Source organism: Quercus suber, unplaced genomic scaffold (assembly GCF_002906115.3).
Source record: "Quercus suber isolate HL8 unplaced genomic scaffold, Cork oak 2.0 scaffold_58, whole genome shotgun sequence".
Classification (NCBI taxonomy): domain Eukaryota; kingdom Viridiplantae; phylum Streptophyta; class Magnoliopsida; order Fagales; family Fagaceae; genus Quercus; species Quercus suber.
In genome coordinates, this window is record NW_027069523.1 from 1,318,546 (window position 1) to 1,381,778 (window position 63,233).

A 63,233-nucleotide genomic window follows, 5' to 3' on the forward strand; every position below is an offset into this window, starting at 1 on the left:
CGCAGAGTGTTGTCCTCCTCCTGCGAGGACACAGTCTTATCCTTCACAAGCCTTTTGCCTTTATCCTTCTTCTTCTTGGGGTCGGCAGGCACGGACCCAGAAGGCAGGCTCGTCCGAGAAAGAGGAGGAGGAGGAGGAGGCTTCTGCTGAGCGGAAGTCGACCTAGTCTTCGAAAGAGGAGGGGGAAGCTTCTGCTGAGACTTCCCTGGTTGGCCTTCAATCAGGTCCATCAAGCTGGTGGTGGGCTTCCTCTTGTAATCCATCGTTGGCGGAGAAAGGGCTTCTGAAGCGAGGAGGTTCGCTTCGGTCAATCGAGGGTCGCCCAAGTCCCCGGGAGGGTCCTCGGACTGATCATGCTAGGCAAAAACATCGAACGCGTCCTCCTCTCGCTCTGTACCCTCCTCGGCAGCCTCGGCGAATGCTTGGGAAGAAGAAGGGACGGCTACAGCAACAACTTCTAGTTCGGAAGGCTCCTCGGGAACTGAAATCCGTCCTCGGTTACAGTAATCCTCTGAAGCCGAGGATCGTTGGCTAGGATGACGTGCTTTGGAACCGGGAATGATTTCTGGACAGGTTTATACCCCAAGATTATGTGGGCAGCCTTAACTTGGTTGTCGTCCTCGTTTATATAAACCGACGCCCTCAGCATCTTCTGCAAATCTTCCCGGTTGACCAAATGAAAGTGGCGCTCAAAAGCGTGCGGGTCTGTAAACGGAAAGCACCACCGCGTTAGTAAAAAAAAAAGGGGGAAGAAAAAAGACGAGAACTTGAAACCCCTCCTATTTCCCACCGCCCCACCTGGTATTCCCTCTGTTGTTGGGCAGTGAAGGCCATCGTGCCACTCCCCTAACACGATGAGGAAATCCTCATTGAGCCCCTTGCTAGACTCAGGGAGGCACTGAATGAGCCGCACCTTGTCGTCTCTCGTCTTCAGGTAATAAGACTTGTCCTTAAGGAGTTGAAGGTTGTAGCATCAGTTCACGTCATGGTGGGTCAACCTTAGCCCCATCTTCTCGTTCAGGGCATCCACACAGCCCAGAATCCTAAAGACGTTTATCCCACATTGGGTAGGGGCCAACCGGAAGTGCGTGAAGTAGTCTCTCATCATTGGCCCCATGGGGATAGTCATCCCCCCAAGGAAGGCAACAATGTGAATTACCACCTCGCCCTCCCGTCTGTGTATGCGCCATTCCCCGTCCTCACAATATCTCAGACCTACATTGCCGGGAATTCTATAGTCGGTGATGAATTTTTCCATCGCCTCCTCAGTATCGACGTATTTCTTAAACCTACCCATCCCAGTTGACACCTAAAAGAACTAAGAAAGAACAGTCGAAGTAGAAGAAGGGGTAAAGAGGGATAGAGCGACTTACTGGGAAGAGGAGGAGCTCCTCGGATAAGCTTTTTGTGCTGGAGGTGTAAGTGAGAGTGTGACTGAACTCAAGAAAGACGCACGAGAATTCTTGATTACAAATAAGGAACAGGAAGAAGCGGTTCGTATGGGTATTTATACCCCAAATCGAAGAGCCATGCGGGTTTTCCCGCCCATAAATACGAGACAAACCTCCATCGTTGGATTGGTAACGCCTCATTAGACGTGGGGAGCACAGAACCGCCTGAATTTAATGATGGGCACGTTACGTGCTCCGAAACGTCTGCGACGTGCCTTGGGCAGATGAATAGACCCTAGTACTGACGGGGGGGAAGGCCGAGGATGTCAAAATCCTTCTCTCCGCCCGAGGATGCGTGCAGCAAGATTTTGAGGGGCTATTGTGGGGCCAAAAAATCGGGTAGCCTTGGCCCACTCCAAGCCAAGCCCAAATGGCTCACGCCGAGGATGCATGATGGGTCCAAGGATGAAAGCGCAAAGACCAACCTCCGAGGAGCATATCCGAGGATGACCCTGTCCTCGGGCATCCGAGACCTCGGAAAAACACGAAGACCACCCCACCAAAGGAATCCTTGAATATCCGAGAAGGAGAGGGCCCAGTGCCACGTGTCGGCGACAAGAGCATGGCGAAGGAGCAAACCTTAGGTGAGCTGTCACCTCCGCATTGAATGCGCTCACCTAACTTCCCTGGCCGCACTAATGGGGATGTAACCCCTTGGCAGGGCAACATCGATCATGGTGAGCCACTTGAGTACGGATAAGACCTCTGATGGGACGGAGGGTCAGAGCAGAGGCCAATGGATGATCAACAGAAGGAAGGAGAAGATAGGAAAAGGAAGAACGATATAAGAGAGGGGGGCAAAGGAAAGGGAGGGAGACTTTTGGAACTTTGGAGGATTGAAGGGAGGGACATAGAAGAACTGAGAGGTAGTGTTAGTTTCAGGGAGAGGGGTCTCCTCGGACGGGAGCCGAGGAGCCACCCTCAGTTGTAAACTAGGCTCACTCCCCTACAATGAAAAAGGAGTGATTTGTATTCCGTTGCTAGTCTGTTAGGGCCTAAACCTTCGATCCACTCTCTAAAAATGTATTGTTGGGGAACTTTTCTAAAACGGAGTCCCTACAGTAATAGAGTTAGGATAAAATTTGGCTACAAACTTTGTTGTAGCCTAATACTATAACCCCTAATAAAAAAAAGTTAACATAGATACATATTTTAAAAATCTAACCACTAGATTGCATATTTTTTTATATTCTTAATACACATGTCATATTTCGTGTCAATCATATGTTATTTGATATTCAACCCATAAACTTATTTTTTAAACATAATTTTAAACTACAAAAACTAGATTTTTTTAATATTTTATTGATGATATAGTTATTAATATTTGATTTTTGGAAAATTTTGCAAGCATATAGGATATAAGAAGAAATAGTAAAGATAAAATTTAGTTACAAAATTGGTTGTACCTTACTTAATATCTTTTTGTTGAAGGTGACTTTTGACAAATAAACCATTGGATTACATTTTCTTCCTATATCCTTCACACTTGCAAAATTTCTAGAAAATTAAATATCAATAGTTTTGTCATCAAAGAATTGTTTAAATTGCAAGTTTTTGTAGTTTAAAATTATGCGTAAAATATAATCTTATAAATCATATAGTAAATAATATCCGATTGACACAAAATTTGACATGTATATTAAGAGCGTAAAGAATATGCAATCTAATGATTAGCTTTTCGAAATATGTAGTAATGTTAATGATATTGAGTAAGGTTATAATCTTACGCTCTGTCTGTTTCAACAATAAAGTTGTAACGACCCAAGGAAAAGCGCTAGCCACATCTACGCTATACCTCAAAAGGACTAATCATAATTAAGGCTCCTTGCAGCCGTTAATAAAACTTAGTTCAACCCAGTAAATACTCGATGTGGGACTCATCACACACCCACACACATCACACAATCAATCAAATTAGGGCATCACAATCTCCCTCACATGGGATTACCAAGCTGGCTCTAATACCATATGTAACAACTCGATGAAAAACGCTAACCACATTTGCGTTATATCTCAAAAGGACTAGTCACAATTGAGGCTCCTTCCAGCTGTTAATAAAACTCAGTTCAACCTAATAAATACCCGATGTGGGACTCATCACACACCCACACACATCACACAATTAATTAAATTTGGACATCACAATCTCCCCCACTTAAATCCCTAACTTCCTCGTTAGGGCCCACTTTATGGGGTAGTGTCTCCGAACCCACATGAGGTTACTAGGCCAGCTCTGATACCATATTTGACGACCCAAGGAAAAGCGCTAGTCACATTTACATTATACCTTAATTGTGACTAGTCCTTTTGAAATATAGTGCAGATGTGGCTAGCGCTTTTCCCTTGAGTCATTACATATGGTATCAGAGTCGGCCCGGTAATCCCATGTGGGCTCAGAGACACTACTCCACAAAATAGGCCTTAACGAGGAAGTTAGGGATTTAAGTGGGGGAGATTGTGATGCCCAAATTTGATTAATTGTGTGATCTGTGTGATTGTGTGATGAATCCCACATCGGGTATTTACTATGTTGAACTGAACTTTATTAACAGTTGCAAGGAGTCTCAATTGTGACTAGTCCTTTTGAGGTATAGCGCAGATGTGGTTAGCGCTTTTCCTTAGGTCGTTACGAAAGTTTTTTTGAAATGGTTCATTTTCCAAAGAGCATTTTTTAGAAAATTATCTCATTTTCCAGTGTTCGATAATGACCTTGAAAATGAGCCTAAGAATGTTTTTCTGGTGTTTGGTATGCAATTTTTTATTTTTTATTTCTTGTATAATTTAAAACATGTGTATTATATAAATCAACTAATGTAATCAAAAAAGAAAAAAAGAAAAAAATTGGTTTTCATACTAAAATTTTGACAACAAATACAATCAAAATTAGTTGTCAAATTTTCATGATCACTCATCTTGCTCTCACACACACACATATATCAACTATTTGTCTGTATATATACAATTGACAAGGGAATACGTCTTCAATAAGTACAAATAACAATAACTTTTAATTATCTACTCTTTTTGCTGGTACACTAATTGTCTGCTATGGTCTACCACAAGTCTTCAATATTACTCTAAATTGTGTATTCATACAATGTATCTGCATAATATATCATCATTGCATAGTATTTGCATAATGTATTTGCCAACAAATGCAATTCCTTTAAACAATTATCATTCATTATATAACAATATTATTAATTTACCATAAAGATTTTCCTGTGTAAAAGCAATTTAGAGCCATATACGCACTATGTTTAAAATTTTCGTCTTTGACTTCATTCATTCATTCTTATTATTATTATTATTATTATTATTTTTGCACTTTTATTTGCGAAAAAAAGAAGTAACTTCTGCTTGGAATTCATAAAATCGAAAATTTCTAAGAGAAAAAAAGAAAATCAAGCTTGAAATTTAAAGCAAAGAATTGGGATTTTGGTAGAGAATAATTAAATAATTACCACTACAAATCTGTTCTCCTTTGCAAGTTAGGGCTATTGACCAATCAATGAGAGGGAAAAAAAATCTAATCAGAGAACTATGTTATAGAGGGGAAGAGAAACATGGAGAGAGAGAGAGAGAGAGAGAGAGAGAGAGAGAGAGAGAGAGAGAGAGAGAGAGAGAGATCTATGGGAAGAGAAGAGACCAAAGTTAGTGACAGTAAGGGTGTGAGGAAAGAAAAAATAAAGGAAAGAGAGAAAAAGTGAGAGAACTTATTGTGAGAGAAAGAGAGATTGTTTTCCATTTTTTTTTTTTTTTTGGAAAACAACTTATAGAAAATAAGTTTTATTTTTATTAAGGTTTTTCGTTAAATAAAGATAGTTTTCCGTTGACCAATTTTTTTGTGTGCTACCAAATATTGGAAAATGGGAAAACCTATCTTTACAAAATGTTTTCCAACGAAACAAGCAAAACATTATACTACAACCAATTTTGTAGCTAAACTTTATTCAAAATGTAATCCAAGGGTAGATTTGTTAGAATTTACAACAAATAAATAAATATGTAGTTGAGTTATAACTTTAGGATACGATTGAGTATGTTGTTAATTTTTGTCCTTATAAAGACACTAAACTCTTATTAGTGCTGCAAAAGAGAATCGAGAGGTCATTATTTGGTTTGAAAAAAGCCTTCATTTCTCTATTTCACGGTACAATTTGGTATTGAATTCGATATTATTAATATATTACTTTAATGAGAAATGTTAATAGATGTTTTAAGAACATTAGTTTAGGATATATATATTTTTTTAAAATTTTGTGGTAAAAGAAAAGAAAAATTAAAATTTTTGACGACTTTTTATATTTCTCATGAAAATAGTGTTAAAACTTTTCTTAAATAGTTTGTTAGGCATTTTATTTATTTATTTTTATAATTCAATAGTTTCAGAGAAGGAGACATAATTTAAATACTGAAAGTATCAAGGATAGAGCTAGGACTTGAAGTTAGGGAGGGTCGCTTTGCTGTTGGTTGTGTGCAGCGACTCTAGCTTTCGGCTCAGTTGTTTAACAGCTAATGACTTTTTTTTTGTGTTTTTTATGTGTGCATCCATATTTGGATGAAATTATTTTGTTTAAATTTTTTTAAAGAGTCATATTGTTTGTTTTTGATAAAATTGGTTGATTGAGTTTAACTGTTTTTAGCTTTACTATTGGTAATTTTTGTTGTTGAATAATTTTTTTGGCTTGTTTATTTTGCTTTATATTTTAGACCTGGCTTTTAAAAAGAGGAAAATGCTAGAATTACAAATTTTTTTACAAATTATTAATGTGGTGAATGATTATTAGTAAGTAAAAATGTGAGATAGGTGATGACCTAAATGCAAACTGATAAAATTTTACTACTTCAATAGTTTGTAAAAATGTTATAGAAAAGTTTTTGGCTAGAATTGCAAACTTTTTTACAAATTATTAATGTGGTAAATGATTATTAGTAAGTAAAAATGTGAGATAAGTGATGGTCTAGATGCAAACTAATAAAATTTTACTACCTTAACCATTTGTAAAAATATTATAGAAATTTTTTTGGCTAGAATAGTACTTTTTAAAAAATCAATTATAATATTAAAGGAGCAAAATGTGATTTTATAGAATAAAATTGCTAAAATTAGTACTTATGTATATATTAATTAAAAAAAAAAAATTAGGGGAGCCATTGCCCCGAGTCGAAGTCTCCCTCCGTTCCTGGAAAGCATCCATTGGAATTTGGAATTACAAAGAAATTGCCAATTCAGCTACTCTACCGTCCTCCCTCGTTTTCAATTGGTTTAACAGCATCACTAGGCTAAAGCCATAAGGCTTTAGCACTATATAAATAAAAATAAAATGTTCTTTTATAATAAGTTCGTTACTTATATCTCATTTCTTCGTGTACAAACTGATACGCATATTTCGTGACTCTCACGCGCCTCTCTCTCTGATAGCCATTTCTGCTATTCTCTCCCTCTCTCTCTCTCTCTCTCTCTCTCTCTGCGCATCACACTCACAGGTTCTCTCTCTCTCTCTCTCTCTCTCTGCAATTACTTTGCCCTTCCTGTTTGGTTACTGAGAAAACCGTATTGAATGAAAGAGAAAACTTAGGGCTAAGTTTTCACTTCCTATTTTTCTATTATTTTCTCGGCAACCAAACGGAGTTTTGGACTCGGTTTAATCTCTGTTGCTAACGATTCGTTCGATTTAAATCTCTGTTTTGTAGGTCCTCGCAAATATCTTGGCCATCAAATCGAGTTCACTCTTTCTTCAGATTCACCGAACTGGTACTATTACATCCAGATCTTCTATGAATACGTAGTTTCCAAATCCAAGCCCTAATTCGATTATTTCTTTCTCTCATTTCAATTCGAATATTACTCTTTTGTGGTGCAGTGAACCCTAGGCTTACCTGAATCATCGAAAAAATGGTTTCCTTTGAGATGAATGACCGAAAGAGTGAGTGCTTTTTTTTTTTGATATATTAGTTATGTTTTTGGAGAAAGAGATTAAAAACTTTGAAGTTACAGTGTTTATTTTGTGTGCTTTAATTGAATATGGAAATGATATGTATTGCTGAGAATAGAGTTGGAATAAGCTTATTATTAGTACATTTGAGAAAGATTAGCTTACAAATTTTGGTTATGTAGATAAAATTGACCTAACCTAAGTTCATCGATGTTGTATATGTGCTTTGCTTAAGAAGATTTATAATTATAATCTTGCAAATTATCTTCCCTTAAGTTTTGCTTTCAGCATTGAGTTAGTGCTTATATGAAATACTCTGATTCTTTGGGTCTTTAATTTATAGTTATGACTCTGAATATTTAGTTTTGGTAACTGGCTTTATGATGTTTCTACGGTTGAGAAGTATATACATGTTTCTTTGGTAATTCGATAGTTGTGGGCGGGGGGAATTGAACCTTGAACTTCTCTGTTGGAAACACTAGGAAGTGTCAATTGAGAAATATATACATGTTTATGTATCAGTTAAAAGGTGACATACTGTGTTAAATGGATAGGGTTTTTTTCCCCCATGATAGGTAGATTGTGGGGTAGGTGGGTGTTTGAATCACAGACATGGGACATCACAAAGGATGCCATTGTTGTTTGGCTATCACCCCCAGTGAGTCTTGAATTCACGACCTTACCCTCCTTCCCATAATAATTGGAGAAGGAAGTACTAGTTAACTATAGCTCAATTAATTTTTTTTAATGGATAAGTTACACACATAGTCACATACCCATGGGATTTGAACCAGCAACCTTTCCCTCCACCCACACTTGTGAGAGGAGGAGTGCCATTTGCACAAGGGCTGATTGTCTTAAAATATTGCATGCTTTCTTGAGTTTTGAGCAGTAGCTACTACAGCTTTGCCAAACCTCCTTCGTGTTGATTCTCTTCAGGTCTTTCTTGAAGGTGGCAGACCTTGCATTTCAGTCATAGAAGAAGTAGTGTGATTACTATGGGGAGTTTAGGCCATCATATGCAGATTTGTGCATAAGCATTTTAGTACCCTGAGATGGTTTTAAATCTGAGTCAATCTTAAGTTTTATATAGTTCTGCTCCCCACACCAAAACTAGAATGATGATTCTGTGTACTGTAGTAGGAATAGGATTCAAGTGACTTGACTTTGGATTAGGTGATCAAGTCATATTCCTTCCTTGTACTGCTGGACCTATTGCTTGGGGGCTTAAAAAATTTCTTAGGTTTATGTTCTTCTATCAGAGACATTCAATACACATGAACATAGCCTTGATTCTTGAATCATGTTGAGTTTATCTATCTCTGCTTCATGTTGGGGCCAATTAGATGTAAATGTGGTACTTTCATGTGAATTAGCTTGTCTTGTATCTGTGTTCTTTAAAACATTGTAGTAGTGCCTGGTGCTTTCATATTCAGTCTATTTGAATTCGTATGCCCCTAATACTTGCAACTGTGAAATGAAACAGAGATTGGATTAGGACTGACAGGATTTGGCGTATTTTTCTCATTCCTGGGGATTATCTTCTTCTTTGACAAGGGATTGCTTGCCATGGGAAACGTAAGTGCCTCAGTCTTAGCATTTACTTGCTTGGGTTCCTTTTCTTTTTTAATAAATAAATATATATATATATATATTTCTTTTGCTTCTTGTTGACATGATACTTATTTAACAGTCTTACTTTTGTGTGTACTTAATCAGATACTCTTCTTCTCAGGGGTGACTCTGACCATTGGACCGAAGTCTACCATGCAGTTCTTCATGAAGCGTCAAAATTTTAAGGTTTAATCACTTTTCTCTCTCTCTCTCTCTCTCACACACACACACACACATACGGCACTTTCATACACATGCATGCATGGCTTCGTGTCTTTTTCACTATTTATTTTTCCCCCCTTCTGCTTGTACAGGGAACAATTTCATTTGGTGTTGGCTTCTTCTTTGTTGTCATTGGATGGCCAATTGTGGGCATGATTTTGGAGTCATATGGGTTCATTGTACTCTTCAGGTCTGTATAATTCTTACTTCCATGCATTTCACATTAATCTGTCATACAATTTTAAAGTTGATTGTGGAATATACTTTCAGTGGCTTCTGGCCAACATTGGCAGTTTTCTTGCAAAGGATACCTATTCTCGGTTGGTTGATCCAACAGCCATATATCAGATCGGTATGTTTATTTTATAACTCAAATGTTTTGTTACAGTATTTTTGTTTCAAATTCAAACTATAATATCTTATCTTATTTTTTTAACCGAATGTTTTCTAGACTTTAGTATTCATAAAAGACCATATAGGCAAAGACTGAAGCAATTAGTCTCGTGGAAGTTCATTTAGACAAAAGAAAGAAAAATTATTCTTCTTTGTGGTGCTGTGCTTTATTTATCCAATTAAAAAATAAAAATAAAAAATCTTTTTGGTGCAGTGCTTTATAGATTAACATTTGGACTTTGCTTGTGGTGCAGTGCTTTATAGATTAATATGAAAATATATTGATCCTCCTAATTGTCGTTTACTTCATATAAGAGGTTCTGTGACTTTTAATAAGAATTTTTTGTTTGCTCAAAAAAGGTGAGGGCAACATAGGAAATTGGTAACTATTTTCCAATTTAGTGGACATGTATTTTGGGATGTCTTAAAAAGGAAAAAAATACATTTAATTTAGGATGAAGGGAGTATTTGATAGGGCCAGGAGCACTTATAAAAAAAAAAAGGTATTTGATAGGGTCAGGAGCAGTTTTCATGTAAATTATTTTTTAACCCTCGTTGGGTCTGGGTGAGCTTGGCTTTAGTTAGCCAAGGCTGGTCACAATGCCACCCATTATAAAGTAGCAAGTGATTGTCTATATGGCAAAGTATGGAAATACAAGAGAAAGGAATTTATTTTTTGAAAAATCAAGAGAAAGGAAGTAATTGGACATTTGTCAATGCATTCTAAGTGGTGAGAGTGTTTGCTCAGAATTGAGCAAAAGGAGAGAAAAAAAAACCAGGAGAGGGGTGGGGGGTTGGGGAGTTCTGCTAATTGTACTTGACTTCGATTTCAGGTTTAGATGCAATTAAGCTGTTAAATATCATTGTGGATCAGATGCATCAGCAAATATCATTTAATTCTTGATGTGAATGGTAATTTATTGTAGTAGTTAAATAAAGAAAAGTATAGGTAACCTCTAACTGATGATCTATGATAATACATCTTGTGGGCATAATTCTTTACAAGCATGTGCATTGCAATCACATTTACGGCAGAAGTTCTAAATTTCACAGCTCTGTGTTTCATTGATATGCAATAATCATATAATGAGGTTCTTGTCACCTACAAGCTACATTATTCATTGTTCTTTTTATTTTTTGGGTGGTGGGTTGTGTGGGTTGGGGGGGGGGGGGGGGGGGTGGTGTTTGTTGGTTTTCACATTGGTGCAACACTGACTTCAGAATATTCAATCTTCCCTCCACCCCCAACCCATAGTACCATCCAAAATGATGGAAAATTATTGGAGAATTGCTGCATTTAACATCCATATAGAAAGTAGTGCCAGTTCAATGAAGGGGATGTATTGCTGTGTAAATATATGCACTCACTTTGGTTGGTGTAAAAGCATTACTTTTAGTTCTATTTGGTTCTAATCTCTCCATAGTCCATACTCTTCACTCGTGCAGCAAAGTGTGATTTTTATAAGTAAGCTTGCTTGCTTTTTCCATGTGCAGTTCTTTGACCGGTATCGGGGTAAGCGGGTGCCTGTATAAGCCAGGAAAAGATTCCAGAAAAGTTGCAGAGAGGCCCAGTTGTAAGTTCTTGTAATATACAGTCAAATTGAGACCCATAATTTTTTCATTTGGTTGACGTGGTGGCTGTAGAAAAGAATACTCATTTGATGATGAGATTTATCTTTTACCAATAGAAAGGAAAGTTAATCTGAGCTTTAATATGTACTATTCCAGGGTTTATGTTACTGGATCAGAAGTTGTTTCAGACTTAACGACTCTGGTGCATGTTCCAATATTCAAGTTACCATTGATTGTGTGTAGTTCTGACTTGTGATTCTTCTTACCTTTATGAATAAATGGAGTGCATTGGGGAATTTCACTTCATTTATTTGTATTTTAGCCAGATCCCACTGGAAATGACTACCCAAACCCAAAAAAAGAAAAAAGAAAATGAAGAAGATAGACTAGCTGATCTAATATTATTGCTATTGTTGACTTATTATTGCTCATGGTTATGAAGACGAAGATCTTGATCTTTTTATGTAATCCCAATCTCAGTCAATGGTAGGAAATGCCTGGTTCTTTCAAAGGTATTACAATAATGGTTTCTTTTTGGTATTGCTTTCAGTTGGTACCATTTATTCGAGCTGTGCCCCCAATTTTTCTCTGATCGTGTAACAGATAATCCAATAGGTAGGTGGTGATTAGACCAAAATAGATGAGTGATTTTAGGCAGTTTGATTAAAGATATTCTGTTGGATTGTAACTATTTTGGACAATATACTGCTGATTGTTTGTTTGGTCAACTTGAATGTAATAGACATCAAATGATCTATATACCTAAAATTAATTTTAAAAGGGGAAATCTTTTTTTCCCCTGAAATATTTAAAATGACTGTTTAAACAAAAAAATAAAATTTCACGGTAGTAAGCGAGCACTCTGCTGCAGGCTTAAACTACCCTGATGTTAAAAAAATAGCTATAACTCAATTTAATCACGCATTAGCCTCCTCAAAAGATTAGCAATGAAAAGTACCACGCTACTTGTGGTGAGGTACTGTTCATCACTGAAAATATATATATATATATATATATATTTCTCTCTCTCTCTCTCTCTCTCTTTCTCATTGACCTCAAATATTGCAACACTAAACCCTTAACCTCAAATATTGCAACACTAAACCCTTCGCCCAAAATCAACCTCAAGCTTTCAGAAACACAACAAATAGCCATCAAAAGCCCCAACTCAAAGACCCAGTGAACCCAACCCCATGAGCCGTCCATCACGGCCATCAATACCACCATGCACCCCAGCCAATCCCCCACAGCAAGATCAATGATGGGCTCACTGGCCATGGAGGAAGAGAGAGAGGCTTGATGGTCATTGAGGAAGAGAGAGAGCTTCGGTGATCATGGAGGAAGAGTGAGAAATAAAGAAAGAGACACAATAGGATTTGGTGAGGAAGACTGGAAGAGAGTGTGAGAAATAGAGAGAGAAAGAAATAATTAATAATGAATAAAATAAGTATTTAATATAAAATTGGAGGTAGAGTATTGAGTTTGATGTAGGAGTATCTACAAATGAGTAAATTAAAATAGCTTTAAAGACCAAATTTGACTAAAAATACTGCTAGGCTGATGCGAATGTTCTTATTGGATGAATTCCCTAGCTTCTCTCACTTTTTTGCTATCTAATATCCATCAAATACAAACCAAATTGTTGTCTTGATCTCATTTAAATTTAAACTTGGATCCCCTAATCCACCTTTGGATGCCACGCTATAAGTACTCTGAAAACCAAACCCACCATCACACCATTTTGTTATTCAACTTTTGTACTGCCATCCTTGCAATTATGTCCCTAATGGTGTCCAAATGAAAAGAATGAAGGTCCAAATTTGGGGGACAAGATAAAGATGCTATTGGAGATATTAAGAGCATCTCCAATAGATTAGCTAAATCTATTTTTTGGAGAACAAACCTTAAAAATTAGCTCCAACAGATTCTCCAAATGCAAAACTTTTCTAAATTTTTTTTGAAGTTGCTACAGTGCTTCTCTAGATATAAAAAACACTGTAGCAACTTCAAATAAATTTTTCTACTTAAAAAAAGTCAATACAACTCAATAAAAAAACAATTCTTTCTCTCTCCTCTCACAACAGCTACAAACATTCATAATGACTACAAACACAACAATCCTTTCTCTTAAACATCTCTAAACTCAAGTATAATTAAAATACAAACTCATAAACACAATCTTAAAATTAATCAAATCATAACAATAAAAACAAAAAAAGAAAAAGACATAAGCCATTTGACCCATCTGGGGTGCGTTGGGGAGGAAGATGAGTGGTAGCGAAGTGGAAGGCATGGCTTGACACAGTGAACACCAATTCTGCGCCTGCCTGTGTCCTTCGATCAATGGTGGAGCAAGCAAGATATCTCTCACTTGTTCTTTCTCTGTTTCTTATCACATAGAGAGTTAGAGAATGTTCTAGAATTAAGTAGAAAAAGCAAAATATAGAGAGAGAGAGAGAGAGAGAGAGAGAGAGAGAGAGAGAGAGTCGGAGAAGGTGATCTAGAATCAAGTAGAAAAAGAAAAAGAAGGGAGGATAGAGATAGGAGTGGGATACATGTGTGGTGGAGAAAAAACAAGAGAAAAGAAAAAGAAAAAAAAGAAACAGAAACGTATGGATGAAATTAAGAAAGGAAAAATAATATAAAGAATAAGAAATGACAATTAAGAAATGTTACCACAATATTTTTGTAGGGGCCTTTTTTGTGTACTGTGCGTTGGGCTGAGCTGCCTCCTGTGGTAATGGGCCCGAGTATTCTGAGTAGGAGAGTTGAGACCGGTCCAATTGTAACTCAACTTGGGCCAGCTTGTGCACAAAATAGGCCTCGTCTGCCAGGAGTGTACTTATGGCAGATAGAGCTGTTTCAAATGAATTACAGCAGGCAGATATAATAACAACGAAAAAAACAAAATACAGTGACCTTTTCTTAATGGAAAATGACCAAGTAATCCCTATTTATGACAATCACAGTAATAACAATGGCTTTACAAAAGAAATAAAAGAGTAAGTGATAATATGAGTTAATCAAGAATAAATATCAAGTCAAGTTTGGTCCGTAGAGGCAAAGACCAAAGAGGAAGAACGCCTTCTCTCAATGTAACTAATCTCCTAGGAAAGATCCTGCCGTGGGGATTAATAACTTTGAGGAAACCAGACTTAAATGGTTAGTGCCCAAAGGAATTCTCCTTTCATTACTTTTCTCGAAGAGAGTAAGATTTCGAGGGGGAGAGAAGGAAATCGACCTACTGGTGCATGCCCATCGAATTATCTCTCTTTGTTTTCTATTTTCTCTCTTATCCTTTTTCTTTCCCTTGTTTTTGCTTTCTTTCTATTTTACTTCGTGATACTCCCTTGTTTTTTCGATTCCCTATTCTGGGCACGGCAAGGGTCTTCTTATAGTGCCTGCTATGACCAGATTTTACTACTTTGCCCCTTAACTGCCTTTATCTAGTCTGGGCGTATTTGCCGACCATCAAAGGGTTCGTCTGTGTGCCACTCACCCTCGCCAGACAAAGGCAGGTTTGTTTCATTCGTTAGTCCGCCGTGGCACCCTTTTCTGCCATGGTGTAAGTGCTTTCTCTCTCTTTCCCTCATGACATGCACCTAACGGTTCTCCCCTCAACCTTGCCTCTTTTGGGTAGTCTGTCATCCCAGCATGATGTACTCCCCAAAATAGCTTGGGCAGGAGCCACAGAATAATTATTTTCCCCTCTCCCTACCACCAAACCATACCTCCCTTACCTCCGACCCATGATCCCACCACGTCCCATATTGGCTAGGTACAGGCTGGTGGTGCCTAGGCCTTACACGTGCTTCCCTTTCATGTATGTCTAAAATCTGTCTGCTGCTCATACGTTTGCCGCAGTCTAGAGCTTTTTTTGCACAGTCTACTGCTCTTCTCTGTCCTTTTATGTGGGCCGTTTTATAATTTACTGTTCCCCTTAGGGGCTAGGCTTCATTTGACACTAGACTTCACATTTCTTCTAGCCTACTTCTTGATTGGCATCATGTTCTGCCATATTACTTTGTCATTCTTGCTTGTATTGACTTGATCCTGCCGAGTTGTGACCCGTGACCCCACCACGTCCCATATTGGCTGGGTATAGGCTGGTGGTGCCTAGGCCTTACACGTGCTTCCCTTTCATGTATGTCCAAAATCTGTCTGCTGCTCATACGTTTGCCGCAGTCTGGAGCTTTGTTTGCACAGTCTGCTACTCTTCTCTGTCCTTTTATGTGGGCCGTTTTATAATTTACTGTTCCCCTTAGGGGATAGGCTTCATTTGACACTGGGCTTCACATTTCTTCTATCCTACTTCTTGATTGCCATCATATTCTGCCATATTACTTTGTCATTCTTGCTTGTATTGACTTGATCCTGCCTGGCCCTTTATAGGCTTGCCGTGTGTTGTTTCCCATGACTATGGGTTTTCTTACTTATGGGCTCTTGTGTCCCTTTCGTTTTCCCTTGGACATCATTGACCCATTTGCTTGCCTTGGACTTCCTTGGCCCTTTTTCCTAACTTTGTGTTCCCATGAGCTTTTACTAACTTCATTGGGTTTCCCCGGCCCAATTATCTCATTCTCATCTTTGGGGTTTGTGGGTTTGCCATCAATCCCCTACTCTCTTTGTTTACATTGTTTTGGGCCTGCCGCGGCCAATTCTTACTTTTCCACGTCGTATACTACCCATGGGTTTGCTATTCGCTATTTCTCTCTTTCCGGACTCTTTTGAGCCCATTTGCTTTCTCAAGACCCATTTATTTATTTCATAGACCTGTGATCCATTATTCCTGCTACTTGGACTTAATGGTTTTTGTTTCCTATTCTTTTGCCAGTTTCTTTTCGGTCTGTGTTGTTGGGCTTCTTTCTTTCTTTATGATTCTTTAAAAAATGGCCCTCAACAATTTTCACAATAAATCTTAAGTAATAGATTGTTACTAGCTAATATTGGTAACTAAAAATATAATTTTAGTAGTGGGTTCAAATTAGAACTAGTAACAACTTTTTACATAAGATTTTGTTGTGATTCTTGTGAAAGTATTGCGAAAAATATTATGGATATAACACTTCTCATTGAAAAATATAGTTGTTGGGAATGAACATAGGAAGAATAAATGATGATTAAAAAAAGAATAAAAAATGAATAAATAAATAATATTTAAATGAGATAGAGAAAATGATAGAGAATCTGTTGAAGTGTGTATTTAAAAAAGTAAATAGGTAAAAGATAAATGTCATTGTTTGTTTACTGTCCAAATAATACAAAAATTTAGATAAATTGCTGGAAATGCTTTAATAGCCTTTATATTCAGTTTTCTATAATTCAGTTAGATTTTACCTCTTCAAAAACTTGCTTTTCTACTTTAACGATCATTTTTAAAATACACCTTACGTATCACTCTTTATTTTATAATACATCTTATTAATATATAATTTTTTTTTTTTTTTTTTGGTTCACACTACCCCAACGCCCTGTGACCCATGACCCCAATGCCTAGCGACTCATGACTCAACCTCCCATCCAACCACGAGCCAACACCTAACAAGGCAACCCACAACCACCTTAGTGCCTCATGTCTACTCATAGCTAGATCGACCATCGTTGATGATGCCCCTTATTAGCAACCCACAATGCTACGGTGAAAAGGCACGAGAGAGGGAGAGCTACAATGTGCAGTATTATTACCAAGTACTAACTTTTTGCAAATTTTTAAATAATGATGCACAACCTACATAAGTTCTGTAAATAAAGAGTTAAACATAAGTTGTGCTTGGATTTGAGGATCTAATCTAGGGATTTGGGGAACAATTACAGATACAAATTTAAATAACTAAAATTGAGCTTTACACTCATTGTTTCATAAATAAGTTAGCATACATACACTCAAATTTTTTTTTTTTTTTAAAATCGTTATACAATACTCTGAGAATACAATAATGTTGTATTCCCTCATCCCATATAATAGTAAATTACAGAGCAGTGTATGAAACTCAGTCATGGATAGAGTATACTAGTTCCCTAAGGCTGCCACAAACGGGACACATACAATTGGGCTAATAGAGATTTTCCTATTTCCACAGACGCAAGGCTTGTTATTCTTGTTTTGGTACTTGGTATTTGGTAGGCTTATTAAAGGCTTGAGAGTTCAAGAAGTGCCCAACTGTTAGAGGAGTTCAACAACATTGCTAGGAGCAGAAGAATAACAAACAGTTTCGAATTGAGTAAGTCCCACATCCAACAGGCACAATAAAATAGAAGCATCGGACTTAATATAAAACAGCCAGCTTAACAAGTTCAAAATCATACCTTTCTCGGCCTTTTGGCTAAGATCAAGTGTAGTATCTGTTCTTATCAGTTTAATATCTGATACGTGGGTTATAAGCTCACATGGTATTAAATTAATTTTTCATGGGGAAGGACTCACCATAGTAGCTTGCTGCTAGAGTTCTTGAGTGTAGCCTTTGCGTTGCACTAAAGCTTGGGCTTGGCACACCCCACTAAATCTAGTGTTAAAGTGATTCAAGGGTCTATGGCCTAAATGGATCTGTTTCAAGGATCATAGGGAAAATTTTTTTTTTTTTTTTATAGTGTAATGCAAAAGCACAATTCTAAGTGATATAAAAAACCTGTTCATGGCTCCCACTAAAAGGTCCATGAACCATCAAGCCCATAAATCAAAAAGTAATAAAAGGTATTCAGACTGAATGAATATTACATTACCTATCCCAGATTCGTGAGTCTTGTGCACCCCAAACTAAAAAATTGGATATAACATTTACATTCTTTTGGTGAAAGCTTGGTTTGTTTGATAGTTGACTAGGGATATATAATGAAAAAGAAAGAGAAAAAAAAAGGATTATTATTTAATACTACTACTGACATGTTTAAAATGGATCATAGGATTTGACTGTTCCAACTAAAGCAAGGGCTTCTCTAAGTGCCTCCAAGAGATGTTCTGGATAATCCTCAATGCGAGCAACACCATACTGTGATTGCATGGAACTCAAGACCCTTCCAACAATCTGAATATGGAATTGTAGAAGTTAAAGCATATATATAATTGAGGAAAACTTGTAAAATGGAATTACCGTGAATATAACTGTAGCCAACCTTCCTTGCATAGCCACCGTAAGCTATGCCACCAATTAAAGCATGCAATGAGTTAGGCAAACTGGCTGTTAGTATTTCATCCTTTGGGTTCTCTGGTAACAAATAACAGAAGGAAACATCAAAAAATACAATAGAACTGAGAAAGACAGATAAATAAGGGGGAACAAGGGTGATAAAATTACTAGTAATGGATGTTGTTTGAAAAAGTCCCATTTTCTTTAATCCATCAACCGTGTGAGCATTGGTGCCACCCGCCAATTGAAGAAAACCTACCATTTGAAAGGAGTAAAGAACTGACACTTTATCAAAAGCAAAATCGAAACTTAACACATTTTCTATGAACTTAGGGAATCCAGATACAAACCAGGAGGCCTGTCTTTCACAGCAGCCATTCGAACAGCGAAGGCAATTGATTCCCTTGTGGCACCTCGTCCAATATCCCCACTCATGGGGCGGCCATCCAACTTCATTTCATGAACTATATTAGATAGATGGATTGTTTGAAAGGAAAAGTAAAATTTGGATTGATGATATCATTTGAAACTTATTTAAACAGTTCATATGGATCTCAGTTAAGATAGGACAGACCTGCCATAAATTGAAGCAAGGTAGATTAGGTTCCATAATAGAGTACATCGTGTTCATTGAGGATATGGTTGAATCCCCAACATTAGGTAAGCTAACCTGGAGCCAGAAAGTATTAATTCACAATGTTCAAGATACTAACCAGGAAACTGCTTTACAGCTTAGTGTCAAACATTCACACACACACACACACACACACACATTAAGACAACAGAGGACATATCCCATGCTTACTGCTATTAGTCTCAGATGTGAAATTGAATCTCCCAAGCCATCCCAAAGTTCTTCAAAGAAAGCACTCTGCCTACAGAAGGGATCAGTTCATGCAGTGCGTCAGTGCCTAGATTTGGATGAAACTCAATAAGATATAGTCACATTTGGTTATTTCCTAAGAATTTGAGGGCAAAGAAAAAGTTCTTTGTCCTTCATAAGGTATTGCAGTGAAGCATATTAATTTCTCTAGCATTTGAGATGAGACAACTACAATCATATGCATAGTTTTAGATTTGGCAAAGGCTCCTTTTGAGGAGATATTTTTCAGTCTTTTTACCTGTGTCATTAAAGAGGATAAAGTTCAGTTGCAAATGCAATCAAATCAAAATAATAGATCCCATGCCCCTTCTCCCCTCACCTATTTAAATTATATATCATCTATTTTGTATTATAAAATGTTTAATATAATCGAAATAGTACCTTCCACTTGTATGTATCTCCACAGCATCAATACCATTTCTTTTTATAAGATCAGCCGTAGCAGTAGTATCTCTTATATATGTAACCAGCCCTAAACAAGTTTGTGAGATTAAATGTGAAAATAATGAAAGAGATCTAAATTAAAACACTAGAAGAGGGAGAATACACAAGTTTATAATTTCAAATGTGATTAAGATTGGAGTCTTAAACAAGGCTTCAAAAAGAAATAAAAAAAGGGGCTATATAGCCTACATTAAGGAAAAGCAGCAGCACAACAAAGGAAGTAACACCCACTTATATTATCATAGGGGCAAACTGGAAAGCAACGGCCACAGCCATAACAGCGTTCAGTTATAACTCCACCCTGCACATTATGTTAAGTACAAATGGCAAATGTGTCCCATGATGAACAATAGGGTATGCTGTTAGAAATCATATCAAAATGAATCAAGAACATAAACCTTTAAAACTCTAGATGCATTGGTACCATCTGAAACTTCTAATGTAGAGTTTCCTTCATTGAGTGATATTGCACTAGCAGGACAAACAATCTCACAAGGCCTTGAACAGTCAAGTGGGCAATCCTCTGGATCAAACTCTATTAAAGTGGCCAGAAGTCAGATTAAACAAATTGCAAAAGAATTCATATATAAGCCTGTTTTTAAGTGGCCAGTGTAGCACCCAAACCTACCCAAATTTCCAACCTGATACATTAAGCTTTCCCTTATTCATACTGAATTGGATAAACCAAAAATATACTATGACCTATCTAATTTGTACAATTTTTAAATCCATGACATTAAATGCTTCATTGACCCTAATGCTTTGCTTGTCTAACAATACCAAGAAAATATTTGTCTTCATGATTGAGCTGAATTAAAGATTGACTTACTCCTGACAAAGCTGCTAATTCATTAGTGATAAGTGTGTATCAAGCCAAAGTCTGATTTACATAAATAACATGATAATTTGTATCTATGGTATGAAAAGTAAAAGCACTTGCAAAGCTTATTCAATTCAATTGATAACGCACATTATATTACATGCGCTCCTGCACTAGCTGGTGCTGATAAAATAAGATACTACTAATTAAACCAATGCAAGGAGGCATGTATACCAGCCTTTCGGAAGTGAAGATCTTCGTCATCATTGACGCTGATCATTACCCAAGGCCTTCTAAGGCCCACTATGTCTCTAGCCGATTCAATTCCATCATTTACTGCACTCACAACCGCCAAATCAGCAGCACAGTCAATGCAATCAACTGCACAACCATTCATCAAAAACAAATAATTCAGATTCACCTACATCACACACACAAAAATACAAACACTAGTTTTCAAGAGTTTTCACCTCCAGCAAGAGTGTAAACAAGTGAGAGATTCCTGATATCGACAACATCCTATAAAGAGAGGCAGGTTAGTGTTACTGCATGCGATGTGACAATAACAACTACACAATTGGGCCAAAAATACCCTTAATAAGTGAAGTCCAACCAATGGTTTTTAATTGAGAACGCTAGAGAAACAAATTTTTCCAAGACTGGTTGACATGACAAGTTATGACTGGAGCAACATCCATTTCACAAAAGCCATTACTAACACTTTTATTGACACCAATCACACTGTTTTAGCTAGCAGGTGTGAAAAATTTTGTCTCTACGCTTGTTATTTTTAATGTAGTACACTTGTATATATGAGTTTACATATGTAGGTTGTACTTGTAATATGCAAGTGATCCTACTTTAGTGGTAGAACAATGACTATAAGAAATAAAATTGTGTTTTAGAATCTTGCTTGAGCAAGATACAAGCAAGGGAAAGGCAAGACTTTATGTATGAACCTTGCTTAAGCGAGATACAAGACAAGTGAAATTTCTAACCTGATGTTGCTCAAGCAAGGTACAGGCTAAGTACAAGCAAAGTTTCTGAGAAGAGATTTCAGAGGATTTAGCACTAGAGAGAAAGTCCTGCTTGGATGAGATGGCCATCTAGCTTAATCAAGATGATTCTTGCTCAAGTGACAATTACAGAATGTGTATTTTCTGCAGGATTTTGCAGAAAAATGAGGGGACAATTAAATGTTTGTGTATCTAACAGCTAGTAACAACCATGACAACATTTTAGAGTGCTTGTTCCAACTTCCAACATAAGTGAGCTTTCAAAGGTGCTTTTTTGTTGGCAACACTTCATTGATTATATATAGTAACCCTAATTAGTTATGTAAACAGTTTTCACCTCCAGCAAGAGTGTAAACTAGTGAGAAATTCCTGATATCGAAGGTTAGTGTTACTGCAGGCGATATGGTGTAACTGCTAGACGTGTAGGGCATACTTCCGCTCTTAGGTGAAGTCCAACCAGTGGAATTTCTAATTGAGTAACACAAGACACACAATTTTTCACAAAATTTTCCAGGATTAGTGACAGGACAAGTTATGATAGGAGCAACATCGCTTTGACATAGGCCACTAACACCACTTTTATTAACAAACAATCAAACCATTTTACCTTAGGAATTGTGAAAAAGGTTGTGAAAATTTTTATGTCCCTAGACTTTTTTTTTTTTTTTTGTATTAGAGTGAAGACATCATTTGAATATCCCAAAAGCTTAAGCTAACAAGAAAGAGCAAAAATTTACTCATTTAAACTAGTATTCTAACATATAGAAGTGGTTGTGGTGTTGTGGTTAATGGGGTTTGAGGGCTTTGTACTAGATACCTCGAAGCTTGCACCACATATGAGCTTGACCCAGTTTCCCTTTCGGAGAGATTCAAGCGGAGAAGAAGTTAATGAAGGAACCCCAACTGTTTTGACGAGGTTTCTAACCTTGTCAAGGTTTTTGCTGCTTTTAAGATTTCCTCTCACTGAAATTCAAAACATAGAACTTTCAGACATAGAATGAATGAAAGAAGAAGAAGAAGAAGAAGAAGGACCTTGATGCTGTTGAGGGAAGCTTGTAGAACTGCAAGAAAATCTCAAAGACATCCCCAGAGTGCAACTCAGAAACACTGAGACGGTCAGTAAGAGGTGGATAATCATTTATCCGTTTTTTACAGAATTTGGCGGTTAGAGAATTCGGCTTTCTTCTTGGCCCAATTGAGAAAGTGGGCTTTTATTTTTTTGCTATGTGGGCCTGCAATGGTAACTATGCTACAGGCAACCGTTGCGAAAGATGCTTACAGAGTCGATAATTTGAGTCTTGAGATGTATGACTTTGGAAGTCTTAAAATAATTGGATTCCTTGTGAAAAAATAGTGATGAGAACTAATTTCATCCCTTCAAGATGTCTAAATTGTGGTTTCCAAAAGCACATAAATAAAATATAAATAAAAAAAATACTAGGATATATAAGAATTGATTAAAATAATGGTTAGTGATTCTATTTATCATTTCTTATTAATTTAAATTTTTTTGAGAAGCAGTACTTTGATTTCCATTGCAACAAGATAGGTGGTTTTGAGTTAAAAAAGAAAAGATAATTTTGAGTGCAAATCTATATTTGCTTTTTACCTTTTACTTAATAGTAAAAATTTGCTATCTATCAATCAAAGAAGAAGTTAAAAAGTCATATATTAAATATTTCTTTAGGAGAAATTTGAAGTTGAACCCGGGGAGAATGTTTGACTGAATTAATTTATGAGTACAACTTATTTCTCTCTCCATTGTAATTTGTAAAATTAAGTTGTAAAATGAAAAAACTCTTCAAAAAGGAAAAAGTGAATAAAAAAAAAATGGGGCTTGAAAATGATAGGCAAGAAACCAATGCCCTATGCTCTGGCCCTAACACATATGTGATATGACTACCTTTAAAGCATATGAAGCGCAGCAAAATAAGTAACAAAAATGATCTTCTTTTTTTTTTTTTTTTTTTTTTTTTTTTTTGAGGAACAAAAATTATCAATTTAGTTGCCAAAACAAAAGGTAAAAAGGTAACAAATTATGTAAATGAAAAAGATATCGAATTAGTAACTTTATATTATGATTAATAGTGCTTAACTGTTACATTGTGCTTAAGAATAGCTCTAAGATTAGCTATGTCCATGAACTCAGTCTCCATAACACCATACCCCTTCACAAAACGAAAATAACCAGTCCCTGATACAATACCATACTCCCTCTCCTTCCTAGTAAAAATATCAGCTCCTTGAATCTCCAAAGTACTCCCTTTGAAATTTCCATCAGTGAAAATCACAGAGAAAACCAAGTGCAAGCCTTTGCCATCCAACTGAGAGTTTATGTAAAAGCCTTGGGCCCTACCTATCTCCTTTGATTCTATGCTGGGGCCCTCAGTTACCGGATCATCAACGGCCAAGATTGTGCCAAAGTGTAAGATGCTAGAGGAGGGCCCACTTTTTCCGGCCACAGTGATTGCTGACATGTCATGACCAGTTAAGTAGTCATGCACGTAGAAGACTAGGTTGGTTTGCTTGGGTTGTTGGAGTTGGAGCCTTGGGATTGTGTAGGTCACATAAAGAATGGTTATGGTGAAGATGAGGAAGAAGAAATTGGTGGTGGTCAGTGGCGACGCCACGTTAGAGTCAGGGTGTTCCTGGGAACACCCTGACTCAAAAAAAAAAAAAATTATATATAATAATTAAAAAAATTTTATTTGTTTATCCTTAAAAAAAAATGAGGAACACCCTCAGGAAATTGAGGAACACTCTCAAAATTAAATAAATAAAAAAATTTGTTCTACTTTCAAGCAAAAAAAAAAAAAAAGCCCAAAAAAATTTTGAACTACAATCTGAAAAAAAAAAATTTGTAATAGAGCAAGCCCACAAAAAAGCCCAACATCAATCCTAAACGTAAAGCAAACCCAAGCTAAACAAAAAAACAACCCAACAGATGGTAAACAGTAAAGCAAACCCACGGATTTTCCAAAAAAAAAAAAAAAAACCAAAACCAAAACCCAATATACACTACAAATCACTAAATCAGAAACCTAAAATCACTAATCAAATATCACTAAAGCAGACCTAGAGACAAAAACATCAACAGAGCAACGTAGCCAACACTGCAACACAAGCCAACATACGGATCCGGCATCGCCGCATCGGAGATCGGTCAGCCAACACAACTCGAGCTCCAGTCCAGTCCAGCCGCATCGGGATTCGGGCATCGGAGATCGCTCACTGGATCGGATCGGAGATCGCCCATGGGTCACGTCGCTTGCTCCGTCGCTCGTCGCTTGCTCCGTCGCCCGTCGCTCGTCGCCCGTCGCTCGTCGCTCGAGCTTGCTCCGTCGCCTGTCGCTCGGCTTGCCCCGGTGCTTCCCCAAGGTATTTCATAAATCATAACTTCTCTCTTTTTTATTCTCTCTAAGTCTCTAACCCTCTCAGTCTCTCTCTCTTTATCTGAAAAATTAAAATGGAAGTGCTTTTTTCTCTCTGACTCTCTCTTTTATCTGAAAAATTAATAGTGAAATCTGAAATGAAATAAACGAGGCCCTCTCTTTATTCTTTTAAGACTTTAACAGTTAACTTTAATAATTTATCTGATTTTTTTGGATATTTAACAGTTAACTTTAATAATTTATCTGACTTTTTTGGATAATTGTGATTGGCTATGAATAGTTTTAACTTTATTAATATTTTAGCTGACTTTTTTTTTTGGCTTTATCCATTGGCGTTGGTGTTGCCGTGTTGCCGTGTTGGTGAGACTTAGTGAGATACAATTAATTATTTTATTGTGATTTATAATTGTGAAATTTTCTGATTGGCAGCTAGCTCTTGTGACGGGGTTTGTCTCATTGTCTGATGAGTGAGATGGGGGTGGATGGGCACATCACATGGGCCAGAGTGAGGAATTTGAATTAGGGGAAGTAAATACACATGGTGCCACTAATAAATAATAATTTAATTAATCAATAATTAATTAAGGAAAGCAACTAATAAATAATAATTAATAATTTAATTAATCAATATATTATAAAAAATAAACAAATTAAATTATGTTAGGCTAAATAATAATTAATAATTTTATAATTAATGAAAAAAAATAACGAATTATAGTTTATAAAAGACAAACAAATTAATGAAACAACTAAATAATAATAATTAATAATTTTATTAATATTTTAAATCAACTTACAGTTTATTGTTTATTCTTTTGCTAAAATTATGGACAAATATTTGATAAAAAAATCACGTACCCAAGATCCATCTACTTGATGATGGCTTTGGCCTTTGGATCTTTCAACTAAAAAAAAAAAAATTTAGGAACATTCTGAAAAAAATTCCTGAAGTCGTCACTGGTGGTGGTGGTGAGTTTCAGAGGATTAGACATGGCTGGGTTTTGCGTTTTCTGCTTACTTCGGGAGAATAAGGTTTGGTTTGGTGTTAATTTAACTATGTTGTAATGTGGATGATGTAGGTAAAGATGCTTTGCCTCTTTGTTGGGATTTTTTTTAGTGGAAAATGACAAGGTTGTTGGGAAAAACTAGGCATTACCTTTTGTTGTTTAACTAGGCTTTCATTATTCAATTTTATATGATTATTTTATGTATTGTAGCAAGATGTTGACAATAATATACATATTCAAATGACACTGTCTTTTGTGGATCGGATTGCAATTTCATTTTTGGTGCATGAGTGTGGTTTTGGAATTTGGAACCTCTTCTCTTATGGGCTGAGTAGTTCAACCATTCCAGACCAGGTGGGCTATGGGCTATAGTTAAAGCTCATGCATTTTGTGATGTTCATAGACCATTGTTCATTCATACTGGCTTTTGACAAGGTATGGGCTCAAGTCCCTTATCCCAAACCCCACTCTCTTCTTTCAGACGGATTTGGATCCAGTGCAGGCTATTGCACCGTACCATTTTGATGTTAGAGAGAAATCATTATTCTACTATCACACATTTTAGAACAACTTTTACTACAATTTAATAATATCTATAATTGTGATTAGCAAACCATCACTTTTATATATAGGCCCATAATTTTTTCTCTATCAATAACAGTCGCGCACAGGTTTGTTAAGAAGGTAAAAACAAGTTAAAAGGTTAAAAAAAAAAAAATCCAAAACTAAAATTAATAGTAAACTTTTTAACTTTCAATCTCAACTCCTGAAAGTCTATTGTAAAATGCAATAGTTGCACCGAATCTCAATCACATTCAAACTAGGATTTCACTTACAAGACAAACAAATGAATGATTTGTGTGTGGAAGAGACAATTAAGAGACTGAAATATGTATGAAGTTAAAAATTCTATTTTAAAATTCAATTTAGTCCCTTAACTTTGATTTCAATTATTAAATTAGTTCTTAAAATTTTATTTTTGCTAATTTAGTCCCTCCTTTTCTCAAAATGAATCAATTCGATCGTTTTGTTCATTTTTTAAGTACTCATTAAACTACAAGATCTATTAAATGGAGCATCTCATAAATGTTTTCAGTTAAATTTTTAATAAAACCAAAAAAAAAAAGAAGAAGAAGTTTAAACGACATCATTTGCTAATAAATTTGGATAGAAAAATCAAATTTACTGATTTTTACAAAGTGAATGACTAAATTAACAAAAATTAAACCTTAAGGGCTAATTTAACAATTGAAGTAAAAATTCATAAACTAAATTGAATTTTAGCCTAAATTCTACAAGAACACATTTGGCTAAGATTTTATATAATTGTTGAGTTTGCATGTTGTGATTAGTGTTGATAACCTATTACGTAAAACAAAAGTAATAATTGAGAAAAAAAAAATTGTATTCCTAGCATTTCTCTTGAAATAATGCTTACACCACCTAATTTAACTCTTGCCATGTTAGTTCTACACTTAAATAAAATCCTAATTTATTTACATTAATTTCACAGTAAAACAATAGTAAATCTCAAGGAAAAAAAAAGAAAAAAGAAACAGAAGAAAACATTAAGAACCAATATATAACGGAAGGTGCTTTGCCTTTGGAGGAACACTCGAGTTAAGGTTCTTCTATAAACCCATCTTTGGTCCCAGAACTCTTCATCCTCTTATACTAATGAGCATGTTGCTCTTCAATAATCAATCCCACATATCATGTTTTTCTTATATAGTAAATTACTCCAATGATTCCCATAGTCTAATATTTTTGTGTGAACCATCCTTGATTGTTCTTCAGAAATTTTTTTCCTATCTCTGTCTTTTGTTATTTTTGAGATTTACGAACCTATTTTTTTTTTCCTTTAATAATAGGAATAGATTAGATTGTGTGTGATATTTAATTATTTATTAATTTACTCCTTATGTATATCCTTTAATTTCTAAAAATTTGAGGTGGCAATAGCTTATCAGTTTCTACTACAGAAACTGGTTGGCCTATTCATAGGCCTTTATTAGAGGGCAATAAATGTAACTAGCATTTGGTGCTCTCTCTAGCCGTTACTCCCTCACTACCTCCTATCCTAACGGCTAACGGTCCCTTTAGACCCTGAAAACAACATAGAGAAAATCAAAATAGTGCAATAATACAGGGAATGGCTCTTCTTCCTCTGCTTCCCACGCTTCTCTCCCAGCAAATCTCGGCTAATTCAACAACTTTGTACATTGTTGCCACCAAAACATAGTTCAGGTTAAAACATCATTGTATTTAATCTGAAAAAGTTCCATTTTCTCACTCCTCTAAGTGCAAAGGTACACAGTTTTCACTCAATTTTTTTTTGGGGTCCCCTGTTATTTTGCGCATCATATTTTCCCTTTATTATTATTTGAATCTTATTTCTCAATTTCCTGAAAATGGTTTCACCCTTAAGATATGAAATCCAATAGCCTTTTCTTATTATCTTTATTCTCACTCTTCTAAGTCTGCAGGTAAACATTTTCTCTCATATTTTTGGGTCCCCTGTTTTCACGTACTCTGTTTTCTTGTGCATCATATTTTCCTTCTTCATTTTGTCATTCAATTCTGTTCCTCACGCTTAATTTCCTAAAAAGGTTTCACCCTCAAGCCATGAAATCCAATTCCCACATCTTGTTCTCTTTATTTTTCTTCTCTTTAACCTTGAACACCATCCATGTTCTTAGTAAAGTTTCTAATACTTCAGATTCAGATTCTTATATCCTTTCCTGCGGCTCTTCGAGTGGTGGCACAGACTCTGATGGCCGAAAATGGATATCAGATTCCAAATTCGCTGCTTCTTCCAAAAACACAGCAATAGTTACTGCCCAATACCAAGACCCTTCTCTGCCTTCCCAAGTGCCATATATGTCTGCAAGAATTTTCAAGTCTGAATACACATACAAGTTCTCTGTTTCGCCAAAGAAGCGCCTCTGGATCAGACTCCATTTTTATCCATCAACTTATAGCAATCTCAATTCCTCTGATTCCTATTTCTCTGCTGTCGCAAATGGTTTCACTCTCCTTAACAATTTTAGTGCGTCTATTACAGCTAAAGCTCTCACACAGGCATATCTTGTTAAAGAGTTCTCTCTCATTCCTGTCCAATCTGGCAGCCTCAGTATCACTTTCACACCCTCTTCAAAACATGCAGGATCATTTGCTTTTGTCAATGGCATTGAAATAATTCCCATGCCAGATATATTTCAGCCTGCAACTTTGGTCGGGTTCTCTGATCAATCTGTTGATGTTCAAAACTCTTCACTGCAAACAATGTTTAGGCTCAATGTTGGTGGACAAAATATTCCGGCAACAAATGACTCCGGACTTACACGGATATGGTACGATGATTCACCATATATATATGGTGCAGCCATTGGAATCACTTCACAGGCTGATAGTAGTGTTAGCATTCAATATTCATCTGATGTGCCAGAGTACGTTGCACCTATCAATGTATACAGCACAGCGAGATCAATGGGACCAAGTTCAGAAGTCAATCAGAATTATAATCTCACATGGGTGTTTCAGGTCGACGCAAATTTTACTTATGTTGTTAGGTTCCATTTCTGCGAGTTCCAAGAAGCCAAGATCAATCAGAGAGTGTTTGATATATATGTGAACAACCAAACAGCACAGCCCTCTGCTGATGTCATTGCGTGGGCTGGATCATCAGGAGTGCCTGTGTATAAGGATTATGCAACTTATGTTAGTGAAAGCGGTGGTGATGAACAAATTTGGGTGGCATTGCACCCTTCTGTATCATTGAAGCCAGAATTCTATGATGCCATTCTTAATGGATTGGAGATCTTTAAGGTCAATGACTCAAGTGGGAACTTGGCAGGGCCAAATCCTGAGCCATCAGCAATGCTGCTTCAGGCTGAAGCTGAGGCAGTAAAGAGTTTTAGTTCATCAGGATCCAATGGTCATGTTCTGGTGATTGGTGGGGTTGTTGCTGGAGGGGCTGCTGGATTTGCTCTTGTTGCAGCTATTGGCTTCATTGTCTACCGCAAGATTCATGCTAATGAAATGGATTCTAAGACAGGTAATTGGTTGCCACTCTATGGCGGTTCCCAGACATCAACAAGCAAATCAACAATCTCTGGCAAGAGTGTAGGCAGTAGCCACCTCAATACTCTGGCAGCAGGACTATGTAGGCATTTCTCATTATCAGAGATTAAACAAGGGACAAAGAACTTTGATGAATCACAGGTTATTGGGGTTGGAGGATTTGGCAAGGTTTACAAAGGTATTATTGATGGAGCGACCAAAGTGGCTATTAAAAGATCAAACCCATCTTCAGAACAAGGAGTTAATGAATTTCAGACTGAAATTGAAATGCTTTCAAAGCTGAGACACCGGCATTTAGTCTCTTTGATTGGGTTTTGTGAGGAGAATGGAGAGATGATTTTGGTTTATGATTACATGGCCAATGGGACTCTAAGGGAGCACCTCTATAAGAGCAACAAAACTCCTATATCATGGAAGCAAAGGTTAGAAATATGCATTGGAGCTGCAAGGGGACTTCACTATCTTCATACTGGATCCAGGTATGTCATCATTCACAGGGATGTGAAAACTACAAACATTCTATTGGATGATACTTGGGTAGCAAAAGTTTCAGACTTTGGGCTATCAAAAACAGGTCCTGATATTCATCAGACACATGTTAGCACAATGGTGAAAGGTAGCTTTGGGTACTTGGATCCGGAATACTTCCGCAGGCAACAATTGACAGAAAAGTCTGATGTCTATTCTTTTGGGGTTGTCCTTTTTGAAGTGCTATGTGCTAGGCCACCACTTAATGCTACCTTGCCAAAGGAACAAGTTAGTCTTGCAGATTGGGCTTTGCACTGCCAGAGAAAAGGAATTCTTGAGGATATTATTGATCCTCATCTTAAGGGAAAGATAAATTCTGAGTGCTTGAAGAAGTTTGCTGAGACAGCTGAGAAGTGTTTGTCTGATCATGGGCTTCATCGGCCTTCAATGGGAGATGTGCTATGGAACCTTGAGTTTGCACTCCAATTACAAGAAAATCCAGATGGAGTAGGAAGGATTGCAGAAGAGAAGGCAAATGGTGCATATGCAAAACATAATGATATGTTGAAGATTGAGGAGGAAACTGCAGCAAGTGAGGACATGGATGACTTGAATACAAATGCAGCTTTCTCACAGCTAGTAAATCCTAGTGGAAGATGAGGCCAATTTTGTAACTTTTTAGTTTATAGTTTTGTTTTGTTCCTTTTCTTTTTTTGGGATAGGAATATTTGTTAGATTGTTGGTGTATTTTGCTTCTTTTAGTTATTCTTAATTCCTTTTCAAACTTCTAGTAAGGCAAAATTCCCAGCTCTCTCTGCCTGGTATATACTTAATTTTCTTTTTTCTAATGTGGTTCTTTTGTCATTTCTTCTAGTTTCCCCTTCCTATCACTCTCCTTAGCTTTCCAATCTTTCTTTTCTGTTTTGAGGTTATTTGCATTCAAATTTGGTTGAGAAAATCTGAGACATTTTGTTGCTTTTTGATTGGTTTCTGCTTCAAGTTTCTGTGTCCATTAATTCTGCAATTTTGTTTCAACAAAAATAGGCAGAAATCTAGCATTTTGACTAGCTTTTTATAATCTTAAAAATTTCACGACATAGATGGGTACAAACTCGTGCTTAAGCTTTTGGATTAAGCGATGCCTTCTACTGGTGGCTAAAGGCGAACCTGGATTTGTACTTTAAGAAGTTGTGCATTCTATTTATGGATGAAAATAAGCTGAACCAAATAGCTACATTGCTGACTCACTTCCTACATTGTTTGAGCTTTTACAACTGATAGCCCACCAAGTTGGAATCAAAGCTTGATTTGACTGAGAGGTCTACGCATGCATAGCGTGCCAAACGTTGTTAGAAAATACAGGGAACAGGGATAAATATTTGCTTCCTAGGTCCCCAATAAACTGCATAGTACTGGGCATCATCATCAAGTATTGGCATTGTAATACAATTTATTGAACATGTGTGCCCCCGTGCGAATATGTGCACAGTACAGTAAGGAATACTATGTGATGGGACTGAAGCACATTGGCCCTTGTTATGAATTTGGATACAGAATACATAAATTATGACACGTTTATGAAGAAAGTATATAGGTTAATAGGTTCATACATATCATTCAGCAAAAATAAAGAAAAAAGGTACATACATATCGTGATGCATTTGTCCTGGGACTGCCGCGCGCAGGTATCCCAACATCTTAATTATATTGCTGACCATCTTGGTATATTCATGGAGAGGCTCATACTCATACAATCCAATCAGGTAGGCCAGTGCTCACTTTCTCGTCAAAAAAAGGTAGGCCAGTACTGCTCAAGCATTGATAAAAGGAAAATACTTGTTGCATACGCACTTACATGCTAAAGTTGCACTGAAAACGTGACTTAAAGTCATGATTCAAGTCTTGATAAAAAGAGTAATTGCAAGATACAAAAATTTTCACAAAATGTTAATATGGTAAATCATGATAGAAATCACATCCATTTTATTAGATTCAATCACATTATGCTAAGTAGAAGACAGTGAAAATTTTGAGTAGAGACAACATTTTTCACAATTATTGACATGATCTGTTATCACTTTCATATGAATTTATTATTGATACCACTTTTATTATACAATGACACATTTCAATTATGAAAAAAAAGTATGTGAAAAATGTTTCCTAAAATTCTGCACTGTTTGTCAACAGTGGAAATTCTCTGATTCAATGGTTTAGACTTTAGATTGAAAAACAAGGATAAATCATAAAGCTCATTTGGGAACCCAATATGCAGAGGCTTTCTATTCCTAGATCATATGCATTCTAGTCCTGATTCCAACCATGTGCTGCTCTTCAATGCCAATACCATTATGCAGAAAATGACAGCACACCCCTTTGGAGGTATGAATATTTATAGGTAACCAAGGCACCAGACAGCCAAAAAGATACAGACCTAGATTAAAAAAGAGTTAACTCACTATCTTTTTTTGTATTTTCTTATGGACAAGAGGGTTACTCTCTAGTCTCTACTCGCATGCATATGAAAGAACAAAAATTAATCTTCAAGATCACAACCAGGGTATTCCTCTGGTGTGCCTGGTTTCTTCAATTTCTGTTCTTGAGCTGTGAGCCTTGATGCTAACATCCAACCTCTTCTGCCAACTGCACACAGAGAGAGAGAGAGAGAGAGTAAAGTTCAATGCCACAGCTTTAATTCAATATTTTGTGAATTCTTCCACACAATCCAGGCACTGCTGACACACTCTCCCTATTGCTCCAATCATTCTATTTAGCAAAGAGGCCCCCCATTTTCAGCTCTAGAAGAAAAATAAAGTAGTAAAGACAAATTTCTCTCTCTCTCTCTCTCTCTCTCTCTCTCTGTGGCAAAAGGAAACAAAAGTGAGAGAGAGAGAGAGAGAGAGACAGCACTGATAGCACACGGACTGCAAACGAATCTCCAAGTTTCAGACCTTCTGTTTGCCATGCAGGTACATAAACAGTAGCTTTTGACTAGGGAAGACTAAATTCCAAGTAATGGAACTTTCAAGGTATATTATGGGGATGCTAGCTAGAACACTTTCGACAGCAACAATTATCAAAATAAGATATTATTGAAAAGGAACCCAACAAGGATTTGTAGAGTTCTAAAAAGAGTTAACGCTAGGTTGTGAAAAGGATGTTACAATGGTAGGGTTCATGGATTTTTTTTGGATTTTTTTTTTTCAATCATGCATGGTGCAATTGGTTCTATTATTTCATGCCTCATTTCGACTTGTTTTGGGGTTCAGCAGAACTTGGCAGACTTGAATGCAAGTGGGTACATGAAGGAGTTTGAGTAAGTAAATCTGATGACTTGGCTAGTCTTCAAAGGCTTTCCACCATTAACCAAGCAATCATCATAGGAGAGCCTCTTGAAGGTTCTTGGGTTTATTATTCTTGCAGAGGCAAACCAACCACAGTGGAGATGAATATCTGAAGGAGCACATCCAGAAACACAGGTGTTGACAATCTGGACTATGTACTGTGGGATTCCAGATGTGGAATCTCTGCTTTGTGAGATGCTTATATCTCTGTTTGTGCAAGTGCCTCATGAAAATAAGAAAACAAAAGTAATTAATATACAGGGTTGCGGAAGTATATATATCATACATGAGTCAATTCAAAAGTTTAACCCCAAAAAAAAAAATTTGCATGGATGAATATAAGTTATAAACGACAAACAATAGTCCACAATGGTGTCATAGACATGGAATCTTTACCATGTAGCAAAAGTGTTCTGCAGCTTGAATGGTTTTTATCTCCATGAGATGAATGTATGAACTCATTACTAGAAGCTGCTGCAAAAGATTATAAAAGCATGTAAACTCTTCCTCAAATTTTGAGGGGGAAAAAAAGACAGTGCCTAAAAACAAAGCTCAAAAGGGAACTAGAAACAAAGCAGAGAAATTTCTCATCACCTGAATGTATCCCAAGACTGCAAAATACAATGATGAGCATGATCAAGTGGAGGAAGAACACATGACAAGAGACCATGATGGTTTTTGAGTTAGAGAGTGTAATAATTCTCAGAGTTTGGCAGTTTTACTGCTCATTTTCCACTCCTGCCACTGTCATTTTGCTTGGTGAAAATCAATCAATAACAACAAAGAAAAAGTGAGAGGGTTGGTGGGTATGAAGGAGTTCTTTATTTTGTTGGTGACCCCTAGTGGTATATGTACAATAATTGTGTGGTGGTTCCTTTTAAACAAAGTTCTGCAAGAAAGGCTAGGGAGAGTGAGGGCCACCTTTCATCCTAACAGTCTCGTTCATCCAATTTCTCTCTGCTTTAATTGTTTCCAAGACAAAAGACAGCAGCCATTAAATGCACAAAAGCAAAAGCTATTTCACATCATCCAACTATTAAATATTACCTTCCTACTCTCCCTGAAAATTAGAATTATCAAGTAAGAAATTCGGCAACCTAATAAAGTAGAAAGTATTACCAACTTTTTAATTTTAGGCTAATCTATCAATTAAATTCAAATTATACAAGTGGTTAACCAATTAATATAAGCATGGATAATGGCATATAAAAATACAATTGTACACCCAAACACACAGCAAACACAGTAATAACACATGAATGTGTAATCGAAAAGGAAAACCTAAGTATCAGGCATAAAAACTTCTCTGCGGCTTCATTGCCAAATATGAACAACTAGAATAGATAATGTGGTACATATTACATAAAAAAACCCTCCAAATCAAGTAGTAACTATGTACTCAAACCCTCCAAAGTCCAAACTCTTGCTCGCAACTGACTCTGCATGTCCTTTCTTTACTCTAGCTCTCAGATCTACAATTGAGCTTCAATTGCAATCTCTAACTCTTTTTGGCTATCTGTGGTGGCTCTAATCAACACTCACATTTCAACTTAGTGCAGTGATAAGTGTGATGGTCCTAATCTCATCTCATGGAATATAGCTATTTTGAGAAGGAAAATCTAAAAAGAATTAATTTGCTAGGTTTTCTCTAACACTTCATATGGGAATTAGAGTTTAATTTTGTAGGAAATGTTAAGACATATGTAGATATTGTTAGAGACATATGTTATGTAAATTGGCTAATCATTTAACAAAACATACTTTATTTGTAATTGGGTAGATCTATGGTGGATTTAGTACTTTAAGAAACAAGAGTCCGAGTTTAGTATTGAAACCATGCAAATCTATCCAAAAAAGAAATAAAGAAGTGTTGTTCATTAAAGCTCGACAGATAACTTAACAAATCCATATCCATCGAAGTTTAATGCTGATGCTCGACAGCAGCTCAACAGAAGCTATATTTGTCGAGAATTACAAAATTCAAATTTTCAAATCTAATTTCACGCATATCCGTGTATATTTGTGTAAGGTTTCTTTTCTTACAACCCTAGACATATAAAATGATTATTTAAAGGGCCGTCAAAGGTGATGTAAAGTGATGCAACTCAATGCAAATTGATTGTGCATGCAAATTATAACTGGAGACAAAATTTGCCATAATTCATCATATTCCTTGTAGAAGCTGCTGCGTTTTTGCGCCAAGAGTTCTGTAACCAATAAGCTTCTTAATCTTCATCGTTGGATGAACTAAAGAACTTTGCAGCCAATATCTTCCTCAAGTTGGTGTATTAGTCATGTACTTGGATCTGTGCATCAATTGATTAGTCACGTATTAGAAACCGTGTATTCAAATGAGAAATTGTCACTACATTATGAGTCCAATTGGTATTGGGGTAAAGGTTCAACTATAGGTTGATATTAGGTTCTAGGATTCTTTTTATTTGTAACCGCTTGTTTTGATAATAGTGGATTCTCGGGAGATGTGACTTTAAATTCACCTAGTGAGGTTTTGTCTCGGTAGTTTTTCCCATTTGTAAACAAATCACCTGTGTCAAATTTATTTTTTGCTGCATTTAACTTAGTTGGTAATTTGTTTATGCTACCACGCTTATTGCATGTAATTGAATATAATTAATTTCACTTAGCTAAATTAATTGATTAAGTTATCAAAGAGGTTAATACATTCTTGACTTACGAGGAAATACGCTATATATAGGATGGGCAAAGGCTAGAACAAAAGGAGAATTCGTAACTGAATTCCATCCAGTTTTAACCATTTTGCACGATCAAGTGTCTGCGACATTGCTGTCACAGCTACTATTTAAAAACCAATCACATGCTATTTCGCGGAGCTCATTTTCAATTTCGCTAGACTGAAATTCCATTTTGTTCAACTCCAATTCAGTTTCAGCTCTTGAAGCCTCAACGCAATTATAAATTGACTAACAAATACCTTCTTTTTTTTTTTTTTTTGGGAAACCCACAAATACAATTTACAAAGAAATTAAATGTTCAAATACATGAAAGTTTTGGCACACAATATACACACAAAGATCCTAACTTCAAAGCAAACTAATTCTACTCACAGACTCACAGTCAAAGAGTATTATGTCCCTTAACTAGTTTTTTATTTTTATTTTTATTTTTGCTGAATAGTGTCCCTTAATGTACATGTCCGTCTTTGCAGCTCATAACCAAGACAGTGAAGCCAATTTCTTGGCCAAGAAACAAAAATAGTAAGTATGGTGTATCTGGACACAACAATTTTCATATTTTGTGTTTTTTTTTTTAATCATACATATCTTGTTAATTCATGTATAATAAAAGTGATGTATCAGTTGCTCCAATCAAAACAAATATATCAAAAGTTGAGGAAAAAAAAAAAAAAACACACGCTCAAGTGCTCAACTCTTAATCCTAATTTCTTATTCCACATTCCAGTTACCCCTCTCTCTCTCTCTGTGCCACTGAGTGACCTGCTTCCTTGTCTTCTCATCTCAAGGCCTTAGAACCAGCATCTTGAGAAACGACAAAGGTCCATGACTGCTGAGCTGCAATAGAAAGGTGTACAGTGTAGCATTGGTAGCATATCAAACTGCCTAACTGTAGAAACTTGTAGGAATAGCCTCCTGCACTATCGAAAGAAGGAAAATTTTCCTTATTTGACTAAGCCTACGTCTATAGACTTATTTCCGATATTTACCGAAGGAAAAATCACTCATTGCCGGTTTGGTAAAGGTAAGGATTATTTTTATTGCTTTAGAATAAGAAATGTGGTTGTACTGGTGCATTCAGATAAATCAAGTTATATTTACATGCAATTTACATTAATTATCTTTTTTTCACCCATCAACATAAAATATCTAAATACATTAACGTTTCATGACATCCCACATTGTAAAGGAAAGGGTTGGATGCTGGTTTTACAAGTGTCTAAACTAGTTTGGGGTTAAAGAACTTCTTTTGGTATAAGCTTGGGGCTTGCACCAATAAATTAACTTTCACTCACTCTTCCCTAATGAGCTGTTTCCGCTTTTCTAAAGAAGGAGTTGTACAGTTTATTTTTTAAAATAAAATAAAACAAGCTTCTTCTTTTTTTTCTTTTTTTTTTCTTTTTTTTCTGTATTAAAAAATGGGTAAAAGGCGACTTAAGTTGGCATATTCTATTTGAGTGTAATTATAGTAACACTTTGTCCAATGGCCTCAGCCAATAAAACAAACTTATAATATCAGTAGTGGGTAAAGTTTTTATGCATATGTGTTTGTGTTGACAAAAGGTTGCACAAAGTGAGAAGGATCCGGGTTCATGCGTTCCAAGGGAAGACTTAAAAAAATAGCCTAGCAAGAAAGGAAGCTAGCTCTTTCTTAAGAATCAAAAACCTTTAAGGTTTTCTCATTATTAAAAGCAAACAGTTCCTACATCCTAGTCATGTTGCATTGCCATAAGGGCAAAGCCGCGATTTATGGCAGAGTTGTGGGCTCTCCGTGATTTTCATACAATTGGAACAATAGAACATGTTGTTTTGCCTGAAAGCTCTCTTTTTAGTGCAAAGTTTCAGGCTCTCTTTACCTTTTATAAAGGGAATCTAGTTGATGTGTGGTAGTTGGTTCATATTATTTTTGTATCGGTTGCTCAACTTCAACTTCTTTTCATTTTATTTTATGGTGAAGCTCAAGCTCAACTTTCAGCCTCGAATTGATGCACATACTGTGCAAACATATAGTCGTATTCCTATATTTAGCAACCTAGATTTTCAAGAAAAAGAGACTTATCCCATGTGAGTTGGATTTATGAATTGCAGGCATGCATTTCAAATCGAAGCCACCGAACAAGAAAGATGATTCTAGGCCAACCTCACTTGTTCCATTTTTTTTTTAGAGAGAGATAGCCAATCTCACATTTAAAAAAAAAAAAAAAAACAGCTTCTTGTATTGCTATCATCATTGGTTTTTTCCCTATAGGCAGGAGCTTGACAAAATCAAAATTGGTTCCATCAGGATCAAACCAAATTTATTAATCTTGAACTATATATATTTAGAACTCGTTTAATATTACATTATATAGTGTATCCATATTGGATTTATTGTATGACTAAAAATTTTCTATAGTATCCTATAAAAAAAAAAAAAAAAAATCTATAGTAAAGATAAATATTGAGAGATTGAAATAAAACCAAATATACATGTTATCAAAGCTTAAGTACATCCGTTGTATGCATTAGGTGTCTTATAATATTTCTGTTATCAAAGCTTAAGTATTTAAACTAATCTGATCATTAGTCTAATCATACGATATATGATTACTTAAACATACCCAAATTTCTCACTCAAAAATAACTAAAAACATGCATAGGAGAGAAATCTATTAAAAAAAAAAAAAAAAATTAATTAATTAATTAATTTTTTTTTTATTCTACTCATAGTCTTGGAAAAAGTTTTTCTCCAAATTAGTTTAAAAAATAAATTCTTCAAAATCCTCATATATCTTTGGGCAAATAACAACTTATCCAATTATGATTTAGCTGAAATTTAAGTTGCATACCTATGGTTTAAAATTTGACACTTTACTCACCTGAAATTTGATTGAAATTTGAATTGTTTACCTGTGGTTTAAAATCTCACGATGCAAGCTTTTGATCTTAATTGATCTTGTATTTTATGTTTTTTGTGTTTTTGGAGAAGAGAAACATAAAAGTAAAGTAAAACCACATATTTAGCCATGTTTTTAATAGAGATTGGTTAAAGAAATCTAACTGAACTAACCACAGGTGGGTAAAGTGTCAAATTTCAAACCATAGGTACGTAACTTAAATTTTAGTTAAACCACAGATGGGTAAGTTGTAATTTGTCCTATATCTTTTATTAAATGTGAATTTTGAAATTATAACCGTTGAAATGCATTTTCTTTATATTCTTAACACACATGTCAAACTTTGTCATAATTGGATATTATTTATTATTCGATCAATAAACTTATTTTTTATGTATAATTTTATACCACAAAAACTTGAAATTTAAACATTTAATTGATGACATAACTAGTGATCTTTAATTTTTTTGAAATTTTGCAAGTATGAAAGATATAATAAAAGAACGTAATTCAATTATTAGATTTTCAAGATTCACATTTAATAAAAAGATATAGAATGAGCTTGAAGAGTTTTTCTTTGGAGAAAAACCTTTTGTTTAGTTTTTTTCCTTTTATACTCCATCAGTTATAGTATGTCATGTATTTGATTTTTTAAACCTTTTCATTGTTCATTTTAAACATTGGTTTCTTTATAATAATAAAAAAAAGTAAAAAAAAAATGACATGTGGCTAGTTTTGGACTTATGGTTAGTGAATCATAAAATGCAACAGCCAAAAGCGAAAACAGTTAAAAATAATTTTGCATTTGGATAAAAATGTTACATATTGTTGATGCCAATTTTTGCAAATCTGTACCCAAAGGCTTATGAGAAAGAAAGCTCAATGAAGAGCAAGGCCCAAAGGCCCACCAAGAAGATCAAAGAACAAGAAAGGTCCAGAGAAAGAAGTGCAAGTGAAAGCAACCTACAGCAAAACGCAAGTCTGCCGCAGAATACAAGTCTGCCGCAGAATACAGTTCCCTGGCAGGATGGTTTTGGCAGATGAAGATAAATTGGGCCCAAGAACCTTTTGATCCAGTCAATATTATTTGGCCCACAAAAGCCCAAATCCTTTTATAAAAAAGATAGGCATGAAAACTGATATGAAAAAGAACAATGAAAAGAAACAAGGAGCAGCAAGAAGTGTTAGCAGCCAGAATTGCGTGAAGGAAGAGTTAAACTAAAGGAAACGACAAATGCAGCAGGAAACGCGTGAAGAAATAAGACAAAACACACAGTAGACAAAACAGAAATAATCTGCTACGATAGGAATGGCGTGGGAGACAAAAACAAAAGACAGTAGAGCAAGAACAAAAGGGCCGAGGCACCACCAACCTGTACCCAGCCAATACAAGGGAGGTGGGCCCACGGTCAAAGAGATTCAGAGGGCGTGGTTTGGTGGTGGGGGAAAAGGGGGTCTATATTTGGTTTCTTGCCATAACTTCTTTTGGGATAGATACCTTGCTGGGATGGTATCTTACCCAAAAGAAGTAATAAATGGTTGGGACCACTAATGCATGCCATAGAGCTAGGTAGTGAGGTAGAGGTATACGGCAGGAACAAACAAAATGGAATTTTGTCGTGCAACAAACATGTTCTGAGCAGATGGCAGTGGTCGGGGCAACCAATGGGTGAGTGGGTAATCTTGAAAGGATGCCCACAACAAACCAAAAACAGTTGGTGAAGCCCTAGGGGTAAAAGGGAGAAATCCCATTGAATTAGCTCACTATAAAAGGAAGGTAACTACGGCAGAAAAAAGGAGACAAAACGGGGACCGAGGTAGAGGAAAAAACAGGGGAAAGAGGAAAAAACAGGGAAGAAGAAAAACACCCAGAGGGGAGAAAAAGAAAGAAAGAAAGAAAGAAAAAAGAAGAGAGAAAACGCGGCAGGGATAGGGGCATGCATCAATAGATCATCTTTTCCTTCCCTCTTAGCAAACCCACTCTTTGAAATCTCCAAAAGTAATAGCTAGTAGCCATTTAGGCCTATTCTCCAAAATGAACAACTTTTATGGCAGGAGCCCATGATAAGGTTGTTAAAGTTGGAATTTGGGTTCCTTCTTGGTTTACTCATTCTATGGGCAGATTTAATACTTAATTTTGATTGCAAATATATTGGATTTTTCTCATTATAACTTATATATGCCGTATTTAGTCATCCTGCTGTAGCACGTTTTTACCATGTCTGCCGCATCAGTTGTCCTGCTGTGGTGTCTTACTTGCTGTATTAGTTATTCTGCCGTAGCACATTCTCATTATATTTACCGTGTTAGTTATTATACAAGCTAATCTTTCCTGCCAAAGCTTTTTCCTTTATTTGTTATTACGTATTTTACTGTTGGCACAAACTAACCATTATCCTACCGTAAGTATATATATACACATACCCTGTTTCTCATGTTCTGGAAAAATATATTTTTATATATGTATATGTGAATACGTACAAGTATATATACTCATATATGTGTGTATGTATTTGAGAATATGCTAACCCATTTAAACTAACATTTGTTTGATAGGTATTTTCTTTGAGTTTTTAGATTTGTTTATACGCAGGAAGTAGAAAAGTGTTTCTACAGTAAAAATGGGAGTCATTCACATTGCCGAAGGCTTTACTGCACGGCAGATAGTTTTAAAGCACGGCAGGCAGCTTCACTGTATAGCAGAAACTTTATTGCACAGCATAAGGTTTTACGGTAGGAGGCTTTACGGCAGGAAGCTTTACTGCACAGCAGAAAACTTTATTGCACAGCAGGCAGCTTCACTGCATAGCAGAAACTTTTATTGCACGGCAGACAGTTTTACTGCACGGTAGAAAGCCTTGCTGCACAGCAGAAAAGTTAGACCTGTGGCAGAAACAGGAGAATAGTTCCTTTTGCGGCAGAAAAATCAATCCTGCGGCAGAAACTAGAGGAAAGTCTTCTGCGGCAGAAACAGGGGGGAATAAGCCCACTTTGTAGCTTCTTCCCTTGGACTTGGACTCAACGTTTGCGCACAAGCTGGACCAAATTGAGTTGCAGTTGGACCGGTCTCAACTCCCTTACTCAGAACACTCAGGCACACTACCGCAGGAGGCAACCCAACCCAATGCACAACACAAAAAAGGCCCCCACACATATATACACTAATGGCATAACACACACATATAATCAAGTTTCACTTAGTGTAATTCACAGTTTGATTACAATATTTCATTATTTTAACATGCACACCAAATGTTATATTAATCGGATATTGTTTAATTTTTTTTTTTTTGAGTAAAAATATTATTTAATATTCAATTACTAAAATCATGTAATATGCCTAATTTTAAAATACAAATGAATTATAAAACATTTTATAGATGAAATAGTTGTTAATATTTGAACATCTTAAAAATTTACAAGAATGAAGAGTACATATACACATTTAATACAAAATTATGAATGGTATACCGTATAATATTGACCCAAAAAAAAAAAAAAAATCTAAAACTAACCCTATTATAGAGTATTCTTTTTGTCCCACGTGATGAATCANCCGGCCCCCCGGGGGGGGGGGGGGGGGGGGGTGGGGAATCACGGCCTAAACGGCTAAACCTATAAAATATTTTTCAAGCCCAATCTTCATGATTTTTTATTTTTGTTTTTTTTGTCCTTTTTTTTTTTCAGGTGAAATTTGGGGGAATTTGAGCATATACGAAAGTTGCGATTTTGTAACGGCATGTACGGTCAGTATTTTTTGTACCAATTAGTGAACCAATACAAGATGCCTCTTTTGAAACATACCGGCCAATATTGGACATGACCAGGAAAAGTTGGACATTTTAGCCGATATAAAAACTGAGCTTACCAAATGTACACTTTCTTTTGAATAATCGACCACTACAAACAAATTATTTATTGTCAAAACATTTGTTATCTTATGAACCAAATATTTACTCCATGTGGGTGCTAAATGTCATGCTTATAGTTATACCTAAGGGTTCATGTGTTATACTTATATCAAAGGGTTTTTTTTTTTTTTTTTGGAAAAGATATACCAAAGGGTTTATGTGTTATATTAAGTGCAAATTAAAACAAGGCTAAAATGCAAAACTGACCCTCTAAGTTTCATCTTTTGTCATTTCAGTCCTCTAAGTTTCAGTTTTGTCATTTCAGTCCTTTAAGTTTCAAATTTTGTCAATTCCGTCCTCCGTTATCTTTCTGTTAGGTGTTACCGTTTATTAACCAAAACGACGCCGTTTTGGAGGGTTTTTTTTTTTTTAATTTTTTTAATTTAATTTTACTGAAAAACGTTAATTACCAAAAAAAAAAAACTGAGGAATAACTTGTGAAGGAAAATGCCCTAAGTACATCATCGGCACATTCCTAGGCCTGAACGACGAAGCACATGCAGCAATTTTTGGCGATGGAGAGGCAACTATGGTAACAAAATTGAGGGATATCGTCGCCGGCAATTTCGCAAGCTTGAAGAACCATCATGCCCTTTGGGAAATTGTCGCTGGTGATTTCGCAGGCTTGAAGAACCGTCATACCCTTTCGATCGCGTGTTCCTGGTTGGTGAAATGGACTCAGGCTTCGACCACTAGGGGTAAAGGCGACGAAGGAAGGGGATCTAGAGTCGGGTCGGGTTGTGGCTGGGATTGTGCTGATGATGTCTTAGGTAGGGGTGGCAAAATTTGACACGACCCGCAAACCCGACACGATTAACCTGTTTATAAACAGGTCATGGGTTGAGGCTAAATGGGTTCGGGTTATATTCGGGTCGACATGGCTGACCCGTTTAATAAACGGGTCGTGTTCGTGTTTAACATGTGAACCCGTTTGACATGTTTGACCCATTTAGGTAATAAAGGTATTAAATTTTGTTATTATTGCTTAATTTTTGTTGTTGTAATTATATGTTTATTATTATATTTATGGTTGTAATTGTATTTTAATTTTAGATATATAGAAATTAATAATAGATTATTTAGATCATGTATGACCTATTAATCAAACAGGTTATTAGTATTAATTTTTACATGACTTATTAATTAAACAGGTTAAACGTGTCGGGTTGGGTTAACCTGTTTAATAAACAGGTCGGGTTAGGGTTGAGGATTCTTGACACATTTACTAAACAAGTCGGGTTCGGGTCAACCCATATAGCAGAGTACTTATGACTCGACACGACACGAACCCGACCTGCGAACACGAATTGACACCCCTAGTCTCAGGGGCATTCTCCTTCACGACGTCATTTCCTACTTCCTTAAGTGTTTTTTTTTTTTTTTTGGTAATTAACTTTTTTCAGTAAAATTAAATTTAAAAATTATAAATAAAAAATCCCCAAAAAACATTCTTTTTTTAAAAGTATTGTCATTTTGTCTTGACACTGGATAGTTTTTCTTCTTGTTGTTGAGAAAGAGACGTTGGATGGACTTAATGATAGTTTTATAGATTGATAATAATAGATGGATTGATCAGTTTGGTTAAAATGTCAATTTTTAAGGACTAAAATAACAAAAATAAAATTTAGAAAAGAAGGATAATTCGTTCAAACTTAATGCTGACTTGAAAGAAAAAAATGCCCATAAGTAATATCACACCATAGGGCATAGGTCCATAACAATCTGATGATTTTTTATTAGATAAGTTTAAATAACCTATGATATATAGTTTCATTTAAATCTTATAGTTTGAAATCAATAATAAATTTCATTTAAACTAAATTGTGTTGCATGACATTCACATTAGGAGCATTCGTGATGATAGACGGTTTAAATTTTTTTTTTTTTGAAAAGTGTTTAAGCTGTAAATGAAATATTTTAAAAGTTTAAATGGAAACATACTAAAATTTTTAAGGTTTGAAATGTACTTAACAATTAAGTGTCAATCTTTTGAACATAATTCGTGATGCAAACTATTTGTGATGCATTGTTTATACTCTTTTTTTTTTTTTGAGAAACATTTATACTCAATTTACTATGTTCCCTTCCGTTATTTCATTATTTAGGGTCCGTTTGTTTCGGGTGAAAACGTTTTCAGGAAATGGTTTTACGAAAAATTGTGTGTTTGGTAGCTCCAGAAAATTCGGTCAAACGGAAATTGACCGGAAAATAACACCCCTCACCCCGTAAAACGATTTCCGTTCCTATTTTACCTTCAAAGCATTTCCGAAAAATACACACCCGAAGAACAGAATGAAAACCCAAGCCGAAGAACATCGGAAGAACAAAATGGAAAACGCAAGCCGAAGAACACCTGAAGAACAAAACGGAAAACCCAAGCCGAAGAACATCGGAAGAACGAAACGGAAAATGCAAGCCGAAGAACACCTAAAGAACAAAACGGAAAACCCAAGCCGAAGAACACCGGAAGAACGAAACGGAAAACGCAAGCCGAAGAACACCTAAAGAACAAAACGGAAAACCCAGGCGATCTCGGTGCGATCGCACCCCAGGATCGCGCCGATCGCACCGATCGCACTGAGAAAGCCGCCGTCCGCCGTCCGCCGTCCTCCGAGATCGCACCGGATTTGATGATTTTGACCGGATTGGATGATTTTTTTTCTTTGTGTTTTGTTTCTTTTGTTGTCTGTGAACTGGGAAATAGTGTTAATATTTGTTTGGAATGTGGGAAAATGTGAGAAAATGTGTTTTCTAGTATTTTCAAGAATACAATCAAACACATGAAAATATTTTCTATACACAATTTTCATAATGCAACCAAACACTTGAAAATGTTTTCTTTTCCTGAAAATAGCATTTCCGGAAAATAGGCTATTTTCCGGAAATTATTTTACGCGAACCAAACGGACCCTTAATTTAAATCGACGTAGACTGATTCATGTTATGTAACGATTGTTTGTAATGTTTCAGGTGGTGTTATGATCAAGTTTGAACCGAATTTTGTTGCAATTGGTAAGCAATGCTTCTTTAAAATCTATATAAAATAAAATTTAAAAAAGAAAAAGAAAAACCCATCCCCAATGCTTTGATTCTGGTTGCTAATATCCTCCATGTGCGCATCCTCCTGCAGGTGCTGTGATTTTTGGCGGTCTCATTGTTGCGGCAACACTATTTTACTTCATCAATAAAAAGAAAGTTGCAGTGTACAAACCAGTTTTTGATCGAATACCAAGCAGTGGAAAATAAGACTTTTTTTTTTTGTTTTAAAACTTAATTGACATAGTACGATTGTTGTATCGTGACTCAGTGGTATTGTCTGAATCTCTTGAAAATTTGGATTCGAATCCATAAATTAATATTAATTTGGGGTTCCATAATTCCATGATTTGCACCATAATATAATCATAAACTGCTTTCAATGTCTCAATTTTCATGCTAGAACGATTGTGTCATATTACATTTACTTATTGCAAAGTCACAACAACTCATCTCATATATATGACTCCACTCTGCCTTGCAATTTCCATTTGTATCTTGTGTAAGTTGCTGCTTTTGTGGTTAATATAGGACCCTCTCTCTACCTTTTAGCCTCATCATCACAACCGAGTCAACAAATAGCTCGGCGGAGAGGGACACTCTGGAGAAGAAATAAGTGAAGCGTCAAACCAGGATTCAAAGAGCTCGAGCCCATTTTTACAGAGCCCATTTTTACAAAGCCCATTTCAAACACAGCCCAAGTCCCAGATTAGCAGCCAATATATTAAAACCCACTAGCCCAAACCCCTAAGCCCGCCTGCCCACAGGGGGTTGGGGCAGGATTCAAAGAGCTCGAGCCCATTTTTACAGAGCCCATTTTTACAAAGCCCATTTCAAACACAGCCCAAGTCCCAGATTAGCAGCCAATATATTAAAACCCACTAGCCCAAACCCCTAAGCCCGCCTGCCCGCAGGGGGTTGGGGGGGTTTTCATTTTTGTTTTTTTTTTTTGTCCTTTTTTTTTTCAGATGAAATTTGGGGGAATTTGAGCATATACGAAAGTTGCCGATTTTGTAACGGGATGTACGGTCAGTATTTTTTGTACCAATTAGTGAACCAATACAAGATGCTTCTTTTGAAACATACCGGCCAATATTGGACATGACCAGGAAAAGTTGGACATTTTAGCCGATATAAAAATTGAGCTTACCAAATGTACACTTTCTTTTGAATAATCGACCACTACAAACAAATTATTTATTGTCAAAACATTTGTTATCTTATGAACCAAATATTTACTCCATGTGGGTGCTAAATGTCATGCTTATAGTTATACCTAAGGGTTCATGTGTTATATTTATATCAAAGGGTTTTTTTTTTTGAAAAGATATACCAAAGGGTTTATGTGTTATATTAAGTGCAAATTAAAACAAGGCTAAAATGCAAAACTGACCCTCTAAGTTTCATCTTTTGTCATTTCAGTCCTCTAAGTTTCAGTTTTGTCATTTCAGTCCTTTAAGTTTCAAATTTTGTCAATTCCGTCCTCCGTTATCTTTCTGTTAGGTGTTACCGTTTATTAACCAAAACGACGCCATTTTGGAGGGTTTTTTTTTTAAAATTTTTTAATTTAATTTTACTAAAAAACGTTAATTACCAAAAAAAAAACTGAGGAATAACGTGTGAAGGAAAATGCCCTAAGTACATCATCGGCACATTCCCAGGCCTGAACGACGAAGCACATGTAGCAATTTTTGGCGATGGAGAGGCAACTATGGTAAAAAAATTGAGGGATATCGTCGCCGGCAATTTCGCAAGCTTGAAGAACCATCATGCCCTTTGGGAAATTGTCGCCGATGATTTCGCAGGCTTGAAGAACCGCCATACCCTTTCGATCGCGTGTTCCTGGTTGGTGAAATGGACTCAGGCTTCGACCACTAGGGGTAAAGGCGACGAAGGAAGGGGATCTAGAGTCGGGTCGGGTTGTGGCTGGGATTGTGCTGATGATGTCTCAGGGGCATTCTCCTTCACGACGTCATTTCCTACTTCCTTAAGTGTTTTTTTTTTTTTTTTTTTTTTTAAAAAAAAAAAAAAAAAACCCCTCCAAAATGACGTCGTATTGGTTAATAAACGATAACACCTAACAGAAAGATAACGAAGGATGGAATTGACAAAATTTGAAACTTAAAGGACTGAAATGACAAAACTGAAACTTAGAGGACTGAAATGACAAAAAATGAAACTTAGAGGGTCAGTTTTGCATTTTAACCTTAAAACAATTACGGTTAAATGCAAAAATTGCCCTTGAGATTTGGGTTAATACCAAGTACTATCAACACTAGGGAAATGTTAACAGATGCCCTTAGGATAATAGTTAACTATCCATTTACAAAAAGTTTGATGGGAAAAGAAAAAAAAAATTAATGTTTTGACAATTTTTTCTAGTTTCCATAAAAGTGGTGGTGTCAAAACTTTCCTAAAATGAATTGTTAACCATTACCTTAAGGGCTGCTGTTAACTTGACCTTTTATAAAAATATATAATTTTTCCCTAGACACAAATAACACTTAGCACATTTCGAAAGTCCACTTCTCCTATAGGCTATAGCTCTAAGTCCTCTACTTCCTTCCAACACTTTGCCTTGATGACATAGAATGCAATTGCGTAGTGACTGTACTATAATTATTAGAGCATCCCCAATAAGGTTGCTAAATTCACTTTTTAGTCAATTTCGCAACCAATACTCTAAAAATGTATTGTGCAGCAAAGGAAGTAAAATTTTTCTAAAAAATTTGAGTTTAAGCTACAGTGACCTACTATCTCTAACTGCTCACTGTAGCTTAAATTAAAAAATAATAATAATAATGTGGGGGTGTTAAAAAGAAACAGTATTTTAATGTGCTGATGGTTATGGTTTTTGTTTATTGTGCTGGATATATTATTTTTATTGTGTTGTTTATATTATTTTAATATGTTGAATGTTAAAATAAAATCTTTGATGTTTGGTGTATTATAAAGTGAGATGTTAAAATATATAAAATAGTGTTTTGAGTTGCTAAAAATTATATATTTTTTTAGTATCTTGGTTGCTAATGGCTAATAAATAACAACCAAAGATGTAGAAGGAAAGGAAGTATAATTGATATTTTTGAAAAAATTTGGTAATACCTAGTGTATGGTGTGTGGTCACAGGCCCATTGTTGTTGGGCCCAAGGCTGTACAAAGAGCGGTCATAGGTCCATTACTGGTGGGACTAGTTAGCTTGGACTGCATGGCTGGTTAGGCTGAGGCTTGTTCGAATGCATCTCGGAATACATCGGTAATGCCTTAGGAGATATCTCTGCCGAGCATCACTTGGCGTCTATCACGAGTTCCAATATTGTTTCCAAAGTGGGGCCTAACTCTATCAAGAATAATCCAAATGGGTCTCACCCGCACGAGAATTGTTAGAAAACAATCATTCATGACCCATTAAAAGAAAGCTATAAATAAAGGGAAGGTCATAAGAAAAAGGGAGTTAGACACTAGAAAGGAAAAAGCTAGAGAATAGAGAGAGAAGAGGGAGGAAACAGAGGGGTAAAAGTGTTCGATAAGCTTGGTTAGTAATCCTTTTGGGCCTAAACTTTTATTTAAAGAAACTTCCCGTTGTAGGATATTCATAACCCCACATCAATAAATTAATTGTAAGCCCAATCATACGGTTAGCTTATTAACCAAGAAGCATGGCACACAAACCTAAGATTAGCCTAAACCTTAAAAGATAGTTTTTATTATTATTTTACCCAGACAATTAAGATGATTTTTTTAAGATAAAATTTAAAATTTCAAGATACTAAAAGACTAAACTAATTAAATTTATAGGTAAAAATAACTTCTTGTTTGATTAGAGGGCTTATCCTCTTGTCTTGCCTCTATTTTATTAGAAAATTCCTCTTTAAGTTTTTAAATAAACTTTCTAACATTTTTAGAAGAAAATTCAATAATCTATGAATTTGTGTCCTAATGTTGTTGAATTTAAAATGTTTTCTATCCATTCAATGAAATTGGCAATTTTTCAGTTAATAAAAATAAGACTTAAAAAAAAAAAAAAGTGACGTGATAGTTACTTCACAGGGATAAGTGCTAGTCCCTCAAGAGTCAAAACCCTCACTATCTCAAAAATAAATAAAATAAAATAAATAAAATCAACCATTGGCTGCGCTAGGGTTTAAGATCCTAAACCTTGTTTGGGGTTTTAATGCATTTTTATTTTTCGGGGTTTTAGGGCGTCTCGTTATCTATAAACCCCAACTCTGATTCTCAGCCTCTGAGATTTCTTATTTTCCATTTGGGAAAAAACACAAACACATGGAGGCTATTCTTTCTTTACCCAAAACCATTGGGAAAACAATTTCACTTTGATTTTTCCCAGGGTTTAAACTGAAATGGAAGAGTTCGGCGACGATTTCGGTGATCTTTACACCGATGTTGAAATTCAAGCGAGTTCAGCCATCAATGGCATTCCAGGCCTTGCCAATTCGTACATTGAATCCATGGAAGAAGAAGAAGAAGAAGAAGAAGATAACAATGTTACCAATGAACCTAACCCTAACCAGGGTCTGGGTTCCAATTCGCAGATAGTTGATGAGGTCCACGACGGTTCGGCACAGAAAACAATGGGTTCGGAGTTGAATATGGATAGTGGGAGTGATAGTGATAGTGACGATGATTTGAATATAGTTTTGAACGATGAGGATTGTAATAATTTTCCGAGTACGAGTGGTGGGAATGGAGGGGTTGTAGGAGGTGGTGGTGGTGGTGGTGGTGGTTATGGTAATGGTGATGAAGAGGATGAGGATGATGGTGATGTTAAGAATGATTTTGTTGTTGTTGAGGAGGGAAGTGGGCCCAGTAAGATTCAGAAGCGGGGCAATCAATCCGGCGATGGGTTGGAGCTGAGCTCTAATGGGGAGAGAGGAAATGGTGTGAGGGGTGGGTATAATTCGCTGTATCCGCAGTACAAGGTAGTTTTGTCTATTTCTGGAATTGTTCTTTGAATGAAGTAAAATTTGAAATGTACAAGTTTGATTCATCTGTTACAATGTGGAGTAGTGCTATGGTTTTTGAATTAGATAGAGACATAGACTAATTCACTTCAGTAATACCAACTTCTTTTTTGGGTAATCTTTTTCTAAAATGATGCAATTACTAATGGGATTGTAATCTTTGATGATCATTCTTATAAGTTATAATTTCATATTCCCCACATGAAAGCCTGTTATGTATTTCTCTGTATCTATTGTTATGAGTAATAATATTTGTGTAACTGAGAGAACTGTTTAATGCTTAAACAACTCATGATCATTTTTTAATTGGAGTGCTCTTGTGTAGTACATGAGACCTCATGGATCAGTATTTCCAAGCAATATAAAAGGGAATGGATCTGTGGGAATGGCTTCCTATCCTTCCATGTTGACTAGAGGTGACCAGGATGATACTACATGCAACCAGCACAAAGGCTCAATCGCAAGTCAGGTTGCTCAAGTTCGTGCTACAGCCAATGTAGTTGTGGGTCAAAGTGGATATGGTTTCTCCCTTCCTTGGTATAGGTTAGTCTCACTATGATGTTGGTTCTTCAGAAACCTGATTCTTACTGCCATATAGCATGTATTGTGTTCTCATGGTCATTAATGTTGGTGGTGCCTCCCATTTTTCTCAAAGCCCCATTTAAATAATTAATTGAGAAGCAAACCTTTAATAATCTCTTTGAATTTGCATTTTAGAATATTCCATGGTGTCTTGATAAAAAAATCCTGCATTTTTTCTTCCTTCCAGGACCATACTTGATATAAATATTGATACATTTGAGGATCAGCCATGGAGGTTTCCTGGAGTAGATATTACAGATTTCTTCAATTTTGGTTTCAATGAAGACACTTGGAAGCAGTACTGCAAATCTCTGGTAAATAACTTCAATTACATGCTTGATGTTCTCAATTCACCTTGTAGCATATGTGCCTTGCCAATTTGATTTATCCCCAGATTGGGCGTGTGTAACTTACCAATCATAAAAAAGGCTCCCTAAGTCTGGCTTCTGGTATAAAGTAATATATTTATTGCTGGCTGGTAGGATTTTTTATCTGGAACTTCTTATGATATGTCTGATATATTGTTGGCGGAACTATGCTTATGCTCAAGTTCCCAATTGGTTTTTTTTTTTTTTTTTTTTTGGGATAAATAAGTTTTCAATTGGTTACATTAGATTCTCTTCACAAACCCTGATAATTAGAATCATTGACATGCATTGCAGGAGCAAATTCGGCAACAAGCATTCCTGCAGACTGGGATCCCTGTATATGAGTCGCCAAAAACTAACCAGGTAGGATTTAAATTTTCTAGGTGAATTTTTATATCAGGCAAGTTGTTAAGATATATCTAGTATTGAGGTTTCTGTCATCTCTTGCTTTTATGAGAATAGGCTCATGAAGCTGAAACTGAGCATGAGAGAGGACGCCAGAATCCGATGGTGGAGGAAAGCTACCAAGTTGGACTGCAGAGGATAGTTTCTCCTTCATCAAACAAAGTGAGACAGTTTGAAATGGTATATTGAAATTAAAAAGTTACTCCCCTCCCCAAATTTCTTTTTTGGAAATGATTACTTATTGAATTCTGATTTTTTCAGCCAAGAGGTAGAGCAATTCAGGTTGAAGACAGCACTAGCGAACGCCAGCCATCTACGGATTTAAGGCGTGCACGTACTCGGGATTCTGATGTTGTGATACAGGTTAGCTGTCATTTTGAATTTGACCTAATACTTATGCATCAGCTGTATTCCATTGTCTGATTACTTACAGCATGTTTGGGAGCAGATTACTGTGCAGGACCCCGTTGAGGATTCCTCTGGTTCTGGCAAGGAGGAAGAATACCATAAAGATAGCCCTGTACATGAGGCATCTGAAAAGGGGGATTCTTATGGACATAGCAGGGATATTCGCTGTTCTGGTAATGCCAGTGGGAATGAACCATCTGTAGAATCTCTGGAAGGCAATATCAGAAGATCAGACAGGCCTTCTGCTCTGAAAAGGTTTGGATTATATTTATATGTTGGTCTCCTGAATCCTGATTGCTCTATCTATATTAGGAATTTAGTTATATATGTCTATTCTAGAAATACGTCTATATGAATTTCATCTGTCTATGTTGACTTGGCTGGGACAAGGCTGTCAATATCCGACATTGTAGTGCAATTATAAGATGTTGTTGTCTGTGGACCTACCACGGTGTAATAATTTTGTAGGAGGCTTAGATTTACCAATTTTGAATCCCATGAATCACAATTGTGTAAGCATTAATATGCGTATTTTTTATTATAAGCTTTACGAACATAATGGATATGCCATGCTGCTGTGGATGCTTGCTTTCTACCAGATTACGAAGATAGCAACGTGGATATGTAAATCCTAAAAAATGCATGTGAATTGTAGATATCTTCAAAGTCAATTTGAAATTATATTGTAGAACTACTTTTCTTTAAAGTATTTTTGTTGCTTTGGTGATGCTTCTTATAAATTTGTCAGTTAATAATAGTTTACTGTTTACTTATTGCCTTGAGCCTCATTTCATAATTTAAAGTCTTTTTTCCTCCCCAGAAGCCACCAATTGGATGAGTTTTTTTGCTTTGTATAATCAGGTGTTCCCAGCGGGCGATTGCATATAACCCAATGAATCTGAGCTCTGATAATCTTGAAGATGAAAAAATCCCTGATGCGAATGGGCATCACCATCGAAAGCTGAAGGTTGGCCCTTCAGGAGTCACTGAAGTAATGGAAACAGTTAGCGAAACACAGGGTAGGGTTGGCAGGAATTTCTGCGGTGCAGATCCTTGTATGATGGAAACAGAATTATCATTTGATGATCGTGGTCAGCTTAGCCTGGACTCGTCCTGTTATGGAAGTGATTCCGAAGGTTCCAGAGATAGTGTTTATGTTGATACTGAGAAGACTCAGAGTCCTTTTAGAAAGTCATCTCTGAATTCTAGTGCTGAATTACCAGAGTCTGTCACATCCTGTGACAACAACTTTAAAAGCAGCAACATCAAATCAAAATCAGGTGATGGCAATTCAAAAAATAAAGGTTCCATTCGAGAGGAACAGGAGCATCGCAGTAGGAGAGATAACAGTGTTGCTAAACCTAAAATTCACACTGCAGATAATAATGATGCCTCCCCCATGTTGGTCACAGAGGACCTATGTGACAGGGATGACTTGGTTAAATGTAGCAGATGGAAGGAAAGGAATCAAGGTTTTGGATTTCAAGACCGAGAATATATTCCATATCATAGGGAAAAAGAGCTTTCCAGCCGTTATAGTGGTGAAACGTTTATGGACAATGACAATGAGAGAGTTCACAGAAAACCTCCTTATTCAAGAGGTAATTACAGATTGAGAAATGAGATTGATTCATATGTTAGAAAAAAATGGGATGAAAGGGATTATTGTCATGAACAAAGAAGTCCTAGAGTATATAGTGAAGACAGGGATAGAGATTGGTATTATTATGGGGAAGGACACCCTACTGATTACTTCAATCATCTCACTTATAGGGAGTCGCAGTTGCATTCAAGGTATTCTTCTTGCAGCGTTGAAGAAAGGGATACTTTCTGGAGAAGCAAGCATGGTGAACCCCAACTTAGGAAGAAAACAAACCATTCTCATTGGCTTGATTATAAACATGAAGATAATTTTGTGCCAGAAAAATATAAGAGATCTGCTTCATTTGCTGACAGCAATAGGGATTCTATGGATGAAAAATATGAAAGACAAATACCATATGGTAGGGGAGAATTGAAAAGCTCTGTCAGAAGGGGTAGGTATGGTGACAGTCTCACCCTAGATTTGGATAACCCTTGGTATGGGGAAACTGAAGATGGCTATGGGAGACTGATGGATCGTGACTCAGTAGACTCTCAGTTTTACAGAGAAACTTATTCAGCTGGAAGATATCAGCATGATAACATGTCTCCAAGAAATAATGCATATGACTCAAGATTAAGTGAAAGATTCGGGAGACGTAGAAGACATATATGCGCTGAGGAGGTTAGGGACAGTGGTTGGCTTGATAATTATAATGATGCTGATGATGTAGAAGATCGTATAGTATATCCTGATGATCAGGGCCATCTGGGGCTGAGACGATATGGCTGGCGATCTAGAGTCCTTCACTGGACCAAGGATGAATTAATCTTAAGGCATCGAGATGCCAAATTGTATTCAGAAGAGGCATCCCTTTCCTATGAAAAAATCACTAGGCATGAAAAGATTCGTGCAAGATATCGATCTGCACATGATGGGGTGCTTAATGATGAAATGCAAATACAGCGAGATAAAGTCAAACTGATAAAAAAAGGAAGTAGCACCAACTGTATTAATAGAAGTTCTGAGATTATAAATAGAGATGAGCGTGAGCAGGCAGTGCTGAGGTGCAGGGATTCAGTTAACTTTGTTGTTGGGGATGGAAAGGTAATGTTGGGGAAATCTAGGTCAAAACCTTGTATCACTGTACTTGAATATATGAGCGATCCACATATGTTGGGCAAGTCTTGTTTATTCTGGTTAATGCTATCTCGTTGCATGTTCACTCTACCTTGTTTCCCCCTTGTTATATATTACTTTCATTTTTCCATATGATTTTCCTTTGTTAAGCTTTTTAACCATTTCTGCATGTCTTCATGTGCTCGAGTGTCAGCATGGCTTGACTGGGCCAAGCTTACAAGCATCTCAGGTTCACTGCCTGAGGCATGAAAAGAAGAGAAAATGTTTCCATGTAGTAATCAAGACACTTATTAATTTTCCTCTGACATTTCTTTTGGCAACTGGAATCTGATATTTGTCTGGCTGTGGAGGTGGTTCTTTTACCATCTACTTCGCTTTCAAAAAAAGAGGTGCAGCATTATTCTCTACAGAACTTTCACACCTATTGGTTCTAATTCTGGCCAAGTTGAACACTACCCAAGACTCAATGGTGAACAATTCTCTACTTAAACACACCCACTCACACTTGTCCTACTCACAGCCACCCGTTTTTTGATTGTGAGCGCTCCTATTCCTAATAAGAGTTGTCCTGCATCATATCAACTGAATGTAAAATACATTTACAATATCCATGGTTCTTAGCCAATAGGATTAAATATTCTTAACCATAGCTTAAAAAAAACGCTCCTGCTTTGAGGAAAAATACCTGCTGATTATATAATATTTTATGCTTATGCTACATCTCTTATATTATTTCAATTTCAATATTTAGAGGTTAACTCTGATATCTGCTGTTCTATTTGCAAAAGCAGCTAATAATCTTGCATGGTCTTATGTGTATACTTCCTTTTGTTTTCTCATTCATTTTTAGGACCTATTTTTCTGGAGCTGGTTGATTTTCAGTGCCCATTTGGCATAACTGTAGGAAGTTGAGCTTTTGCAATATAGAGGTTTAACTGAAAAGCTCTAGTGCGATCTTATTGTTTGCCAAATTACAGTGAACAGTGCCTTGAACATCTGAATTTATAATGCCTGAACTGTCAATTGTAGAACTTTTTCTTAAGACCTCCAAATATCAGCTTTAGCCTTAAAAATTGTTATCAGCTTGAAGATCCCCTTAAAGCTCTTTAGTGAAATTGCCAAACGTTTGGCAATTTCTGTCAAAAGAGCTTAAAGGCTGTTAAAGCATCCACTACCAGACACATCCTCAATCTAGACTTAACAATCCATCTTAAAATTTATTGACTATGCCCACTTGAGGACTGTTGAAAATCGCATTATTGCATATATTGGAAACAAATTTGAATTTCTCACGGGGCTTGGGTTGATGTTGCTTCCACTAATGTACAAGGTGAGAGATCACTTATTTTCTGTTGCCAAAGCTGTTTTGGCACTGTAGTCCAGGTGTGGCATTTATGGTTGGTGGAATTGGGGATGGGATTCATATGACTAGTTAATGACTTTCTTGTCTTGCAACATGGATGCTTCAGTGTGTAAATTAATGTCTTTCATGAAAAATGTGACTGGTAACTAATTGTGTTTGTCATACATGCTGTCTGGCAATGCCAAAGGGGAAAATAAAAGGTGTTACTAGTTTTCAGAACCTTCTTATGTTACATATTTTATTTGGAAGTTTCTTCATAAAATATCTTGTTTGCATGCACATCTCATTTTATCTCAATTTGTTAAAAAATAGTTTTTCGACAAAGGAATTCTCCTCATTGTAGTAGGGACTGGGGATTGACACCTAGACATAAGAAATATAAAAAATAAAAATAAAAAATTCAAATTCTTCAGCCCTCAAAACAGAAACTTCTTTGATAGGATATTTTGTGAGCCTCATTGCAAAATTAGATTGTGGAGTAGAAATGCTAATTTTAGTGAATCTAATCTTATGATTTCTCCTTGTAAATACCTTTTTGTACTAATATGTTATGCTTCATGTACATTAGTTATTGGCCAATAGCCTTGTAGCTCAATGGCATGTTTGGTCTTCTTTATGAGGAGGTCTAGGATTCGAATTTCTCCCCCTGTATTTGTTGTAACAAGTGCAACAACGAAAACAGCCCAGCCTTAGTCCCAAATTTTTGAAATCGGTATGGATCTTCAATAGATCAGTTAGGGCCGGCCTAATGTTTTCTTTTCCACCATATGTATCTTAGGAAAAAAAAAAGTTATCACAGAATAGTTGACAACATTCTTCGTTTTTGTTGCTACTGGCTATACTAACAAAAACTTGCTCTTGCCATACTATTCTTGCTGTTAGCTATTGTAGTTTTTGTATGATTTCATTGCTTCTTTCTCCCTCTTTCTCTCTCACTCATTCACTGCCCTTTTGGGGAAGTAATTTACTCTTTGCCACATGAGTATTGGATCCCTCTTGGCCTGACAGGATTAATTATACTCAACTGGGGCATCTATGGTTTTTTTTTTTTTTTTTGGATAATTCAATAGTTAGAAAAATGGGGGAGGGGATGGGCATCTATGGTAGTTGAGTGCAAACAAACACCCGTTCATTTATGGATAAACCCAGTTTAATGTAGATTGCAATTCACCCATTATGTGTACAACTTTCTTCTCATATCAGAGATCCCTATATGATCTTTGACATATCAATATATGAGGTAGAGGGTGATTCTTTTCTACATTTTCTGTATTAGCTTTTTGGTTGTCATGCTTCTCAGCTTCTCTGCTATATTTGCCTATAATTAAGCAGTTAATGCTGAGGATGAAATGTTAATTATCTGTTTTGTTATAATGATGTTACACTTAATATAGTTCACAGCTCAATTAGTGAGATCTCATTTCGGTTTTTATGTTGTTTGTTTTGCATTTATTTTGATTATTATTCTTTCTTTTTTCTCTGGGGGGTGGAGTTTGAGGTATATATTCAGCATGAGAATATCTTGCATTTTCTCCAACTTTTACTGGTTGTGATTTGCATTTTTTACTTGTGTTTGAAGCAAACATCAAGGATTTAAAGAATTGATTAGTTTGACAGGATATAAATTGATTGACAGATTTGACCTTATGATGCCATGGATTCCTTGATGTGTTGCCAAGAGTTTCATATGGGTTTTGGGTAAGATTGTCATGGGGGACGGAACAGCCTGATGAAGTAATTTGGGTCTCCCTGATTAATGGTCAGCCAATTATATTCAAATGATGTGTGTGATAATTTAAATTTAACAACTTGTTTAAATAAGCTTCACTGTAGAAATGGCCATTTACTATTAATAAAAAAAAAAAAAAACTGTAGAAATGGTCATTTAGTTAGTGCTAGTTAAAGCTCTAAACTGCTTGTTAACAATGATATATAGGGGCTTCCAGGGTATATATCCTATCTTGAAATGGCATGGGCTAGCAAGGAATTACATTGGAAACTATTGCCAGAGAACAAACTATCTTGTTTAATGTTCTTAAACTTTCTTTTGGGTCCTTTTGCTGTATTTCATCCTATATTTTAACGGTTTTTTTTTTAATTATTTATTTATTTTTATACATGATGCAATGTACTGCATATCTCCGAATGCTTTTGCTCATATGATCTTTAAAGTGTATAAAATTATATGTGACATTTATATGTGACAATATATACTTTGCAGTCCTCCAGAAGACGTTCCAAAGGCAGAAGTTTTTTGGGCAATGGTAGTTCTGAAAACATAGATCAGAAGACTGAGAAGCGGACAACTTTGATGGATTATAATGACCCTCATATGGAGAAGGCAGTCCACCCAGAAATCGCAAAAATTGAGAGCAGCCAAAACAATCCAAAATGGCTTGACAAGTTTCCTATAACTGAACACAATGAAGATTTGGACATTGAGGAGGGTCAGATAGTAACAGAAGAACCAAATACAGAGGTCTCTACTGGAAGGAGATATGCCACTGAAGATGCAGCACTGACCTGCAACAATGTTTCTGATGGAAATAAGTTTGTTGGGGATTATGACAACCAACGGTTTCTTGAGACATTAGCAAAGATGGAGAAACGTAGGGAGCGCTTTAAGGAGCCCATCACTTTGAACAAAGAACCAGGCATGTGTCTCAAGCCTCAGGTTGATTTGATAATTGATACAGATGAAACTAAGCAACAGAGGCCAGCTCGAAAGAGGCGGTGGGGTGGAAGTTAGGTTCTTAAAGTTACAGCTGGCTTTAGTTTTTTTGGTCATATCAGATTTGGTCTCAGGGCTTCAGTTACACCTCACAAGAGTTATTTCTCTGAAATAAGATATCAAATTGATTCGCCAATTGGATTTCAAGCTGGCCAGTGGGAATAAACAACTCTAATCCATTTTTTGGGCTCAGGTCAGGGTTTTTTTTTCCTTTTCCTTTTTGTTTTTAGCCCTTAATGGGGGATCTGAGATAGAAATTAGAATTAACATTGGGAGTTACTCAGTTTTTTTCCCCTGTATGTAATAAAGTTTTCTAAAGGGGTCAATAACCTTGGTGAAAATGCATAATTATGGGATTGCTCAAACTTTGTTTCCAAAAGGGTTGTCAGCCTTTCTCTGATGTTTATGAAGCAATTACTCTTAACCCAACAACTCTAGCAGACCTTTTCTCTAATGCTACTGGTCTTTTCTTTATGAACTTTCCAGCTTGATTCTGATCTTTCTTTTCATTTCCACATCACACAAAGTGATGGTGATGATAAACTTGGTGCTAGCCATGGATGTAATATTTGGGGTAAGGCTTCCGTCTAATGATCCTATGCTCTAGGCAGGATCGTGGGCTGGTCGTTTTAGGACGTGTTAGGAAACTGGAGGCAAGCCAAATCTGAATTTTTTATGTAGACATAGTTCAATGCTTTGTTTGAATCTTTTCATGATTTGTCTCTCTTGTCCCTGACAAGCTTTTGTTTTTGTTATCCTGATCACTCTCTAGTCCCTTAGCATAGTCGGCTGAACTCCTGCAGATGATGGTGGTGCTAATGAAACAAAAATCAGTTGGAATTTAGTATAATCTCATGTATGAGCTAGACCAGCTGGTGACAAAAGGCTTGAGATTGAGAGAGTACGGCTCAAGCTAGTATTTTTTAAGGATTCTGGAGTGATTGTTAGAAGTTGAGACTTGAGAGTTGACTACACAAAGTTCATAGTCTCCTTCCCTTGTAACTCTGTGTGTGTGTGTGTGTGTTTTTAATTAAAAAAAAGAAGGTATTTTGTTTTAGGGGATCCTAATTGAGTTGACCTTAGTAACTCCTTTCCTACCGACTAAGGAAACAATGCTTGAGGGGTTTAGATGGTAGGGAGCTATAAGAGAACTCTTAGGTGGGTTATGGGTTAAGCCATAACTTGATTTCAATCCTACCAGGGGTCCAGAGGTTGCAAGCGGTGAAAGGTGGTTGTCCTTGAGTCTAACAAGCCTCTTCGTCTTCTTTGTAAGTTTCTAACTCAGAACTTACCCAATACTAAAACTTCAATTATTTTTTCATGATTTTGGCGGTTGGTAATTTCTGAAATGACCATGGTGGCTAGTATTTATGAAATTTACCAGTAGTTGTAATTATAAATTTTTAGCTAAGTTGGTGTAAATATAAGGATAAAATTCAAATTCTAAAACTTTAGGATATAAAATCTGAACACCTACAAATTTTAGGGGTATAATTTACAATTTATCCTAAATACAATCAATCAATATATATATATATATATAATCTGAGACCTTGTGTGAGAGAACATGAGATTCTGCCATGTGGCACTCTCTTTGACAAGGAACTTGCTAATATAAATTTTTTACTCCAGTGTCACATCAGCGATAAAGACTAATTATAATTCAAAATATAATTCCCGTGAAAAAAATATTCAAAAGATAAGAACTCTTTATTTTCTTAGATTCATTGTATCAAGACATTTCTCTAGTGCCACATTATATATAAGGACTAATTAAAATTTAAAATATAAGAACTCTTTATTTTCTAGAGTTCATTGTTCCAAGACTTTCCTCTCTCTTACAAAGTACAAAACTTTTCGTGTTTCCACTCACCCTTTCCACCTCTTGCACTTTTGCTACTTTATGTACACTTCCCCATAATCTATCATCTTCATGCCATAGGTTAGGTGCTTTTTGATTTTGTTTTAGCCCTCACAATTTCTTGGTTTCTTTGTCATTTTTTTTTACTACTATTTAGTGTGGTATTCGTATGATCCTTGACCAAAAAAGTAAAAAAACAATGATTATTTCTAAGTTTTCTTTGTTGTGAATCAAGATCATCTCAACTTTAGTTGCAATCTCAAGTTTAGTTGCAGCTATTCAGGAATAGTGTAAAACAATGTACAAATCACATTCATATTGTTAGTTCTCTCCATCAAAGCTACAATTAGGTAGTTCTTCACATAATTTTTAGGCGAAAAGCACATTTTCGTCCCTACATTTTTAGGGGATTTCTATTTTGGTCCCTAAATTTTATTTTTACCGTTTTTAGTCCCTATTTAGAAAAACGCCATCTATTTTAGTCCTTTCCGTCAGTGCCCTAACGGAAAATCCTTGGTGGCAGACGGAACTTTTAAAATAATAATAAAAAATTTTATTTTGCTATTAAAAAATGCCACGTCAGCATTTAAATTAAAAAAAATTAATTTATTAATTTTAACTAAATAAAAAATATTAAAAACAGAATTAAAAACCAAAAATTAAATGAATTGAGATTTAAGTGACACAAACTCAAATCTTAGAATACAAACCCAGAAAAGAAAAAAAACTCCAAAACTGAAATTTCGTTTTCCTTTGCTTTTCTCAGGAGCCAAACAACCGCGAAGGATCATTTCTATCTAAGTTTATGTGAAACCTTTCTACTGTCCAAATAAACAAAAACAACAGAAAAAATTCAAAAAGAGGAAAACTCCAAAATTTATTTTCTTTTGCTTAGATAGAAAATAAATTAGTGTTTTCTAATTGATGAATTTTGGAGTTTTTGGGGATGGGTTAAAATGGACGGCCCAGATTGAAGCAGACAATCCAGTGGACAGTAGTAGACTGGAATCGAAAAGTCGCAAATTCGGGGAAGAAGGAAGGAAGGTGTGAAAGCCCCCACTGGTCATTCTCAGCTCAGACCACCCAACTTCATTCTTTCCCACCTTGTTCAATTTTCGATTCTTTTGACCCTTCCATCCATCCATCTCTCCTATATCTATCTACCCAAAAAACACTCAAGTTGTCGCAAAACAAAAATGGGTGTGAATAGCGATCCGACCCAAGACGGGTCCGACGAGCAACAAAAGCGGTCAGAAATATACACGTACGAGGCGCCGTGGCACGTCTACGCCATGAACTGGAGCGTCCGCCGCGACAAGAAGTACCGTCTAGCCATCGCGAGCCTCCTCGAGCAGTTCCCCAACCGGGTCGAGATTGTCCAGCTCGACGACTCCAACGGTGAGATCCGGTCCGACCCGAACCTCTCTTTCGAGCACCCGTACCCGCCGACAAAAACCATCTTCATCCCCGACAAGGAGTTTTCCTCCACTTTTTGAGCA

At 36.2% G+C, this 63,233-nt stretch overlaps 5 protein-coding genes, 1 long non-coding RNA gene and 1 other non-coding gene across 12 annotated transcripts; 5 read left to right on the top strand and 2 right to left on the bottom strand.

The window, feature by feature from the left end:
- The first annotated feature begins 6,824 nt into the window (after window positions 1-6,824).
- Window positions 6,825-11,922, top strand: LOC111989008 (vesicle transport protein GOT1). 3 transcript variants are annotated; one of them, XM_065772405.1, is made up of 9 exons: window positions 6,825-6,944; window positions 7,152-7,212; window positions 7,322-7,384; window positions 8,880-8,971; window positions 9,113-9,193; window positions 9,322-9,419; window positions 9,500-9,581; window positions 11,117-11,196; window positions 11,745-11,922. In XM_065772405.1, exons 3-8 carry the CDS (start codon window positions 7,354-7,356, stop codon window positions 11,153-11,155), a joined length of 423 nt encoding a protein of 140 aa, XP_065628477.1. In that variant the 5' UTR covers window positions 6,825-6,944; window positions 7,152-7,212; window positions 7,322-7,353; the 3' UTR covers window positions 11,156-11,196; window positions 11,745-11,922. The 3 variants fall into 3 exon arrangements, with proteins under 3 accessions (XP_065628477.1, XP_023876575.1, XP_023876574.1); XM_024020807.2 differs by lacking the exon at window positions 11,745-11,922 and adding an exon at window positions 11,351-11,436; XM_024020806.2 differs by lacking the exon at window positions 11,745-11,922 and having other exon boundaries at window positions 11,117-11,328.
- Window positions 11,923-17,496: 5,574 nt separating this feature from the next.
- On the top strand, window positions 17,497-17,692 carry LOC111989024 (U2 spliceosomal RNA). Its single transcript, XR_002880503.1, has one exon. It is a non-coding gene; the product is annotated as a U2 spliceosomal RNA (small nuclear RNA).
- A 184-nt stretch (window positions 17,693-17,876) lies between these two features.
- Window positions 17,877-22,634, bottom strand: LOC111989011 (uncharacterized). Of its 3 annotated transcripts, none has more exons than XM_024020814.2 (13): window positions 22,514-22,634; window positions 22,299-22,444; window positions 20,936-20,984; window positions 20,700-20,846; window positions 20,044-20,180; window positions 19,877-19,946; window positions 19,583-19,673; window positions 19,124-19,193; window positions 18,893-18,988; window positions 18,669-18,768; window positions 18,487-18,573; window positions 18,305-18,396; window positions 17,877-18,216 (listed from the first exon to the last, which is right to left on the bottom strand). In XM_024020814.2, exons 1-13 carry the CDS (start codon window positions 22,617-22,619, stop codon window positions 18,079-18,081), a joined length of 1,329 nt encoding a protein of 442 aa, XP_023876582.1. In that variant the 5' UTR covers window positions 22,620-22,634; the 3' UTR covers window positions 17,877-18,078. The 3 variants fall into 3 exon arrangements, with proteins under 3 accessions (XP_023876582.1, XP_023876584.1, XP_023876588.1); XM_024020816.2 differs by having other exon boundaries at window positions 18,283-18,396; XM_024020820.2 differs by lacking the exons at window positions 19,877-19,946; window positions 20,044-20,180.
- Window positions 22,635-23,541: 907 nt separating this feature from the next.
- On the bottom strand, window positions 23,542-24,685 carry LOC111989002 (dirigent protein 11). Its single transcript, XM_065772433.1, has 2 exons — window positions 24,616-24,685; window positions 23,542-24,173 (listed from the first exon to the last, which is right to left on the bottom strand). The coding sequence occupies exons 1-2, from the start codon at window positions 24,683-24,685 to the stop codon at window positions 23,563-23,565; spliced, it is 681 nt and encodes a 226-aa protein (XP_065628505.1). The 3' UTR covers window positions 23,542-23,562.
- A 3,099-nt stretch (window positions 24,686-27,784) lies between these two features.
- LOC111989013 (receptor-like protein kinase ANXUR1) lies at window positions 27,785-31,354 on the top strand. Its single transcript, XM_024020823.2, has one exon. The coding sequence runs from the start codon at window positions 28,506-28,508 to the stop codon at window positions 31,089-31,091; it is 2,586 nt and encodes an 861-aa protein (XP_023876591.1). The 5' UTR covers window positions 27,785-28,505; the 3' UTR covers window positions 31,092-31,354.
- A 14,712-nt stretch (window positions 31,355-46,066) lies between these two features.
- On the top strand, window positions 46,067-46,653 carry LOC136067115 (uncharacterized). Its single transcript, XR_010628631.1, has 2 exons — window positions 46,067-46,288; window positions 46,407-46,653. It is a non-coding gene; the product is annotated as an uncharacterized LOC136067115 (long non-coding RNA).
- Window positions 46,654-50,470: 3,817 nt separating this feature from the next.
- On the top strand, window positions 50,471-60,305 carry LOC111989015 (FIP1[V]-like protein). 2 transcript variants are annotated; one of them, XM_024020825.2, is made up of 9 exons: window positions 50,471-51,252; window positions 51,620-51,837; window positions 52,064-52,190; window positions 52,539-52,607; window positions 52,707-52,829; window positions 52,911-53,012; window positions 53,098-53,312; window positions 53,919-55,746; window positions 59,364-60,305. In XM_024020825.2, exons 1-9 carry the CDS (start codon window positions 50,674-50,676, stop codon window positions 59,889-59,891), a joined length of 3,789 nt encoding a protein of 1,262 aa, XP_023876593.1. In that variant the 5' UTR covers window positions 50,471-50,673; the 3' UTR covers window positions 59,892-60,305. The 2 variants fall into 2 exon arrangements, with proteins under 2 accessions (XP_023876593.1, XP_023876595.1); XM_024020827.2 differs by having other exon boundaries at window positions 52,707-52,811.
- Window positions 60,306-63,233: the final 2,928 nt, after the last annotated feature.

Coding starts and splice junctions, on each gene's coding strand:
- LOC111989002 (XM_065772433.1), bottom strand. CDS start 24,685: ATGCGGCTGGACTGGACTGGAGCTCGAGTTGTGTTGGCTGACCGATCT. Junction 24,174..24,615: donor GATGCGGCGATGCCGGATCC/GTATGTTGGCTT, acceptor AATTTTTTTAAT/TATTATATATAATTTTTTTT.
- LOC111989013 (XM_024020823.2), top strand. CDS start 28,506: ATGAAATCCAATTCCCACATCTTGTTCTCTTTATTTTTCTTCTCTTTA.
- LOC111989008 (XM_065772405.1), top strand. CDS start 7,354: ATGGTTTCCTTTGAGATGAATGACCGAAAGA. Junction 8,972..9,112: donor GATTGCTTGCCATGGGAAAC/GTAAGTGCCTCA, acceptor GTACTTAATCAG/ATACTCTTCTTCTCAGGGGT. Junction 9,420..9,499: donor GGGTTCATTGTACTCTTCAG/GTCTGTATAATT, acceptor ATATACTTTCAG/TGGCTTCTGGCCAACATTGG.
- LOC111989011 (XM_024020814.2), bottom strand. CDS start 22,619: ATGATTATCCACCTCTTACTGACCGTCTCAGTGTTTCTGAGTTGCACT. Junction 20,985..22,298: donor TATGTGGTGCAAGCTTCGAG/GTATCTAGTACA, acceptor CTCTCTTTATAG/GATGTTGTCGATATCAGGAA. Junction 19,947..20,043: donor ATGCATCTAGAGTTTTAAAG/GTTTATGTTCTT, acceptor CATAATGTGCAG/GGTGGAGTTATAACTGAACG.
- LOC111989015 (XM_024020825.2), top strand. CDS start 50,674: ATGGAAGAGTTCGGCGACGATTTCGGTGATCTTTACACCGATGTTGAA. Junction 51,838..52,063: donor TTCTCCCTTCCTTGGTATAG/GTTAGTCTCACT, acceptor TCTTCCTTCCAG/GACCATACTTGATATAAATA. Junction 53,313..53,918: donor AGGCCTTCTGCTCTGAAAAG/GTTTGGATTATA, acceptor TTGTATAATCAG/GTGTTCCCAGCGGGCGATTG.